Source organism: Echiichthys vipera (assembly GCF_963691815.1).
Source record: "Echiichthys vipera genome assembly, chromosome: 5".
NCBI classification, from domain to species: Eukaryota; Metazoa; Chordata; class Actinopteri; order Perciformes; family Trachinidae; genus Echiichthys; species Echiichthys vipera.
Window position 1 is genome coordinate 21,441,094 of NC_139830.1, and position 72,089 is coordinate 21,513,182.

At 40.7% G+C, this 72,089-nt stretch overlaps 2 protein-coding genes across 6 annotated transcripts; one reads left to right on the forward strand and one right to left on the reverse strand.

The window, feature by feature from the left end:
• The first annotated feature begins 13,885 nt into the window (after window positions 1-13,885).
• Window positions 13,886-51,311, forward strand: synrg (synergin, gamma). 5 transcript variants are annotated; one of them, XM_083913805.1, is made up of 23 exons: window positions 13,886-13,925; window positions 19,889-19,929; window positions 21,101-21,246; window positions 21,584-21,711; window positions 22,649-22,754; window positions 22,856-22,967; window positions 23,936-24,328; window positions 25,816-26,094; window positions 27,251-27,331; window positions 27,510-27,706; window positions 29,805-30,050; window positions 30,134-30,246; window positions 32,250-32,374; window positions 33,254-33,316; window positions 34,771-35,733; window positions 39,930-40,481; window positions 41,726-41,889; window positions 42,038-42,091; window positions 42,715-42,811; window positions 43,161-43,309; window positions 44,032-44,142; window positions 44,257-44,295; window positions 50,249-51,311. In XM_083913805.1, the coding sequence occupies exons 1-23, from the start codon at window positions 13,891-13,893 to the stop codon at window positions 50,378-50,380; spliced, it is 4,326 nt and encodes a 1,441-aa protein (XP_083769931.1). In that variant the 5' UTR covers window positions 13,886-13,890; the 3' UTR covers window positions 50,381-51,311. The 5 variants fall into 5 exon arrangements, with proteins under 5 accessions (XP_083769931.1, XP_083769932.1, XP_083769933.1 ...); XM_083913806.1 differs by having other exon boundaries at window positions 27,254-27,331; XM_083913807.1 differs by lacking the exon at window positions 44,257-44,295.
• Window positions 51,312-58,881: 7,570 nt separating this feature from the next.
• dusp14 (dual specificity phosphatase 14) lies at window positions 58,882-67,451 on the reverse strand. The gene is made up of 2 exons (XM_083914325.1): window positions 67,283-67,451; window positions 58,882-62,072 (listed from the first exon to the last, which is right to left on the reverse strand). Exon 2 carries the CDS (start codon window positions 61,967-61,969, stop codon window positions 61,343-61,345), a length of 627 nt encoding a protein of 208 aa, XP_083770451.1. The 5' UTR covers window positions 61,970-62,072; window positions 67,283-67,451; the 3' UTR covers window positions 58,882-61,342.
• Window positions 67,452-72,089: the final 4,638 nt, after the last annotated feature.

Here is a 72,089-nt window from a genome sequence, read left to right on the forward strand (position 1 = left end):
CCCCCTGTCATCCTCTTCTCTGACATTACAAAGGAACAAAACCAAGCACCCGAAAAAGCGCTCACGAACTGTTGTGGTATGGTCTTGAACGAAGGCTCTGGGACAACTTATATTTTACTGTGATTTAAGGTGGAAATACGAAGACACGCTGAAACTAACAGAGCTGGTTATCAGCCTCTGTGAAGGCTGACAGACTCCCAACAAGTTCCTGGATGCCTACACAGAACTGTGCGACAATCACAATAACCCCGTATTGATCTTGTGCATACATTTGACATTCTTACTGAGCTTTAAAGGAGTCTTCCATGTTATTCTTTTACACTCAGTTTAACTGTGCTAGCATTAGTGCAGGTGATGAATACAGAGGGATTCATCATTTTGAGTTGTTCAATGTGTATACTGTGATTGAAAAGACTTTGACAATCTTGAAAGGACTATGCAATGCGTCAATATATGTATGCAACGCTTTGTATAACTGGAACACAGAACTCCACACACTTGAGACTGGAAATGAATATGCACTATATCAGTGAAGGCACCAACAATTATAGGCTATATACAGTATACTGGAGTTGCTGTTGATAAAGCTGCCTGTAAAAATAACACAAAAGCAGATGGATGAATGTGTGACAAATATGCCAAAGAATAAGAGTCAGCCTGCAATGTCTATGGAGGGAAGACTGACTCACACACTTTAAATGTGGCCTTTCCCCTCCATGTTGTTTGCACACAGGTTCAGGTGAATTTCAGGAATGGGACTCACCCTCCTCCTCCTCCTCCTCCTCCTCCTTCTCCCACTTCCTGCCTCACTGTGAAGAGAAACCAAACAGGACAAATATTGTTAATAACTCAGCATCATAAATCATGCTGGCAGGACCCCCCAGGGCTAGAATGAAAATATTGACAAGTATTCAGGGACAAAACAGTGATCTTACTTTGGTATTTTGTGCAGGAGAGAGACATGGAAGAGGGCATTGTTGTGACAGCAGCTGCTCTAATCATACAAGAATCCACACAGTCTGAGAAATGTTGGGGAGAGGAGCAGCTGCTGTGGGTACAGACGCCCACGCATATGGTTGTGTGGAGATGGTTTGATGTTAGACATTGACCTTGAATGGTTAAGGTTAGTATAGGTCTCGCGAAAGGTTTTGCGAGTTGTATTAAATCTAGGGTTGCCATCTGGACACAACCAATGCTGACAGCATCAAGATGTGTTTGGACAGAAGTGAACTTATTTTGCTGCAAATTTGTGCCTTAGGCCATTATTTTCATCCACAACACAGAGAAAATTACGTACAAACTGTACACAATAATTTTTTTTCTAGGATGGCGAACGCATGACCCGCCCTACTTTACTTCTGATTGGTTTACCCTGATATTCTTACCCAACCAATCGCACTCCTCATGCCTAAACCTAACCAACCCAACCAAAAACGCTATGAGTACTAGCCAGCAAGAGGCAGAGTAGGGCAGGTCATGACTTTGCCATCTAAAAAAACCCTCCACAGACGTTAGCTAGCTTACAACTGACTCGTCTGTGTGTTTGTGTTAAACTCAGCTGACTGAACATGCCATTTTCTTATTTTCCCATCGTCTCTGTGCGTTTATGAGCAGATTCACAAACACGTCAAATTGCGCCTTTCCATTGACTTTGAAAGGATGAGATGGAGACCAAATTTGGCATCAAGAATCATCATAACTACCCATGTTTTTCTGAGGAAAAAAGTCCATTTTGACTATCCAACCCTGCATATCATAAGTGTGTCAGATCCAGTCTCCTGTTCAATATTAGGTCATTACATTTGTTTTATGATGGTGGTTGGTTTGTGGCTGTTGTTATAGGCACATCTACTGCCATCTGATCAGAGGGCGCTCATACATGTGTGACAGGATGTGATTTTTCTTCTCCTCCTTATGTATTATTTTTGTATAAAAATTTAAATCAATCCTAAATCATTATTTATACTTTCTGAGAAAATGTTGATATTTCAAGTAAAAGCTTTTTTTTCAAAATGAATACATGGTTTTGGTTATTTTGTAACAGATTTAACAGATAGATGCATAGATGCAAACATGTAGCTAATGGATGTAAAATACATGTAGTGGAAAAGTGCAATATTTCCCCCGTAAATGTAGTGTAATATTAGTATAAGGTAACATACAAAGGTACATACTAAGTAGTACTTCAGTGCAGTACTTGCGTTAGCCTACTTTTCACCTCTGCAAGACTGTTTATAGCCTCTACAAAGATGATGTGGTGTTGCTGCATGATAAGACAAACAGCCTCTTTGAAGTTCATAGATCTAAAGTGCACATTACATTTGACGCACAAGTTCATTGAACCTAACATAATATATTTCAGCCTCTACCTGGTCCTGACACAGTGCCACTGACATATATAGCTATCATTATAGTTCCTGTAATGATAAGAAACACAGCTTTATATTTAAGTAGTTTAAAGTAAATATAAAGGTTATATTTAAATTAAGTTGATCTATTGTTCTGTTTGAATACAGTATCACATAGGAACAGTTTAATTTCACATTTCACATTATCCTCAGTTGTTCAGGAGGTATCTTAGTTGTGTGGCTCAGGCTGCACATAGTGTCAAATAATGTTTTACAACATAAGTAAATATTTAATCTGTTTAGGAGGATGAGAGGGGTTTCTTCAAAACTCTAGGAGATGTGAAAAGATCCATCATTTTTCATTAACAATGTATAATCTGAACTATCAACAAAGGTTTTCTGATATTCATTCAGTCACATTTGAAAGCACAACTTGAGAAAGTTTTGGAGTTAGAACTCTTCCTGTAATGCCGTCATATGAAGTGTGATTTAACCCCTCTTTGGCCATATGAACTACAGCTGCTTTCAGCTTTACAGTCACAACTGTATTGTGAATCACTTTAAAACTTAAAAAACTACCAGGATAGTAATTTATATCACTTGGGAATGATGTAACTCTGCTTTTCTATCTCCTCGCTGACCTGCAGCCTTCACTGTGGAGCCCTGCTGTTTGAGGCCTTGTAATCCACTGATGTCGCTCTATTTGGTTTTCAATGAGGCCTTTGATTTTCAGACCCTGGAAGCCTCTAAAGATCTTACCATGTCTCTTTTACTCTTCTCTTTAAAAGAACTGAAATACAGAAAGGTTCATTAGCATCTGTTTGAGTTTGAAATACAACACTGAGCTCTCGAAACACGACATTTAATTCAGATGTGAATTAGGGTTTGAATACGGGCTCCATTCTTTGGCAGTTCTTGGACAAAATGCACTTAGACTTGTTTGGCTGTAATCACAGTTTGCTGACCACTTAGTCTTGTGATAATAATGTATAGCTTAGCAATTATTTAGGCTTTATCTCCCATGTACTTTGAGGATGATCAACAATGTATGTCAGTTTGTAATGGTTTTTGATTCATTTTATTCTTACCTTACAGCTAACTTTGAATGAAATTCAATCAATGTTTTATTTTTTATTTTTTAATCTCAGCCGTCTCATGTTCTGATTATACATGCACATGATCAGTTTGCAGAACTTTTTTACTCCATCGTTTCTATATACTACTACAGTGTCTGTGAAAAATGTGCTTGTTCGGAATGGGCAGATTGTTTGGACTCCAGTTTTGCTGCTTGCAGCTTTCTGGAGAACCGCTCACCCAAACAACTTCACACTCGACACTGCACTTAAGACCTGAGCAATTCACCTGTCTTGAAATAGTTGTGTCCCCCAGCAATGCTAGATTAGAAATGCCAGATTATCAATGCACCATTTGCTAACAGCAAGCTATTTGGCATCAGACTATTTCTGGGTACCAAGAAAGTTACTGAAAATCCCTAATGTTTGAAATGCTTGAGTTTGCTGCAATGTAACATCTCCAGTCTTTCTTTCTCCATCTGTTCTTGAATGTACTGTAGAGAGCATCAGAGAGGCAAGTCTTTTGGCAGTGTAACAGTTGTCTTGTAGATCCTAAGACATCACACTAGACACTTTACTTCCTTGAGTCCTCAGCAATGCACCCTCCAAGAAAATCAAAGGACAAACAGAGACTCCTTCCATTTTAGTTAGATTGCACACGCTGAATATTAAAGCAATTACAGCAAGAAGTTAAAGTAATAACAAGCTGCCGAGTGATATTTTGTACTAACCACTCAATTTCTGTGGAAAATAATGTTTTCAGTGTGATAAATTACTCTTACTACACTATTACTATAGTTTTATAATTAAATTAGTTGTGGTAAGTTTGGAAATATTGTTGACAACTGAAAGCAAGCAAAAAAAAAGTGCCCTTAGTATATAAAATGTTTGATTAACATGCGCAATTGTGAGGAGTTGCTTTAGTGCTCACAAAATGATAAAACCAAATAAATGTGTCAGGGCAGCTCATCTTCCAGGATGCTTCATCCAGTTTTCAGGACACTCATTTAGTTTTACACGCTACACCTCCTCCATAACTGCATCTGTCAGATCAAAGCACAAAACTTCCAGGGAACAGAGGATGACTGACTCTCCCTTCACCTCTTGTAAGAGGTCTGGCCTGACTCCCAGGCAGCGGAGCGTAAAACAGGGAAGGTCATGACTGATGCCGCCTCAACTTTGGCCAGACCAAGTTCATCTGGGCAAATGCTGTCAGTCAAAACAGGACGTCTTCAAGAAAAGTTGGACTGCTGTAGTTTATTCAAACTAGATAATCACTATTTATATAACATTGAGTAATTATTGAACGTACTCTGAATGCATTTACACTCAGGTCCAAGCCTCTTAATCAGCTTGAAGGCTATGAGACTCATACTGTAAAACTTAATGCAATAAATACAGCTACTGCGTTGAGTGATAGTGTGACTGCCACAAATGCTGGTTCTATGGCTATTAGCATGCAAGTTTTAATACTTTTGTATGGTGATTCAGAGTTCAGGTTTCATACATGGTGGTGGTGACCATTATGACCAAAATTCGGCCTATATCTAAGATGTCTAAATCAGAATCACCAGTCAGCACACAACTATGTGCCTTTGTGGATGAAAATAATATATCTTTATTATCACAAGGGCTTGCTTGGTATTCCTTACATTATTGATGAAATATATTAGATTCATGGAGAATCAGTGTTAAGCTTACAAGTCTAACTGTATGCATACAACATAACAATAGTCATGCTGGTGTATAGTTTCCTTTACCATGTAGAGTACATTGTGACCTCTAATGTCTCTTTGTCTTGTTATGAAATGTACACTAACTTACACAAGGCAAATTATGAATACATATAAATGTATTATACCATAAAAGAGTAGCCTAATCCATAAAGCTTGATTATAACTCATGAAAGTAATCATCGACTGATAGACACAGTGTTAGAAAAGTTTTTGGACGGGTATGTTGTGTAAACACCAACCATTTTGCATTGTAAGTTAATATAGCTCATTTTGTGAGTTCATAGTATTTATTCAACCTTTATTTATACAAGCTAGGTGGCAAAACATACCTTCTCTTTTATGAGTTTAGTAGAAATATAGAGGCAAAATAGTTCGAACTGATGGAGCCAATAAATAAAACTGATGATAAACAACCTCAGTGAAAGCAATCACTCCCTGCATACTTAACAGAGATACGGTGTAGGTAGATGTTCTGTTGGAGAGTGTAACTGCTGCAGCAATGTGGCGATGATGGAGGTGGACCAACGGATTCAGGACTCGAGAGGTCAACAGGAGGAGCTAGCTGAAACCTGGGGAACAGAGGATAGGGCCAAAGAGACAGAAAGTGGAAGCTGCAGGGTGAATGTGGCCGTGTGTTTAGCAGTGCCAGAAGAAAGGATACTACATCAACTCCAGCTGGGGCCCAAGGAGTTAATGGATAAGACTACCCAGCAGGGGTCAAGGGTCAGGAGGCCACTCTCTGCCAGGGCTAATTGGTCACTGCGACCAGAGTTAATGCCAAGCTTTCTATCTAGGAGAAATACATGCACATGTATGGAGCTCCTCTGACAGGAGTCTTCCATCAAAAGCCCTCATCAAGGAGGCCTCTGTTGTGCTCCTGCACAGTCATGGAGATCAGTCAGGCCTCCGTAGTAACAATCAGTGCCCTTCACCGTACATCGCCACCAGCACCACCTACAGTGACAGCTAGGCTGGACGTGAGAAAAGATGGGTGGCTTTTGATCTCAAGTTATTTCATTCAGCTCAATTCAACTCATTAGCATTCACTTTTCTATGAAAGATGCAATACGTATTTTGAGTTTACCCAAATATATAATCTCTACTTTAATGATTTTGAGCTTGTTTTATTCAGTGCCCATCGAGGATTAGAAAAGTACAATACACACAGAGCATCAGGGAGTATTACTTGAGTTTGTTACAGCAACTGATTCATATTTTTATTTATAATATTTGGCCAATACCATGTCATTTGTTTACAGTATATAGCACATTCACAGTTATCATACATTTTCAAAGTGCTTTGCAGACATTTTAAAACAAAGTTTTTTGGAAAAACAGTGTTAGCATGTATAAAGCAAGTTATATGGAAATGACTGTATAATAAAGACATATACAGCAAAATAATAGCAATAAACAACTTTAAAAGAGGAAATTAGTTATTTCTTTGGTATTATTCTCTGTATAACTCTTAATAAAAAGCATACATGTACTTTATATAAAAACAGCATTAGAAAAAGTCCCAAAATAAAGAAAACCAATTGGAGCATTTGTTTGATGTGCATGTATATTTGTCGGCAAATAATATTATTTGAATGTATATTCTACATGTTGGATAATAATCACTAAAAAAATAAGAGGTTATTCAATGAAGGCAGTTTATAAAAAAATAATTAAAGAGATTTTGAAAGTTTTATCTATCCAGACAGATTATTAATTTAACAAATCTTGAGGATTCAAACCCCTCTCATATTTCATCTACATCTACTGAAGAGCATGCGCTTGGTGCCGGACACATTTACTCTCAATGAGCTTGTTTAATATTTAAAGGAAATTCACTCTTTCACCACCCGAAAATGAGACTCATGTATGCGGAACTTTACCTCAAATACATAAATAACAACTAAATATTAGGGCCACACGAGGTGTTTCAGATGAGTCTCTGCAGGGCAGAAGTGCTGTTTTCACCAGAATAAGTCCAGACTCAGTCTATTTGCATCCGAAGCTGAAACAGTGGTTTGGATGAATCCTGACAGATTGATGTTGTCATGCTGATGCTGTCAGACTTGATGCTGGACAGGTTAATGATTTATGGGGGATAGTGGGATGCCCAGAATGAGACCTGGGTTAATGTTCACCCTCCTCTCTGGGGGGGCTGCCCACAGCCAGTCTAGATCCAACCGTCGAGGGGACCTGACTGACTGAATGACTGAATCAGCCGGCCTCCAGCTAAACCCGACACACTCAGCAGGGAGGGAGCCCACGATTTTCTCTCCAAGAAGAGGAGGGGAAAGGAGACTGACGAGGCCTAATCGTCTTTTTAATGAGTCTCAATAGAAGCAATAAAGAGCAGCAGAAATTAATACAAACAGTAATAATGAGCCAAGCACACAGATGATGATTAAAGTCACCCTCCACTCAAAATGTTAATGTTTAAGTTGCACTGTGCACAATGATGTATGATGTATGTGCAGAGTTTGATAAGAAGTCTGTCTCCAGAGGGAACGTTCAATCTGAATCTAAGATGTGTATGAAGAAATATCATTTTTTGACATCACAGCTAGTTACCAATCATAGTTTATAGTAATATGCAACGTATACGACTGTTAGAGTGATGTGCCTCCAGCCTACATCCACTGAGAATGTACTTGAAGTAGGAGACATTTTGTGTGCAGTAATTAAACCTTTTAAATTAAGAAAAAGTGTGCATTCATTGATTATGTATTTTTCAACAAGAATGAAAAAGACTGACTGCAGTCAGGAACATCGTTTTAATTAACATTGATGCTTTGCGATGTTTGATATATTTTCAGAGATGAAAAAAGTTCTTTGCAGGTCAATGACAAAAAAAGAAACAATTACCTTGAGAGAATACCATGAGAACACAATAGTATGGCCAGGCACCTTAAATTACTCATGTTGGACTAAAAATAGTGAAATGTGATTAGAAATGAACTGGAATTAGTCTGTAAAACATCCAACATGTAAAGGTGTTTAAACCTTTGTAAACCTAAATGTAAACCCACAGAATTCAGAGGGAAAAATATAGCTACAGGGCTGCCCTGTGACACTGGCTGAGCTTCTTCACATGCATTACTGAAAAAAAAGTATTTTGCTGTCCAAAGACCTTCATCTGTAAAACTTAAAGAGTTTTGTCAGTTAGTCGTTTAGCTGTGAGTCTCTCTGAAGCCTAAATGGCCACATTAGTCCCTCTGTCATGTATATGGACTCTGAATCATTGCTGTTGAATAGAGCAGAGGTAGGAAAGATTGAGGGCAGACCAGGTGATGGATAGCAGCGGGTCTTGTCATCCGCTGCTCTCATTAAGCTGTAAATCTTTCACAACAACACCCGCACTCAGACAATGCCAGAGAGGCTTTTCCTTGTAGCTCCACCTTGTCATTGGTGTAACAATCAAATTGCCAACTGAATCACTTTGTCAGGACGCACAATGGCCTCAATACAGCAGCCAGTAAAATGTTAGACAAGACCTCAGGACGTAGATAGGATACAGGTGGCATGAAATACAGCAAACAATACACATATCAATCTCTCATCTCTCATTCATCTCTCATCTTCATCCGCTTATCCAGGGTTGGATCGCGGGGCCAGCAGCTTTAGCAGGGGACCCCAAACTTCCCTTTCCCGGGCCAGATTAACCAGCTCTAACTGGGGGGTCCTGAGGCGTTCATAGGCCAGTGTGGAGATATAATCTCTCCACCTAGTCTTGGGTCTTCCCCGAGGCCTCCCCCCAGCTGGACGTGCCTGGAACACCTCCCTAGATGCCCGAACCACCTCAACTGGCTCCTTTCAACACAAAGGAGCAGCGGCTCTACTCCGAGTTCCTCACGGATGGCTGAACTTCTCACCCTATCTCTAAGGGAGACTCCAGCCACCCTCCTGAAAAAAAACCATTTCGGCCGCTTGTACCAACCTCGTTTTTTCGGTCATGACCCAGCTTTCATGACCATAGGTGAGGGTAGGAACGAAGATTGACCGGGAGATCGAGAGCTTTGCCTAGCTCTCTTTTCGTCACAACGGTGCGGTTGAGCGACTGCAACACCGCCCCCGCTGCTCCAATTCTCCGGCCAAACTCACGCTCCATCGTCCCCTCACTCGTGAACATGATCTCGAGGTACTTGAACTCCTTCACTTGGGGTAAGGACTCATTCCCTACCCGGAGTAAGCAATCCACCGGTTTCCTGCTGAGAGCCATGGCTTCAGATTTAGAAGCGCTGATCCTCATCCCAGCAGCTTCACACTCGGCTGCGAATCGATCCAGTGAGTGCTGAAGGTGCACATCGTCTGCAAAAAGCAGAGACGAGATCCTCAGCCCACCGAACTGACAACTGACAAAGCGCACCCCTGGCGGAGGCCAACCCCCACCGGGAACAAATCCGACTTACTGCAGAGGATCCGGACACAGCTCTCACTTTGGGTGTACAGAGATTGGATGGCCCACAGAAGTGACCCCCTCACCCCATACTCCCGCAGCACCTCCCACAGTATCTCCCGAGGGACCCAGTCATATGCCTTCTCCAGATCCACAAAACACATGTAGACTGGATGGGCATACTCCCAAGCCCCCTCAAGGATCCTTGCGAGAGTGAAGAGCTGGTCCATTGTTCCACGTCCAGGACGGAATCCACATTGTTCCTCTTCAATCTGAGGTTCGACTGAAGGACGAACCCTCCTTTCCAGCACCTTGGAGTAGACTTTACCAGGGAGGCTGAGTAGTGTGATACCCCTGTAATTGGCACACACCCTCTGGTCCCCCTTTTTAAACATAGGAACCACCACCCTGGGCTGCCACTCCCTTGGCACTGTCCCAGACTTCCACGCAATGTTGAAGAGACGTCTCAACCAAGAAATCCCCTCCAAACCCAAAGCTTTCAGCATTTCTGGACGAATCTCATCAAGCCCTGGGGCTTTGCCACTGTGGAGTTGTTTGACTACCTCAGTGACTTCCGCCAGGGATATTGACAATGATTCCCCATCAGCCTCCAGCTCTGCCTCTTCAAAAGAGGGCGTGTTAGTCGGATTAAGGAGTTCCTCAAAGTGCTCCTTCCACCGCCTGACTACCTCATCGGCTGAGGTCACCAGCGTCCCGTCCTTACTGTAAACAGCTTAGACGGTTCCCCGTTTCCCCCTCCTGAGATGTCGAATGGTTTTCCAGAAGCACCTTGGTGCCACCCGAAAGTCCTTCTCCATGACTTCTCAGAACTCCTCCCACACCCGCTGCTTTGCCTCTACAAAGCAGAGGCTGCAGCCCTTCTGGCCTGTCGGTACCTTGCAACTGCCTCCGGAGTCTTCCGGGATAACATATCACGGAAGGCCCCCTTCTTCAGTCCGAAAGCTTCCCTGACCACCGGTGTCCACCATGGTGTTCGAGGGTTACCGCCCCTTGAGGCACCTAAGACCTTGAGGCCACAGCTCACCGCTGCAGCTTCAGCAATGGAAGCTTTGAACATTGCCCACTCCGGTTCAATGCCCCCAACCTTCCCCCGCACTACTCGTTTGGGCTTACCTGGTCCGTTCAGAATCTTCCCCCATCCTCTGACCCAACTCATCACCAGATGGTGATCAGTTGACAGCTCTGCCCCTCTCTTCACTCGAGTGTCCAAGACATACGGCCTCAGATCAGATGATACGATCACAAAACCGATCATCGACCTTTGGCCTAGGGTGCTCTGGTACCACGTACACTTATTAGCGTCCTTATGTTCGAACATGGTGTTTGTTATAGACAATCCGTGACTAGCACAGAAGTCTAATGCCTGAAGGCCGCTCGGATTTAGATCAGGGAGGCCGTTCCTCCCAATTACGTCTCTCCAGGTGTCTCCATTATTGCCCACATGGGCGTTGAAGTCTCCCAGCAGAACTATGGTGTCCCCTACTGGAGCCCCATGCAGGACTGCATTCAGGGTCTCCAAGAAGGCCGAATACTCTGAACTGCTGTTCGGTGCATATGCACAAACAACAGTCAGAGTTTTCCCCCCTACCACCCGCAGGCGTAAGGAGGCGACCCTCTCGTCCACCGGGGGGGAACTCCAACACTGCGGTGCTCAGCCGGGGGTTAGTGAGTATCCCCACACCCGCCCGGCGTCTAACACCCTGGGCAAGAATAGGAATAGAAAGAATAGGGTCCAACCACTATCCAGGAGTGCGGTTCCAGAACCGAGACTGTGTGTGGAGGTAAGCCCCACCAGATCTAACTGGTAGCGCTCCATCTCCCGCACAAGCTCCGGCTCCTTCCCCGACAGAGAGGTGACATTCCACATCCCAAGAGCCAGCTTCTGCTGCCCGTGTCTGGTCCGTCGAGGCCCCTCACCCTCACTGCCACCCGTGCAGCAGTGCACCCGACCCAAGTGGCTCCTCCTGCGAGTGGTGGGCCCACAGGAGGGAGTGTAATATCAATCTATTAAACATAATTCTAATGAGGCAAATCAGAGATAGACATTTAGATAAAAGAGTATCTGAATAAAATGAACACTTGCAGTACAACAGTTGAAATCTTCTGCTTGTTTAAGAAGAGAAAACAGTTTAAATGTCGGTTACCACATGGATATGATGTAACGTACAAGGGTTTTTGGCTCAAAAGTATGCAATACATTTAAAATCCCTTTATCACAAATTCTAAAATCGTCTGTCCCCAATAAGTGTGTGCCCTTTGTGGCTAAGGTCATGGTAAAGTGGGTCTGCAAAAAAAGTTTAATAGCATATGTTGGGGTGAACTGCAGCAAGATGTGTATGAAAGAGTATCACTCATGAAGTCGTAAAAAAACAAAAACAAAAACAAAGAAACAACAAAAAAACCTTCGTGTTTTGACTTTAAATAATCTACTCAACATAAGGGTCATAATCGTTATTTATTTATTATATGCTGGAACAATCACATACAGAATATATTATAGTGGTTTGAAAGGTCTCATGCAGTCCTCCTATGTTTAGTTGTCTGACTCTGCTGGGACACGCAGCTAACAGCTTTCCATCATTATGCCTCTTGTCCAAAAAGACGACTGGTAAGTCTCTCTAGTAGCTAGTTATACTACACTGTAGACTGTACACACTGCACACAGGTGTCATAAAGAGGAGCACAGATCCTGTGTATATACTGTAAATGTCTTTACATGAACAGAGCTGCAAAGAAGCTCAACACTGACATCTGCTGGAGAATAATCTTTATTGCAGCATATTAAATGTTGTTTATGGGTATCTCTGCCCCTGTGTACTCCCTCACAGGTAGTCCAGGTGAGTATAGTCCCTCTTTATTCAAATCACTATTTCTTCTTTTGTCCTCAAACAAAAAAACATTTTATACAAGGAATAAACTATTAAAACATTGGAATGACAATAAAGAAAAAAAACAATACAAATGCTAACATAAGTCATATGTTAAAAAAATTATAGTCCAAACATCCAAGAGACTAGCCTACTGCAGATAATGGCATATTTCAACATCATATAAAAACATTTTGTTCTTGCTATCATAATGTAGTATGTTTTTAACTGTTGTACATATTGTGTTATTTTTTTCTGAGATGTCTAACAACACCAGGCTAACTGCCGATGAAAACTAGCCTCTCAGCTAACTCGGGTACATTTACATTTTCATATAATGAATGTACTTTTTACTTTAACCCCAAATAATCATTTGACATGTTTTTTTCGCTTCTTTTTTTTCCCTCGAAGACTTTATTTAGAATAATTCAGTACATTACAACTTGTCGTAGGAATATTGAATATGCATTTCTCAAAAACGTTAAAGGTTGAATATGTAGAATGAACAGAACACCGCCATCTAGTGTCCCAAGATCGTATTCGCAACAACAAAATATAGTTAAAAGCAGCCGCGTTACCAGGTTTGTCAGACCACAGTAGCCTACAGGAGACTGGAATCTGTTTGAGCCTGTTTGAACCCATCCCCATCGCCAAATCACACCATAAAAACAAGTGTTGCAGAGGAGTTTGACTGACAGTTACTGTTAGCCGTTACTGCTAAGTAAACATGAAAGTTAGCTTACCAATCAAGGAGAAACCATTTTAGCGTGCATTTTAATGCCGTTGAGCTCCTTTATCTCAGTCCATGGAGTGAATTCTTGGCCTTTATTGACCCTCGTTTTTTGCCCGTCTCTGGTCACTCAGCTGCTGGGGCAAATAAGCAGCTGCAGGATTGGCAAACTCAATTTCACCCAGTGCCAGCCTACAGTAGCTGCACCCAACAACAGACAACCCTGGCAACCCGCAATGCCCAACGCTATTGGCTAGTAAAATGTAAACAGAACATGACAGACAGGTATTGTTAAACCTGTCAAAAAATGTTTTAAATATTAATTCAGACTAAATATATAGGTTTTAATGAAGATTCTGCATATTCAACCTCTAAGGTACATACATGAATAAATAAAAATAAAAAAGTACATACGGTATATAAAACAGTAAAAATACAATCAATATAACAGTCCTCATTTAGGTTTCTACACGAGTAAACCAATTCATCACTCATTATTTGTATTTTGAGACCCTATCACTACATCACAGACATTTTTACAACAGAAAATGACTGTCTTATTCAAAACACCAAAAGTTGTGCCATATAATGGCAGTCATTTGACATGTGGAGCTTGAGAACCAGCAGTAAGTGAGCTGTGCCTGAGAGACTGTACTCGGGGCCCTGCGAGCCCTGGCAGCCTCCGTCACTACTGACGTCATCTTCCTGGTACTGCTGTTATCAAGATGGCGCTGCGGCCAGGATCTGGAGGAGGCGGCAGGTATTTGAGCTTTTTAAAATCAGCTCTGTCGCTAATATGTTAACACCTTTGAAATAGCCGCCTCTGAATACCGCTGAGCAACACGTAAATCCCAAAGAGGGGCCTCAGAGACAGCTGTTAAAGGCTGGTGTTGTTGTGGGGGGTGGGGGCAGGCCGGTGGGACGAGATGGCTGGTTGTCAGGTGTCACTGTTTGGTTACCGGGGGAAGCTAACGTTAGCTAGCTGGTGCTGCTGCCTGTGCACGCTCAGAGAGGACTAAAACAATGCCTCTATGTTCGTATATTAACACATTATTCGTGCGGTGTCTTCTGTAACCGTTATTGTACCTGCAACTCACGATATCCAGTGATATCCGACGAAATTTCTTGACAGTAAATGCATGTTACTCTCTTGTAGCATAGACAGGGGATTAGATAGCACCTGTTTAGACGGGCCTGTGGACGACTAATAGTCTTAATATATGGCCTTATCAACTTCCTGACTAATACATTCTCTACAATGGTGGCATCGTGTTGGTACACTGCTGAGTGGTGGTGGTGGTGGTTGTGGTTGTTGTTATTATTATTTATTTAAGAAAGTGAAGCAGATGGCAAGTGAATATCTTGCACAACCATGCAAAATTCTTGTAAGCAAAAAAATATAATTTCCATATTAAAATCCTAAACAAGTCATCTACTCCTATCTTATTAGAAAAGTCAACCAGTTATGAATATGCATGTTCATTTCTAAACATGTTGTTGTCTCCTACTTAACTGTAAAGTCCAATACCAGTGTATATGAACTGGCAGCTTCAAGTTTCTACATCACAATTGTATAATTTGTAAAATGGACCAGGATCGATTTACAAACTAGTAACTTTGTTAAACACAAATCATGCTTGTAGGCCCGCACCTGAAAATCAGATTTCAATGAGCACAGTGGAACTTTCCGACTTAGCAGATACATGTAAAAACAACTTTCTTGTTTCAACATCTGCACATTCGTCATTCTGAAGCTCAAACGCTCAACTAGAAGAACAAGAAGAAAAGCATATTTTTGAGTGAAGGGGGACTTTTAGTTTCTCTCTTCTAACACACTAGCTGCAACTCCTTTTAAGCAGTCAGACAGCTCTGCTATACTGAATCACATAGTCAATCCTGGCACACATTCTCTTCATTTCTAACCAGCAAATAGCTGAGATGTACATGTGTCTTATTAGAACAGTGGGATGATGGTCTGCAGGCGAGATGAAAAGGCCAGCCTCATGATTCTTTCATAAGCTGAATTCGAGCAGCTTAAATAATAAATATCTCCTCACTACAAGCATCTCGACTAGCCAGGTGATACTGATCTGACAGGTGAAACCAAAGCCCTCAAGAATGTAGATGAGCGTGGACAGTAGGAAAAAGCAGGTGTAAGGTGAAGACCTGGAGGAAATTCTAGTGAAACTTCTCTTGCATATGCTTTTCATTCCGATTATGTCTGGTAAACAATTATTGACTGTAATGTATCGTGGCATGCTTGTGTTTTTTTGACAAAATTAGTATGGCAGGAAAACATGATTTAATTATTTAGTCAGACAGGAATGTGCCTGTACTTCCTTTTCACTGCTGTTAATGCCTGACCTATAATTCTATATAATAACAAAAAATAAAGCATGAGAAAATACAGCATTTATATTTTCCTAACTAATTAATATTGGATTTTAACAGGAGATTTGTTTTAGTCATATCTAATAAAGTACTTTGACCTGTAGGGTATTTAATTTGCTGGATTAAACATCTATACTATGTTCAAATCTGTTGCCATGGCGAATACAATGGATAGTGTTTGAGGGCCAAACATAATACAGCGATAATAAATTGAAATGTGTCAGGAGTGCCAGAGTGGAAAGCCAGGAGGTGGAGCAGTAGTGCAGTCTACAAAAGCTGCTGAAGCAACCAGTCGGTGTTTGTTTGGAGTAAACTTATCAATGAATATATATGTATGTATATAATAATGCTAAACTGTTAAGTGAAATATGAAGGCTGTATTTCGGTCATGAGGACGGTGACAAAAATAGATGGTATAGTATTGTGTCAGGTGATAATGGCTCCAGATTTCGCTGTCTTCAACAGACCACGTGATTGTCAGACATTTGACCTTATGAATGTCGGGTTTGTAGCAGGATAGGAGTCTTTATATCCATTACCTGTGATGGCTGGCAAATACCCCGAATTATAGGAGATCTTATGCCACTTTCTGTGTCCCTGGATTGAGCGTGTGATAACAGCTAAACAAAACAGATATTGTTAAACCCAAATATGTTTAGGTTACAATCATATAAAACAGGAAAACAGCAAATCCTCACATTTGAGTAGCTGGAACCACAGAGTGCAATTTGTTACTCGATTCATTATTCAATAATGTAAATTGTTGCAGATGAACTTCCTGTCACATCATTTTATTGATGATTCAAATCTGTGTTTCAGCTCATTTGCTCATCATATCTGCTGTATATTCCACGATAAGAGTAGCATCAAGTGTGAGATTAAATCATTTTAGATTTAGCTTCCTCAGTGATGATGCCTTTGACTGAAACTCATGACCCTGCCTTCTGTCTTTCAGCTTTCAAAACAGTTTGACGATAGCTGTTGGATGATTACAGGCCCTTTACAAGGCGCTGGTCTTTCTGGCGTCCACAGCTGCTATCGCTGCTTATCTCCTATGTTAATCTGCCATGACCTGTTATTTGCTGCAGAATCATGAGCAGTAATGCTGTAGTACTCCTATAAAAGCTTTTTAAGCTGCAAATCTTACCAGGGGCAGATGTGAATCTGAAACCCTCCAAGTCAAGCATCATCATTAAAGCTGACGCCCTATCTCATCAGTTCTCTGCGAAGGGTTACCTCTTATCTGTGATTATTGGTGAAATGTTTTAAAAATCACTGAATTGAAATATTAGAGATGCAACTATTAAGGTTTTCACATCTTATTCATAACATATGAAGCTGCCATTTTATATCGGAAATATTTATTCATTTACCACCAACATGGCACATACTTTGACATGCTAGTTTTTATTAGCAAATGCAGTCAAACACCAGCAAAACACAATACAATGACTCACATTATTATTTTAGTTTGTATTTAACATTACAACTACGTTTACTGTTGTTTTTTTTGGCCACTTGGGAGCAGCAAAAATGAACACACAGTTAACACAAATTTTCCATATTATCACTTTAAAAGGTAATTTTCTTGGCATGCAGCTGCCGGTTTACACATTCAAAAGACATGAAGCATACATTTTGAAAAGTGTTTGTGAATGTAAGACCAATATTCACTTTCCATTGATCTTTTTTGGTCTCCACTAACTCTTGAGGAACATATCTCTGCTAAGTGCTCCCCTATGGTCCCCAAGCTAGTCTAATTCCTGTGTCTTCATCACTACAAGAAACACTTTTCACATTTCACAAACTAGTCATTTGGTCTATTGCTATATTGATTATAGCTGCCTTAACAATTATGTATTAGCTTAAAACCTGTGTGTCAGAGGAAATGTAGAATAGAGCTAAAAGTAATTTATCAGTAAAAACATTGTTGGCACCAACTTCTCAAATATGTGCATTTGCTGTTTTTTTTTTGTTAAATATTTTTGTATATTTAATATCTTTGGATTTCTGTATTGTTGGTCGGACAAAATCACCTAGACTTCTTGGATAATTTTTCACTTCTATGACAGTTTATAGACTACACGATGAATTGATTATTTGAATTGATAATGAATATAATAAGTTTAGTTTAGCTTATTTAAAAAATAATTAGTTCCAGCCTTTGTGATGGACAGTTTGCAGCGTACAAAAATAAATTTCCCTATAATGACGAAATAACAAAGCTTCCAAAGTATGTTGGGCATGTAGAAGTCAAACTCAACATAAGTCTAAATTATTCCTTATTTGCTGCAGGGAGTTGATAATTGCTTTGGCTAATGCTTGAACTTTCTGATGATGAGTTCCCGGCCTCCCTTTTGTTAGCACAGTTGTGGCTCTAAAGTTATCTATGATAATGTCACTCACCCATTGGATTAGTGATGATCAAATTCAGCTTAGAGTCAGACGGGGACGCAGAGGCCCGGCTAGCTCTTTCTTCTGTTTGTCTCTGCATCATCAGTTCCAGCCTGAAGAACTGGGTTGTAATACGTTTCTGACAAATAGCTGTAGGCCTGTGTGGGTTGGCTCTGGGGAGGAAAGACTTGGCTGACTTGTAGAGACTTCTACTGATTATTTCTTAAAGGCCTCTTTCTCAGCAGTCCAAGTCATCTGTGGAAACTAATTGTGCCAATCTTGCTGCCTTTTGGGCAGTAATGTTAAAATTTCAAAGGATCAGTGCCTGAAAATTCACTTTCAGTCTGCATTTTGTGAATAAACTTAAACTAGTTTGCAGAAAAAAGGCTCATTGCAAGACTAATCAATGAAAAGCAGCAAAGGTGTAGCCTTTGTTCATTTTTTTTAGTGCTTGTAGTTAAAGCAGCTTCTATTATAGTGTTTGGAATTAGATACACCCTGAATTCAAATGTCTCACTCTATTGTAATGCAACAATCATCAATCTTCAACCGCTTATCCGGGGTCGGGTCGCGGGGGCAGCAGCTCTAGCAGGGACCCCAAACTTCCCTTTCCTGGGCCACATTAACCAGCTCTAACTGGGGGATCCAGAGGCGTTCCCAGGCCAGTGTGGAGATATAATCTCTACACCTAGTCCTTGGGTCTTCCCCGAGGCCTCCTCCCAGCTGGGAGTGCCTGGAACACCTCCATAGTGAGGTGCCCAGGGGGCATCCTTACCAGATGCCTGAAACACCTCAACCATGTTTATAGGCCGTGGGTGCTGCCAGCTGTACTGTGTGCATAGGGTTTTTGACAAATGATAATACAGTTGGCTATACAAGGTTTGGGAGTGAAGGCTATTTTATCAATCCTGAATTAATTAGGGTAACTGGATAGTTTTAACTTGAGGATCATACATACACATTGATCTGATTGATTTACTTTAATGTGAAATATAAAAACACCCACATGGTTCTTCTGCTGCCTCACATTGTTTCTGGTACAACAATGTATTTATTTTAATCACTGTAAGACAGATTGTACTTGTCTCTTACACAGTTCTTTGTGCTGCAGTATAATATAATATAGATGGTAGTCACCATCCTAGATTTATATGTATGTCTTGAACAGAACAAATAACAATCGCAGCATAGAAATTAAGTGATTTTTTTTTTAATAGCTAAATGCAGTCATGGTTCTCATTTCACAAAGGCTTCTTACCTTGCATTTACACCGGGAGCAATGGACGTGGTTAAATCGCCCGGCATCGCGTCACTTGCTCACATTTGTCACATTTTTGATCATTGCTTCTTCGCTTCAATCACAGGTAGCAGTCAAGGAGGCTAGCTAACTGAAGCTAGCCCCCGGCTCAGCCTACTCTGCTGTTTGGCTAAATGGGAAGTTATGCTAGTGCTAACCAGGGATCGGAATGCTTTTAAAAAGAACAGAAATAAGATCTCTGATGAAGTGTGTGGCTCTTAAAAGAGCGGACCGGGATATGCTTCACTCTTCGGTTACGGCTTTCTTATCGCCTCCATCGCTTTTGGTGTGAATGCCCAGTTAAGCTGATGGCATGCCACTTTTGCAGAGTCAATGAAGTAGTGATTGCTTTGTGTTTTGAATTGTTCAGGACTGCAGGGGACATGATTTGTTTTATGGTAATATTTCTATTTATGTTCTTGACTACAGTACTTTGCTTATTGTTTATCTTTTTAATATTTGTGCGCAATGAACACCAAGGCAAATTCCTTGAATGTGAAAACATACTTGACAATAGACACACCTTTTGCTTCTGCTGATTCTGTTTTGAGCTGACAGAGAAAGTATCATCGGTATGTTTATTTACTTCAGCCTTAGTTAGAATCTAATAACCTGCATTTTTCTTTATTTTCTTCCTTTAGTTTTATGTATCCTGTTGGAGGGGGCCTGGGACCGCCACAAGGTGAGTCATTCTGCAGTCAGTACTACCAGTCTTTTCCCCAAACTGTGTTTTTGGAAACATATTTGACCACTTTCATTATCAAGCTGATACATGAAAGCAAAGCATTTTCTTTCTCTGACATTGAATTTGATCAGTGACATACATAGGGCTTGGTCAAAAATAAATAAATAAAAGAATTCTATTCAAATCGATTCATAAAATCAAGAGATTTGTCCAGACCAAAGATATTGGTATCACATGAATTCAGACAAACTGAGACATACTAGCTAAAGCTGAATAATACTCCAAAATTAGGCAAACAAGGGAACAACTGGCGTTTGACACTCTAATTTTGCCATGATGACACTAGGCTTAGGATATTTGGATATTTGCTGATTTGTACCAAAGTTAAAAAAATGTCATTGTGGATGTCCCTAGATGACAAACATGATGCACAAAGAAAAACAATACCAGCGTTGCTTCTCATTAGCCTTCCCTGTTAACAGTTGGGGTTTGCCACTTAGGATTACCATCAGATAATAGGTAGCAGCAAGGGTTCGGCACATAGGAGCTCATACCTTTGTTACCCATTGTGTACCCATAGTGCATTGTGAGACATTCAGCTGTGCTTGTTTGCAATATTTAGGCTGCAAAACTCCTGATAAACCATCCACACACCGCTGGGGAACAAGCTTCTCTAAGGGGTCATTACATGCTCCCATTAGCAATGTCATTTTAGACAAAGTAGATTGTGTGCAGCCACCTAAACAAGCCACTTATTTAGCCCAGTTGAGCCGTAACATGGTGAATCATCTGGAGGCAGTAGGAGCTGGCTGATCAGCTCTGGCTGTCAGCTCACACAGCATCTGTGAAAACAAACAGACACTTTGCTTTTTTTCCCCCCTCACGCTTCTTGTTTTGCTCCAAGCTGTCACTGGGGCTAGTCACCAGAAAAACAGATTTGGTTGTTGCTGAGCTTGTGTCCTTTTCCAGCTGTCCAGGAAATTGATTTGAAATACTGAATCATGTCCAGACTCGGGAGGCTTTTTTTTTTTTCAAACTTCAGATTTGTATTTAGTTTTCTTCAATATACTTTGAATTGGCTTAACTGTCAGTCTTCAAATTGTAATTGAATACACCATTATTTGCATTGTCTACAGCATATTATAACAGTGTTTGTGTGTTTCTGCAGGCATGGTACCCATGCAGCAGCAACAGCAGCAGCAGCAACAGCAACAGCAGGGCTTCCCTATGGTTCCAGTCATGCAGCCGAACATGCAGGGCATGATGGGGATGAACTATGGGGGACAGATGCCACCAGGGGCCATGCCTATGCAGGTAATCTGTTATATCTGTATTGGAGTACATTTTATTCATATTCTTTATTCTGTGTTTGTCAGTATGGTTTCTAAGGTGTAATTGTTCTTCCAAAAGTTCCCCTCAGGCATTTGTCATTTGTTGTGTAGTGTTGCTGATGCGGGCTTCCATTAACACTAGTACATTAACAGAAATTCAAAGTACGTCTTTATGATTTTTTGACAAGCTATAGGCCTTTAATGTCATTCGGAATTGCATTGCTTTCCCTCGGTGTGAGCATTTAGTATCAAGTGAAAGGAGTGTGACAGAAGGAATTCTAATGGGATTTCTGAGCTGCTGTTATTTTTGTGTCTAACAGGGTGGGATGGCTATCGGCATGCAAACTCCCGGGATGCAGTTCATGGGTCAGCCACAGTTTATGGGTATGAGAGCTGCTGGACCCCAGTACACTGTGGACATGCAGAAACAAATGGCTGAGGAGCACCAGTAAGACATCTTTAAACTCATGTCATGGTTCTTGTTTGTGATTGTTTGCGTGTTAGCATGACTGCTCACATGTATGTGTATGCAATTCAGTCAGCTGAGTAACTTTACACTACATTTTTTAATTAAGAAGTATGGTAAGCCAGCAACACTGTTTTGTTCCCAACACAGTATGTTTTTTTAATAAGATAATTTGTTATTGGAGGAGCGACGTATTGAATTTTATTTGTGCCTGTGCACGTCCTTGGGATGTAGTTTGACTGTAACCTTATTCTAATATATTATACCTGCTCAACATCAGCATGTTAGCATTGCCACTGTCAACATATTAACATGCTGATGTGAGGATTTAGCTTAAAGCTCTGCTGTGCCAGAGTGCAGCCTCACAGAGCCACTTGCATGGCTGTCGACTCTTAATTATTATCATAGTCCCCCCATCTATTCCGAGTGGTTTCTGTCATAATCTGATTATTGCATCTATTTATTCTATGCTGGTTTCAGATGCTGACTCATCCTTCACCTTTCTCTATCTTTCCTGTCAGCTCTACTGTCTACTATCTAATAAATGCTAAAAAAAAATAGATTTTACGACAGGTATACTACGATATTAACTTCATGTTAGATTTATTATAGATGTTTGTTTGCTATTTATAATTTTCATTATTTTCCACAAATGTCTATATCTTGCGTTTAATTTATAAGGGGACTAAGGGGAAAAAATTAAAGGAAAAAGAGGGAAAAATGGAAGCGAAATGTAATTATTATATTGATTGGCTCCATTAATGGGAGCCAATAGGACCTACTCTTTTTTTTCACTCCGTTTAGTTATTTAATGATGAAACTGCTTGCCATTTTTGGCCCTGTATTTTACTCTCAACATATTCAAGGATATTATTTACTTGGGTCTCCATATTATGTCTGTACTCTTCTTGCACTTTAGAAAACGCCTGGAGCAGCAGAAGAAGATGTTGGAGGAGGACAGGAAAAGAAGACAATTTGAGGAGCAGAAACAGAAGCTCAGGCTGCTCAGCAGTGTCAAACCCAAGGTGAGTGTCTCTCCACATCCTGTTTATTTCGCTATTTTTATAGCATCTCCACTGCTCTCTTTGTAACCGTCTGGGCTCTTGAACCTCTTTTGTGTACTCAGACAGGAGAAAAGTGCCGTGATGATGCCTTGGAGGCAATCAAAGGCAACCTGGATGGCTTCAGCAGAGACGCGAAGATGCACCCCACTCCGTCATCACAGACCAAGAAGCCAGGTACTTTCACCACATCGACTTTACTCGTTAGCCTCGAGATTTTGTTCCTGTTGTTCCTCTCCTTCAGCAGATCTGCTCTCAGTTGAAATGCCTCAGTCTGAGAATAATAACTGGATTAGAGGCAGGTCAGCATGATGACTGCCCAGCTGGCAGCCAGACGAGCCAAAATTAGGATTTTAGGCTTGACTGTTTATTATTCAACGCAGGTTCACATTTCTTTTGTCACATTATTTTCATCTGTACACCTTTCAATATTGTCATTTTCTTTTTACTAGTTTCATAATTTTTATGTGTTCAGTACAGCAACTGTTTATGAGCCACAGTGTTCCCATTCTGAATTTTTTACATTGTCTTACCACTACAGAGCCTGAAGAAATGCCTTAAATCTTTTTTGTTTGTGAAACCTTAAAAGAAAGTTGTCTACTAGTGGCTCCTCATCACAGGTCTCATAGGTCATTGAGTTGTGAGCAGTTACACCAAAGATGGATTTATCTTTTATTTATTAGCAACTAGACAAGCTGAAACTGTCCAGTATTTCACAGGGAAAAAACAATAATTTGAGAAATGTCATAAAAAAGAACATAATTTATTTTTCTCATTCCTTCTTATTATATTCCTTTTCTTATATCTCAGACCCCTCAGATTGATCTAGTGTTCCAGTGGGGGGTACAAACCCCTACAGGTTGGATTTGATTTAGAGCCATTATTCTGGTGCTGACATTTATCCAAATGTCGCAGTTTTAAAAATCGACAATTAGTAGTTCAGTTAAATACCATTCACTTAATCTAAATATTAATTAAATGCTGCGTGTCAAGATGTTTGTTAAATTTGCACTTCTTCAATTTTTGGTTTTGCACAAAATAGTCTTTATCCAACTCTTGAAATGTGCTGCCCATAATTCATTCTCCATTGTACTGTAATTTGTGTCATGTGTTGGTCCATCATCATTATTTCTTCATTTTTGCAGACTCATCGCCACCACATGCGTCTGTCACCACTCACTCCCTTCCCCCAGCTTTGTCTGAGGACAATGATGAGTTTAGTGACTTTCAGGGGCCTGTAGATGCCCCCCCATCCCTCCCTTCGTCCTCCTCCACTTCCTCCGCCTTCACCCTGTCCTCTCAGGCTCTCATCCAGCCTTCGTCCTCTGCTCCCAAGACAGGTTTCTCTCAGGACAATGACGAGTTTAGTGACTTTGTTCAGGGTCCTCTAAATGCTTTCCCTCCCACCAACTTCCACCTCTCCTCTCAGGCCCAAGTTCAGCCTTCACCCCCTTCCTCCTCCCTCCCTGCCTCTCTGTCCATTCCCACTGTCACCCAACACTCTGCTGTCAGCACCAACACCCAATCTACATTTCAAGGTAACTCTCCTTTTGCTTTGTTGACAACTCCCCTTCCATCCTCATAGTTTGTACTCAACCATTTAAACTTTAAATGAATCAAGGGGATCTTAAATCGTAATGCTGCGTTTGTTGCTGATGCTGAATATTTTCAGTGGCACGCCTGAATTTTGGCTTGGTTTTGCCCTGCGTTATATTGGGAAAGCATGCAGCCAGCCCAGCACATGAAATGGCCTCATTACCTTAACCTTTAAAGCTATCAGACGCTACTGACTAGCAAAACAAGGATGCAGAATCAATAAGAAACTCACCTTGCTTCATTATTAGAAAGTGAGAATGTTTTTTATTAGGTTTTAACAATATAGAAGCTGAGTTTGTGGTTTAATGGAAGACTGTCACACCTCTCGGATTAGCAGCTGCTCTGTAACAGCTCTCAGTCTCTAGACTATGAATGACAGGACAGAGAGATCACCTTCTGTCCAGAGAATACAACAGCTAGTCTTCCATCAAGTGTCATCCCCCAATCTGCTGAGACATTACTGACCTAGTTGTTTAGCATCTGGAATAAGCAGATTAGACGGTCTCAGGATCAAGTGCCTCTGACAGAAGAGAAGAATATATTTTGCAGCTTGATGTGGAAAATGAGCTGATTTTTCTTTTTCAGATAATGTAGACTCAATTGTTTGTTTTTAATTGTTGGTAAAGAAATTTGACATGGTGCATTGGTCCTCAAAAATGTACACGGTGGAAATACAGGATTAATACACCTCATGTCAAGTCCTCATATAGTGCAGAAAATACATCAACATAAAAATATAGGGGGTTATTCACTAAGCCTGTACTAAATTTTGCAGGACTGAATTTCTTCCATTTTGTGGGTATTTTCTTATGCTACTATGTTAATGAGCCAAGCTGCAGTTCTCTGCTGCTTTACTTGGAACGGTTGTCAATTATAGTGGTTGAAGAGAAGACACTTTTGGAACTTCAAGCATTTATTCATACTGCAAGATGCATACTGCTGTATGTGAGAAAATAATAGTTCAATGGCATATAATAGACATTGTCAGCTCAAAAAAACAGTTGTAAAAAATAATTGTGAGAAGTTTTTGGTATAACTTTTAAACTAATTTCTTGTTTATTTCTGTAAACAGATAAAATAATAATTTTAGGGCCTAAGTATTACTGGCTGCTTTCATGATATTGCATGATAATGTATTGCATGACAATTTAGTATTGCATGATAACTTGCTATAAGCCATTAAAAGTCAGGAAATATAAGAATTGTCATTCAACCGGATTTTACACCTGCATTTCCTAGACTATTTTTCACAACAGAAACGTATTAAAAACACAGGCCAAATGAACAGTTGTCATTGGAGCTACACAAATGATTAGTGAATATCCCCCTAACGACCCTATAGCAACAAGTGTAACTTTCAGTTTGGCTTCAAAGACATAGGAAACCAGTGTGTGTTATCAAGAAACCTGTTCCTCATTCACCCCTCTAGGCCCGTCCCTGGAAGAGAAGCTATTCTCTTCATGCGATCTTACTGCTGATAGGACAGCACAGGTTAGCTTTAAATCCAAGCAGAGTCTGGCTGCAATGGGTCCTAGAACTAAAGTGTCAGCCCAGTTTCACTCCAGCACTAAAGCGAGGAACTGGGCTGCGGCCCCTGAGGACTTGAGTTCTGTCTTCATCGCAGAAAAGCTACCTGAAGTCCCAGTGTCAGCACCCAGTGTCCCCTCATCAGCTGCTGACTCATCTCCTCAAACCAGTAGTAACAATGGTGAGAGAAGTGCCTGTTTATAAGACTTTATAGCTTCTTCTCTCCCTTGCTTTGCTGCACACAATCAAGGCAGTAGTTTTCCTTCTGTCCTGGAGAAATATTTTCACAAACTAACTCTGCACCTTTTGTATCAGCTTAATCTATTCTATCTCTTTGGGTCATAATTGGTTTATACCTGATTCTGGACTGATCATCATACTATTGTAGCCTATGAAATGAAAACCCATGACATTTTCTTCACCTCTGAGATTATTATGCAGTGGCAGTGTTTCAAGGTATCCTCTCCCGTGTCTTTACATCTTCTCCTAAGCCAAGCCTCTGCTCTTATTTCTGCCCGCTTTATACCTCTGTCACTTCAGGCCAATCTCGTTAAGATGGGACTTCTTATGTTGCTGCTCTGTGCACACATTGTGAAAATGCACTGTGATTGTTGGGTCCTGAGGTGATACCCGTTGACTCTATAAGCTGCTGTCTGTTCCCTCACTGTGTAACACCCTCTTGGAGAATGACCTTTGGCGCATGCTGACTGCTTTGGTTTAACAGGGATGCGCATGGATTGGCAGGTGCCACTGGGGCCCCAACATAATCCGAGGCTGATTGTGCATGCCACTTGGCTACTCCTTCTTGCTGTAATTATTTGTCTGTGTCCATGTCCTTTGTGTTATCAAGAGAAATATAGAGGCTCATCATGGAGATCGGGGTGATTCGTAATAAGATTAATTTACCCACCCAAGACTGATGGGAGTATTACGTGTAAAGTGGCCGCCTGAGTAAACAGATGCCTTGTGGATTCAGAAAGATGACTTGTTAGGGACTGAAAGTGAACCATAGCTTAAAAGTTAAGTTTAGTTAAATTGTTATTCTTAAATTAAATTAAGACTACTTAAATAAAGTAGTTTATTTTTTTTCTTACAAGGCCGAATCCTATCCCCTCTCCTTGAAGCTAGAAATGTCTCACAGACTGATTTATAGATGTCTGATGATTGTGATTCAGTGCAGGAGAGCATTGTGTCTAGCCAGAGCCTTCCAGACACCATGTGTATGATTTTGTTGAGTTTGATACAAGCAGGGCTCAGCTGCCAAGAGGTTTGGCAAATTGTGTGCCTGGGCGAGGCTTTTTCTCAAACAACTGTGTGTGTTTGTCTACTTGTGACAGCAGGCGTTGGTGTGTACCCACAACAAGAACATATAACACCTATGATTCCAGCCTGGGTTTACAATGACAGCCTCATCCCAGGTAAATATTTGTACATGAACATGTTCAGTATAATGTGTCAGATATTCATATTTTAGAGTACACTGTGTTTTGTAAAAAGATATGAAAGTTAATAAATCTCATCTTTTTCTTTTGAGAATTTAGTTTTTTCTATATATCTGGCATACATTAATTGTATTTTCTGTTTGTCTTTCCTTAGAAATGTTCAAGAAGGTTCTTGAATTTACCATGACTCCATCAGGGATAGACACAGCCAAGCTCTACCCTATACTAATGTCATCAGGTCTTCCCAGGGAAGCACTGGGGCAAATCTGGGCGTCAGCCAACCGCACAACTCCTGGCATGCTGACTAAGGAGGAGCTCTACACTGTACTTGCACTAATTGGCGTGGCACAGGTAAACACTTGAGACAAGACAAATTATCCCCTTAGAATGACTTCAATAATCATCTCCCATGGCTTCCACAGAGCCTCGCCATAAACTCCCACTAAAATTAATCTTAGCTAGAAATTGGAGCGAGACAGTCCTGTGAATCAGCCCAGGGCTTGTGAAGCATTGTAAGCCGAATATACTGCTGAGTCTCCGTCAGCCTTGTTTGGCAGGAGGCTTCTTATCATTCTTAGCCTGGGCCTGTCACCGTCACCTCTGGGAGGATGCAAATCTGCAGGCAGCTCACAAAACACTGCATGCCTCTGCTTCCATGCAAGGAACAATAAGACACCTATGGTGTGGAAAATATTCAAGAGCTTTAAAACATAAGCACAACCAGGTGAATAATTCGTTAGGGGTGTACGGTATACACGATATAGACTGTAGGAAGATAGGATTTTGGCTACGGTATCGATTTTGACTCCTGTAACTGGCAGAGCAGCTCCTACGTAATGACGCAATGCGTGTGGATCTGGCCTGCGAGGGAACTTTTACTGGCTAGAAGCCTCTGTAAAAAAGTAATTCCTGGCCATAGTGGCCGATGTTGACTGCTGTCCTCTCTCGCACCCCCCAGAACTGAGACTTGCTTACACGCTTACTGGAGGCGCACGCCCACAACGCTCCGTGGGCACTGTGCGCTCCAGCTATATCAACTTTGTATGCTTCTTCATTGCTCTTCTCTGTGCCTGTTGTTGTTCATGCAATAGTTTCAGTCTGGTTAAATCCATGGTTAAGTCCCCACCACAATGTTTCTTTGTACGAAAAACGAAAGGTTGACACAGAAAACTGGCAATTCAACAGTGACTGGACAGAGAAGTATTTGTTTATAACTGTCACTGTAAAGCCTGTTTACACTGCAATGACTGTATATCGGTGTTAAGCAAGCCCCCAAACCATAACAGTTCCTCTTCCAAATTTAACTGACTTCCTAACACACTCCTCAGCAAAAGCGAGTTTATAATTTTTATTCTTTCTGCTGATGAGAGGTTCTGTCAATGCAGAGTGGGCTTTCAGTCCAAAAAGTCTTAACCGTGAGACACTGTGTGCCAAGACAGATCTTTGCCCTGTTCAGCACTGAACTGGCGAGCAACTCCAGCCGCAGTGTTGAACCCATACCTCATTGAGAGTCTTTTCATAATCCTCTCCTCCATCCTTCTCGTGCACTTGTATTACGTGGATCAGTCTTTCCAAGGGACTTAAATTAATCTGTGTCTTCGTAAAGTTTCAATCTTCTTGAAAAACAACTAAAACAGAATTAAACAATCTGAAATTATTTCTTTAGTTTGTTGTGCTTGAAACCAATAAGTGATTTTTGATTTAACTGTGGACTGTTTCTGTTGGAGAACATTATTTGGACGTTTTGGACAATTATTTAAAAGACATTTTCTGATGCTGAGTGTAGCTCATTATGCAATACACTGATTTAAACTGAGTTTGCATTGTGGCTCTGATTATTAATCGTATATTTGGGATCCTTCTGTCTGGTAATTTTTAACGCCTTTTAACACTGATTAATTTATCCATGTGGGGATTGACCCTTCAATACAAACCTAACCATTAAATTGTCTGATTAAAAAACGACTGGCACGCTAAAAAAAAGAACATTCAGGCAATCTGCTACAGTGCGTTGGAAACATATGGTGAAAGAAGTATCCATCATGTTGCACTGCAGCTAGTAGTGATTGATAATGTTTTACAAGTTGGCTATGGAATAAAGTTTTTCCATGTAACCTATCCAGGAGTATGGTGACTACTGTTTCTGTGGTTTTGGATAACATATGTCTTTGATTTGGTCTTTTCTAATACTGTTTGCTGGGTTTATCATAGCAGAAGTAGCTAGCACTAGCTAATTATTATGATACATCTGATAATCATTGCACTGTCCTCATCAATGTGTTTTTAATAGTTTATGGACAGTAATTGAGCTGTGGAGAACAGAGGAATACAATATATATGGTATATATGATTATTTCTTGGTTGCGGTCTTATTATTGGATTTGTTGACAATAAGAAAAACATAAAATATCACTAGTCCTAATTTTTAAACCATTTTCCTGTGTTTCAGAGTGGCCTCCCAGCAATGAATGTTGAAATCCTCAGTCAGTTTCCTTCTCCCCCTGTGCCCAACCTGCCGGCCCTAGCTATGGCCATGGCCACCCACATGTCCCAGCACCAGCAGTCCATGATGACCAAGCCCCCGGTTTCCATGGCCATGCCCACACCAGCACCACCAGTCATGGCCATGACACCCGCAGCGCCGGTTCAAGCACCTTCCAACACTAACTTCACCGCCAATTTTCCTCCTTCACAGGTAACAAGGTCATGCCTTTTGTTCTGCATTTTCCTTTAGTGATCGTGATTCGCATCTTATTCACTAACGTGTTGTCGGTTCAGGGGACCAAAGCCGATGATGATGACTTCCAGGACTTCCAGGAGGCTCCAAAGGCAGGAGACCAGGCCTTCACTGAGTTCCAGGGGGAGTCAGGTGGAAGTTTCCCAACCAAAAGGTAATGGCTGTGAGTGCAGTGGAGACACTTGGTAGGCCTGTCTTAAAAAGCTGAAAATTGTCGTTGGTGATTTTCCCCATCCTATATGACCCCAATGTTGAGTTTACATAATGAGAAAAATATTAGTGTTTCCCCTAGGTTTAGGGCAAGGATCACAATTATACAAGAAATAATCAGAGCCACAATGCAAACTCCAAGCCAAACTCGGCATCAGAAAATGTCTTTTAAATAATTGTCCAAATAATGTTCTCCAACAGAAACAGTTCAAAGTTAAATCAAAAATCACTTTTCGGTTAAACAAAAAAAAGAAATCATTTCAGTTTGTTTAATTCTGTTATAGTTGTTTTTTGTAGGAGTGAATCATCTTCTCAAACTAAATAATAAAGGATCTCGGTTTTTCCTGTTAGGAATGGAGCCTCTTTCCATCTTTGAGCAAGTGAATCTCCAACGCTGTCAGAGTTTTCTAAAAATTGAAAAAGCGACCATGTAGAAACAAAATTTACCATTGTGTAAATAAGATAAATAATTGAAGGCTTTTTAGTTTGCTTGATAAAAAGACAAGGTATAGAGATGTTCTATAAGAAAGGGATCCTTATGACTTCTGTTGGGATCCGACGCTATTTAAGAAATACAATTAAATAAAATTAACTTTACTTTCAATGGGGACAGGGGGTGGTGTTGGGGGGGAAGGCGTCCCCCCTTATATAATGGTAGGGTAAACACTGTATATCTTCAGTGTTTGTTATTTCTCTCGCCTATGCCCTCTCACTGGTAGTAAATGTTTGCAGTGATGAAGGTCTAATATTCAGCCCTTGTTGATTATTTATAGCCGATTTATTCTACATATACATATTTGTGTCTTGCATCGTCTGTCTTGGAAACGGTCAGACACACTGTCTTAATATCTCTTATAACCTCCGTAGAATAGCAATGAGTTTGGGTCATCTCCTAATTAATTCATTTCATTGGACAGTAGATAAGCTCATCTCTTTTTACTACATTCCGAGAACTTCCTTTCACGGAGAGGAAGCTGAAAGGCAATTATCCGTTGAAGGACAAAGAGAAAGAATGATTGTTTCACATCTAAGTGGTATAGGCACTCTATCATTTCTTTTCCCCTGAAAACATTCACTCCTGACTGTTTCAGCAATGGAAGAAGAATCCCCCTCAGTCTGAGATTGCTGTCTAATTAAAGAAGCAGCTCAAAAACTCATGTTGGTTTGTCAACCTGAAACGGTACGCATAACTAACTGTCAGATGTGTTCCATGGAAAGGACTTTGAGGAAACTAATAGCTGGAAAGTGATCTTAACGATTTCCTTTAATGCTTGATTTTAGTATGTCAACCGATCTGCTACTTTTTCAGTGTAAAGTTAGATTTTTATACATGTTGAGCTTTGTTTTGTATCTCATAGGGGCATCAGAACATAATACATACTATGACAACATTCGCTTCCCTTTGTAGCCTTAAGATGAAGCTACTGGTAATAACCAGTTTCCAGTAGCTGTAGGGTGGGTGTCATCATGGCAAAATGTGGTCCCGAAGGGAGTTACTGTAACGGGAACTACTACAGAGGCGGTTTTGAGTACTTTTCTATGTCTGTGTGCTGCCAGTTTTTATCACCGCAAATCATCACAACCATGCAAAGATGCAGTCAAGAACCGTGACAGGTGTGTCGTTGAAAATGTAGATCAATTTCAAAGATGGGTGTGGTCCGAATAAGTGCACGGAAATTAGGGGAGTGGGAAGTAGGGAAGGGGCCTTTTTTAAGTATTTCCATGAATAAAGCAAAGTCATAGATTATCATAGAGTGAAGCGCCATCAGCTTCCATCCGCATTGTCACCATAATGGTTAACGCTACGCAGGATAAAAATCTTTAAACAAACTCGCTCGCCAAACTTTTCCAGCCCAGGGCAAATGTTTAATCAGCATTTGGGGATTAATCTCTGCCGTTGAACCTCATTCTTCCTGACGTCTCACCATAGCTCTTGTGTCCCTGCAGTGCGCCTGCCATGCTGACTCCTGTGTCTGGTTCCTCGTCCACCTCTGTAACATCCTCTGATAAGTATGCTGTCTTCAAGCAGCTGTCTGTGGATCAGCCTGCAGAGCCTACACCCCCTGCCTCAGGTACATTCGATACCTCACATAGGGTGTGAGAACTTCAAGAATATTATCTGCTCTCCATGAAATGCTGTAGCCAGATAAACCCTGGGAGGAAAAGATAAAGTAGATCAGGGAGGGAAACCAAATATGATCTCAAGTTGTTTAAACCAACTTGGTTTCACAGTTAATGTTTCATCTCTCATATATGTTTCCACACATTTTACAGTGACACCGCTGACGAATAGTGCAAACACTGTTTCTCAAATTAATTAACTAATTAACTAATATATTATCCTTTACTATTCACCTCCATCCAGTATTTTTTTAACTTTAAAAAAAATACTGATCCCTGAAATTGCTGGCGTAAAATCATCCCAGGGTCTTTTTCAGCAAAATGCACTCATCAAATAAAAATAAACTCCAGGTTCAAGTTTGGTGTTATTTTGAGCAGTATTAGTGGTTAAAAAAGCCATTTTAATGCGTTCACCGTGCTGCCCGAGGTAATCCGTGTTTAGGCTGCATTCGACCGTTAGCTACTCAGGGATATCTCAGTTAATACTTGTTACACGAAAAGAATTGTCTCTATGGCTTATTTGATGTGTGTATTTGCTGAAAAAGACCCTGGGATGATTTTATGCCGGAATTTCACTTTAATGTTACCTATGGCAACTTGAAGCCAGCTTTAATAGTAATGCAGTGGAAACATTTCCAAAGCAGTTTTAAAGAGTGCACCTGCATTCATGGAAACGTCTTATAAACTCAGTGATCCTTGGACAAAACATACAGTACTAGTTTTCCATTGCAAACTGCATAAAGACAAGACCTGGTTACCGTTTTAAAATGTGTTCTATTTTACAGTATGTTCATACTTATACCCTGTCTTTTTTATGTGCTTTGATACAGATACGGGAGACAAATACAGTGTGTTCAGACAGCTTGAGCCACCTGCTGACAAGAAACCAGTCGGTAAGAAACTCCTTTACATTCAAGTGCCTTTCTGTCGCAAAAAAACAACAAAAAAAACAACAACAAAAATCTCTGGTTTTTAGGATACATTTCTGAGTAATCCTGAGACAAATTTCTTTGACCTCTTTGCCAAATGACAGAGATGACCTTATGGGCTCTGAGATGGTCCCTAGTGTGTGATTCCCTCTAATTAAGCATTGTATTATAACTTAGGTAAAGTTGTCGGGTCAATACAATGCCGTATTTTAATGCCATTTTTTACACTGTATCTTGTTTTGCAAGCCTGCAGTGTTTATACCAGTGTGTTTCCCGTCCCTGTTTTATTAGAACAGTTTCCGATGGGGACAGCTCTTACAACTCCAGTAAGTCATGCTTTGCGGTGACCTTTCCTTGGCATTGTCAGGCTCCATCTCCTTAATGAGCCCATTAGTTATCTCTTTTCCACTATACACCAGCAGTGTGAACAGATTCTCGGTTTCAGTCCATGCATATATTATACCGCAGTGGATTAACAACCGCTGAAACTCAAGAATGCATTCTGACTTTTTTTCTTTGTGGTTTATACCAGCAGCTTGTTTCAAAAGATTTGAGACAAAAATATTCTGTTGCTAAAATGTTTTTGCTGCTCTTTTTAAAGCATATATGGAGTTTTCTCATTGCAAATAAACATCCATCTTAACTGGTAATTTCAGTTTCTATTGAATTTTAATTAATTCATCAACAAAAATGTGAAACAGCCCACAGTATATAATGTTTCTCGAGTCAAAACAGTTACGACTACTTAAAATTTCTGAATCACATTTTCTTATCACATATTCTATAAAATATGTAGTGACCTAATCTTTACCATTCAGTATTAACGCTTTATTATATGGTATAAAAACTAATATTAACGCAAATTTATGGTTACATTATTTGACATTAACACACAAATCTAGCCAGATGTAACTAGTAAAAAATTTAATTAACACGTATTCCTGATGGTAATAGACTACTGTATCTTTCCTATTCTTCTTAATTTTAAAATACACGTGACACTTGTTTCTAAAAACTGAAAAACAAAAATGCTGCAGAACCATTTGCAGGAAGTTTACCTCTATGACTTCACTGGAAGAAATTTTCACTTAGAAAGTGGAGGGATTTTAAGACATAAGGATACAAAATCACTTAAGATGGACATTTTTTCAGAATTGCTTTATCATGTTCTGTTCCAGTGTGAACAGTTCTTTGCATGGTAGTGCGGATGTATATGTCTTTTAGATGACGTCTTTTTTGTGCAGTGATGTGTGCCGTTGATTTTACACTCTGTTCATCAGAAGGCTGTTGGATCATAACTAATCCAGCCGTTTCCTTTCTTGTAGGATGCAAAATTACAGAATCATGGCCGGTGCAGCTGTCAGTTTCCCTTGATACATATTTTTTAATAATCTTAAATTGTTCTCTTTGGTTTGCAGGGGAAGGATTTGCAGATTTCAAGTCTGTCAGCACTGATGATGGCTTCACAGACTTTAAAACCGCCGACAGCATCTCTCCACTAGACCCTTCAGAACAATCCAAGATCTTTCAGCCTGCCTTTCCTTCTGCTTTCCCAACTTCTCAGTCTCTACAACAACTACCGCAGCAGCAACAGCCATCAGTGTCTCTTTCTCATCCCAAAAATCCTCTCAACATGGCTGACCTGGACCTTTTCTCTTCTATAGCTCCCTCTGCTCCTGCCCCCAATGAGACAAAACCCAGCCCGTTCCCCTCAGTGTCTGTGCCCCCCTCTCTAGTGCTCCTACCAGGTGGAGCTAAACCTCCAGGTGCAGGCGCAGAGGATTTTGGTGATTTTGCCCTCTTTGGCTCATCCTCTGATGCAGCTCAAGCTTCAGCTGCAGGAGGAGCTGTGGCAGCACCGCAGGACGACTTTGCAGACTTCATGGCGTTTGGTACTTCTGGTGGGGAACCTAAAGGCGAGAGCAGCAGCGTAGGGGTCCAAGGGGAGACTTCCACTCAACTGCGGCCTCAGCAGAGCTCAGACAAGTACGACGTATTCAAACAGCTGTCTCTTGAGGGAGGCCTTGCCTACGATGATGCTAAGGAGAGTGGTGGTGGCTCTTTCTCGTCTCTCAAGAGTGACACGGATGACTTTGCCGACTTTCAGTCTTCAAAGTTCTGCACAGCGCTCGGGGCCTCGGAAAAGACTCTGGTGGACAAGGTGGCTGCTTTCAAACAGGCCAAAGAGGACTCCACCTCTGTCAAGTCCCTTGACCTCCCATCCATCGGGGGGAGCAGTGTAGGAAAGGACGACTCCGAGGACGCACTCTCAGTGCAGCTGGACATGAAGCTCTCGGACATGGGCGGAGACCTGAAACATGTGATGTCGGACAGCTCTCTGGATTTGCCGGGTCTCTCAGCCCACCAGCCCCCCGCTACAGGTGAGGAACTAGTGCGATTGCTCTGGTGAGGCCCCGTCCACACAGTATTAATTCCCAAGGCCAGCAGTGGCCTCTCATCCTCAGTGCCCACTTGTGACCCTCAAACAGGGGGTCAAAGGGCAAGTAATAAGGTCCTAAATTAATTGAATATGCTCAATTACTGAACACAGACGTAACACTACACGGATAACATATCAGATAAGATACATCATATCTTTAATTCTACATTTCATCATCTCATCTCAGCTTATTTATTTACGTTTTTTTATTTAAAACCTTAGTTCTTTCCCCCCTTTCCTTTTTATCTCTCTCCCCCTCCCCCCCATACATATATTCTAATTGTAATGACAGAAAGGTCCTGGCCCATAATTCTATTTATTTACAAATGACGAGTGCCTGGTTCTGATGTATTGGCAGTCATAGTTTATAGACGAGGTCCCCGGCTGCTGTCTGTTTGACTCGGATAAGCTGTCTGTTTGTTTTTTCCACGCTGCAGCGGCAGACATCGCACTTCCCTTCAGTGTCTCCGCAGGTCAAACTCTGTCTCTGTCTGTCTGTCTGTCTGTCTATCTGTCTGTCTGTCTGTCCGTCTATCTGTCTGCGCGTGTGTGTGTGTGCGCACGCATGTGTGTGTCATGCAACGCAAACACAGAGGTTGAATTGAATACAGACAACCCTCTTGTTTATTCTAATCACAGGTTTCGTACAATAGGCTTCAGTTTACCAAAGGCATTATCTGTAAGCCATTATTCACCTTTTTAACTGTTGACATTTGGGTTGTGGGTGATATATTTTTGATTAGCTGAAAATGGATTGTTTCCTTCAATAGAAAACAGGAAAGAAGCTATTTTGAAATAGGGCAACAGTGAATTGTGTCAGAACAGCAGCTGGGATGGTAGGTGCATCATAGCTGGATGCAATACAATTTCCACGCCAGAATGTCTGAGTGAGAGTGTGTGCTTTTTGCATCTTTGTGAACGTCGGTTATTATATTACCCTGCAGTATTTCAGACTTACCCTGCAGTATTATTTGGATCCCTCTTATTATGGGATGTTTCCTTATCAGTGTGTCTGCTTTTTCTCCCCTACCTAACATCCATGAAAGTGGAGTTAAAGTTTACATAAAAATAACTTGTCATTTGGTCATTCATTAAAAGGAAATCAACCCAGTTTTGGTAATAATCAGGTAATGTTCATGTCAGCGCTCCCTCTCCTCCTCCTCTTCTCCAGTGCTCATCATTAGTTCATCTAGCATATTACCTTCCATGTCATGGCTCATGTTTCACAGCAAACATTCAAGACCATTTCTTAATTTAACTGGAGACTGCATGTGACCGTTGATAGTGGAAATCCTTGCAACACAAAACATTTACATTTTTAAACGCTTTTGTGCAGGTTACTCATGCATTCAATTTTCTGCACTGACAGCTTTCAGATATCAACATACTGGTTCGATCACTTAAAACACACGTATACCATTTGATTTCATCTAAGGAATTGATACATTTTCATAAATGTAAACATCCCCATTGCCTTATTTCAGTTTTTGTACAGTGGTCAAACCAAAACTGGACCCTCTGTACTGACAGTAAGATGATGTGTTCAAACAAACAGTCCATGAAGCTGCAGCAAAACGGTCACTGTTGATAAAAGTGCGCAGTTTAACATCGATACATTCCTAATAAGCTTTTACACTACTGTAACAGCTGCTCCACCTTTTCCTTTCACCCTTATTTATCCGATGTTCTTGTTCTCAGAGAGCTCGGGAACTAACCTGTTGTCAAAGTGTAGCAGGCCGAGCAGTTTGAGCACCTCACCATGCTTTGCATTGTGTTTCTGGACATGTACGTAATCCTAAAGAGACAGTATTTCTTTTTGTGAGGTTCCTTCTGAGGAATCAGATTTTAGTTTTTTATTTATTAATTTACCGTTATCTGTGGTACTGCAGCATGAATAATCATGTGTGGCTCTACGGTCTGGCTCTCTGAGAACATAATGACGTTAGAATTACCCTTCCTGCCTTGCTTTTTGCTGCAGTGCGCCTACCTTTTCAATTTGTGAAATTGACAAGAACATAATACAAGATACCATTTTATGCATAACAGTATTGCAAGTTGATGTTTTTATCAAAGGAAGAAATGTATACATACAGATTTGATAGTGTATTTTTATTACAGGAATATGATCTCTGATTATGAAAGACTCCTTAATCTTAATGTGATTTGCCAACTATGTCATTTAAATGTAGCCTTCAGTATTAAGTAAGATTAAAATATTTTAGGTTAACATTCCAAACTAAACATTGTTGTCTTGAGTAATAATGACGTGCTGTTATTTAGGGGGGCATAATAGTTTGCGCACATTAGCCTGCTTTGACAAACAATCACTGTAGCAAGAGAAAAGGGATACTGTCTCTTTAATTCTGTTTCTGCATCTGTGATTGGTTGTAATTGAGGCCCTTTCTGGGATGTCAGGTGTAAGGATGGCCCTCTTTGTTTTCTGTAACCCTTTGAGTGCTTGAACAAGATCACTTCATGTTTTTACATGCAGATATTGTGATCGTCCTTGATTCTGCTATTCGAATAAAAGACTAAAATTGTATCCTTATAATTGTAAATGCATAAAAATGGCAGCCTCTTAAATTGTGGCTTTTAAGTCCTTACTGCTCCTAAAGAGCTGTATACAGTGATTCCAGACGAGCATTGATTTTTCGGGACACTCTACCAATTTTTCCCCTCAGGTCCTCAAAGGGTTAATGCTTCCTGCCTTTAGCTTGTTCTTTATCTTTATCTTTTTAACATGGCTTTTCAAGTGTTCTGTACTCATATATTTTCCAAAACACCTGTTTCTTTACATCCTAATGGTAAAACAAAAATTTGTAATTTCCCCAGAATTACTGATTTGAGTCTGTGAATGTGCCTTCTCATTCTGGTTCCTGCTTCTATATCCTCGGATTATCTTTGTTTAACTTCTCCGTGTTTGTTTTCTGCCTTTTTCCCCCTGACTCTGCATGACCTTGTATTCTAAATGACTGAAATCTAATTTTACAAGTGTTAGTTTGACAAACCTCTTGTAATGATAGACCTCTTTCACAGTACTTTGTGACCTTTCTCTCTTTCTCTCTACTCATGTTGTCGTAATAAATATTACTGTTGGTATTGCTGAAATGCGTACCGTCTTATTTTCTCCTTCCTTTTTCTTGACAAGCCGTAAAGTGATCTAATGACACAAGGCTTATAGCAGTTAGGTCCTTGTCAATTTCACAAATTGCTTTTTGTACCTGAGGGTTCTGTGATGCAAAATAGGAAGGGTTCAACAAAGTGTGTGCGTGTGTGTGTGCATGTGCGTGTGCGTGTGCGTGTGCGTGCGCGTGTGTGTGTGTGTGTGTGTGTAACTGAGAGGGAGACCTGAATACTTAAATGTGTGCAAGAAAGAATAACAGGACATAAAGAATGACAGGACAGATCTTTTGTTGAAGTCGTTCTCAAATAACAATATCCTTCAGGTTGCATTTAGTATAAAGATATCAACTCTGATATTGTTAGGGAAGATGTTGTTAGTATTCCTTGTGTTTCAGTAAAATGACGGCAATCATTTTCTTCTCGTAAACATGATTCAGCTCAGACATCAAAACAACTTTGTGAGATAATGTATTAAACAGAACTCTGAAAAATGTGGATGAAGGGATGTATTACTTTTGCAAAACAATAATTAGTCAGGCACTAGTATAATTATGAAGAATTCGGCATCGTAAATGTTCTGAATTACAGCGTCACATGATTGCCTGTGTATTGCAGAATCTGTTTTCACATCTTTAAAGTGCAATATATATGAAGGGGGTCCTCTCATTCTTGCCACTATTGAGAATGCAGCAGAGATGATTTTATTTTAGTTTTTGAGTTTCATTCCCAATCCCGTGATCACCGCAAACAAAATTTCATTGAACTCCCTTTTATGGAATGGAAGCAGAAATGTCAGAGAGAGAAATCAAAACCTGGGCAATTAAAACTGTCTGCAGGGCCAAATGACACTAGGAAATATAAGTGAGGAAAAGAGATTTCACTTCAACCGTAGATAAGTGACATACTGATGATCCGACAGATATCTCATTCCTTCATTCAGGCTCATTAATCTCCTATCATGACAGCGTCTGTGCTATCCTGGGAACCACCGGTATGTCTGTGTTGTCATTACAGAAGGAGACGACATGAAATTTGACCCCTTTGGAACGTCTGCCCTCAGCACCCTGGCTAGCTATGACTGGTCAGACCGGGAGGAATGTGTGCCTGGTGAGGTCAGAAAGTCGCAGGGCTTTGAAGGACCTCCCCTTCCATCTTTAGTGCCAGCACAGAGGAAGGAACTGACCTTTGGCAGCACCGAGAACATCGCAAGCGGCTCCGTTGGAAAAATCACAACCTCCTTCCCCACTGAGGACAGCTCATCCACAGATGAGAAGTTTGAAGCTTTTGCTGATTTTGGCTCCGGCGACCAGGGAGGTGTCGATGATGAGGACGACTTTGGAGACTTTGCAAGTACTGTTTCGGAAAAGTCCGATTCTCCCGCCGCCACCGCTGAGGGCAGCTCAGAGGGAAACCAAAGTGAGGCCTCTGATGAGTTTGGAGCCTTCCATGGGGACAAGCCTAAGTTTGGCAAGTCAGACTTCCTCAAAGCAAGCGCGCAGACCAAAGTCAAGTCAAGTGAGGAGATGATCAAGAACGAACTGGCGACCTTTGACTTGTCTGTTCAAGGTGAGTCACAATTGTCATGTTGAATCTAATGTGTGATAGAAATAACAATTTGTTTCACCATTCACTTATATTTCTTTGATTTGCAATTTTTACTATTTTTCACGAAAATAATTAGCAGGTAAAGAAAATGAAGCCCTGAAATCAGTTGTTTAGAAAATGTATTTAACATATTAAAAGCCTCATACCACAGTTTACTAGAGCCAATGATGATGTTTTCTAATTGGTTTGTCCAGAATCCAAAATTATACAGTGATGTTAAACAGAGAAAATCAGCAGATTCTAACATTTACTTTACTGTCTGTGGATTAACTAATCACTTAATTAACGCATTTGTTCCAGCTCTATAAAGGGATTTAATATTAAAATTGTGGCCAGACATTAAATGTTTTTCATTAAGACTTTGACTCCACTGGCAAAATCTAAACCCTTGGCCCTAAAATGGTGCAACAACACTCTGCTCAAGCATCTTCTCCCACCCCATTCCCACGTTAGGCCCATCAGATCTGTAATAAAGCTGTCAGACATTAGATGGCAGTGTTGAGATGACAACTCTGCACTAGTAGCAGTGACTGGTGAGATAGATTAGCAGAGGCCAACAAATCCATGAGCACAAATTAACCATATCCACTGCAAGGCTGTTTGTTTTTTAACTGCTGTTTGCTGGTGTCATGTACCACAAATAATTTATCAGCATTTTCCTGCACTGTGATAAAAGCCCATTTGCCCCAGAGATTTATCTCCCTGTGCTGGATTGTATTTATGGGAGAAAGAGAGCTTTGCTTTCTCCTCTTCGCCCAGTATAACAGTAATCTGATCATGGTGGAGCTTCTGCGTTGTAGGGAGGATGACGCATGTCTCTGCGGGTGGTGGAGGAGTTCAGGGAGAGGGGTAGATTACCTGTGTCCGGACAACACTCATTCTCCCTCACACACACCTACACACTACCTGCCAGCCCCACTGGAATAGCCTATATTTGTTGTGGTACCCTGCCAGGATTTGTCCACCGCTATGAATAATTCATATCTGCATATTTGTGCCTCTGTTTTTTTGTACGTAATTATGTTTGTCACAAATTAAGTATTTACTCATGCTGTCCTTGCCCGGGAGGAATTAGCCACAACAGAATAGAAGCATAATGATTGCAAACAAACAGGTGCATATCTCAAAATGAGTCCTCGACATGGGTGGCTGAACTGAAAAGGCAAAAAGGTTTATATGTTTTTGTGGTTCTCGCTTTGCCTCAGGCTCCCACAAACGCAGTCACAGTTTAGGGGACAAGGAGATTAGGCGTTCACCCCCTTCTCCAGCTCCAGAGCAGCCCTTCAGAGACCGATCCAACACTCTGAGCGAAAAACCGGCCCTGCCTGTCATCAGGGACAAGTACAAGGATCTAACTGGGGAGGTGGAGGTGAGGACGGCGTGGCGTTGACTGCACCACATGTTAGCGCTGTTATCAACCACCAGATTCTAACACAATACTCAGGACTGTGAAAGGCTACAGAATACAGACATTTTCCTCAGTTCATTTGACATTATTTTGTGCTCTGTTGTTGCAGGAGAGCGAGCGCTACGCATACGAGTGGCAAAGGTGTCTGGAAAGTGCTCTGGAGGTTTGTATTTGTTTGTGTCCTGACCTTATCCCTTGGCGAGACTTAATTGTGAGAGTGACAATACACACGTAGTCGAATAATTAAGATAACCAAAAGGCACTGAAAGGATTTACAACCTGAGGGCATTTTTATTATCAAACACATTTTTTTGGAGATTTAATTTTGTTCCCCCCATGCAAACACATTTTTATGACTTAGATTTAAAACGATTTTAAAGTGTCCTTTAAAAAGTCTCTGCACACATGATTAGTGACAGGTGCATCAGAGGGAAACTTTATTTGAATAAAAATGACAGAAATCCTCACTGAAATATTTATTATTGATGTTTCGGTGTGTTCAGCTTTATAACAGACTGAAACAGCTTACATTTGAAAGTTTTTTTTTTAAAGATAGAACACCACAAATAATGATGGTGCCAATCCCAGTAAAAGTGTCTCTTGGCCAAAAACTAGTATGTGTCAAATCAAACCTTGTGGTTATTTTTTCAGCAGAGCATTTAAAAAAAACTTAAAACAACCGGTGAAGACATTTATTTTTTGGGAAGAGGTTAGAATTGTGATGAAAATGTATATATGTATACAGTTTGTATGTCATAACGTTGGCTTCTGTCTTCCCACAATAAGGTCATCACCAAAGCTAACAACATCCTAAATGGCATCAGCAGCTCCTCCGTCTGCACCGAGGTCATCCAGTCTGCTCAGGGCATGGAGTACCTGCTGGGTGAGGAATCACAAGCCACACATGCTCCTGCACATACACCGCCATAAACAAGCCAGGTCTAGCTGTATAGTGTGAAAAAAGGCTGTTAAAGAACCCCGTGTGTGGCCTTACACCCTCTGAAGGATAGAGAGGACAAGATTAAAACAAGCTCTGGTGTGACGGCTTATCTCTGTCCGGTCTGACAAGGTCCTGCTCCCTTATTGTGCGTCTCTGCTTTTAATGAGCTCCGAGTGGCATACATGTCGCAGTGAGGGACTGAATACTGTGAAAACCTCCCTTGAAAATGGCACAAAAGGAGCAACAAAACATGTTTTTTGTGATAAGTGTGCGTGTGTATTTTCTCTGACAGGCGTGGTGGAAGTGTACCGCGTCACCAGGCGCGTGGAGCTGGGCATCAAGGCGACAGCCGTGTGCTCAGAGAAGCTGCAACAGCTGCTGAAGGACATCAGCCGCGTGTGGAACAACCTTATGGGCTTCATGTCGCTGGCCAAGCTCGCTGTAAGATGCTCAAAAAACATATATGTATATATTCCAGAGCACAGGGCAGTTATACCATTAAATACCCAAACAGAAAAAAGGTGCTGAAGCTGCTTTCACTGCCTTCTTTTATAAACCAGACATTAAACTTTTCTGTTGTAGGTACACGTATACCCGAAAGTAGAGCACTGTGGGTCAATTCACAATAGGAAGGCTGCTAATTACATGATGAAATGTTAGCAAATCCAATATTGTTGGTCCATTAGCTTAACATCAATGATTCATCGATTTGGTTGCGATGTAGCTGGAGCCTTTCGTTAGGTCAGTGTTCAGATCAAACGGGATGATAAGGACTGTATAGATTAATTTATCCAGCTGTCTGCTGCCGTCTCTAAAAAGGTGGACTGTCCTCATCCACAGAGCCAGCAGAGGAGCAATATTGTTTTTCACACTGCAGCAGATAACACACACTATCGCGAGGAGGGAGAGAAAACAAAACGGAACTAATGTTTAATTTAAGCATGCGGGAAAGCTTTTTTTCCCTTGAAAGATGTATTGGTATTGTTTGTTTAACTCCACAATAGCTGAAGACAAGCAGTCTTTATGAAAAGTTGATGGTGCTCAGAGATGTTTAATGTATGCAGACTTGTCGCTGCAGTTATTATAATAATAGAAAGGACCACTTTTTGCCCTGCAGCAGGAAGTAAATTTGTGTGTGTTTGTGTGTGTTTGTGTGTGCGTAGCCTGATGAAAGCTCCCTAGATTTCTCCTCCTGTATTCTGAGGCACGGCATCAAGAATGCCAAGGAGTTGGCTTGCGGGGTGTGTCTGCTCAACGTTGATGCTCGCAGCAAGGTTTGTGCGCACACACACACACACGCACACAGAATAACTGAAAACTTTTTTACATAAATGTTCATACACAGCAGATAACAACTGACATTTCTTTGACTTTGAAACATTTTGCAGAACAAAGAAGAAAGCACTATTGGACGTCTGTTTAAACGAGTATGAGACATTTAACTGTCAACCAAATCTCATTCCACTCTTTCCCACTGGGGGCCTCGGGGGGCCTATTCTTCTCTTACTGCCAAGCCCTGCAGGGGGCTAAAGTGACAGGATTCACTTTTCTCCACTACTCTTATAGATGAACAACAGTTGTCTCCATGGACACACACTGTAGCAGATACAGACATTCAGACAAAATTACACTTCAATTGGCCGATCGCTAAGCCCCAACCCTCTTAGTTACTGTTGCTATGCCTGTCAAGCCACATATGCAGTCTGTAATGACTGAGTTGGAGTGTAAACTTCTCTTACTTTAATAAATAGCAGGAAAGAGGATATGCTGGTCGTTTTAATGTAACCTGTAACTCCACAAAATAAGGAAGTCAGTTAATTATAAGCTCCTTGACTTTTGAATTAACACTTGGTTGCTGACTTTACTGTAGGCAGTGAGCTAATTAGGCGGACATACTAATGACTACTACTACTAATGCCTACTTTAAGGGAGATGAACACACTTTACTTTGGCTCTTTTGTTTTTGAAAAAAAGACACCCCCCTCCAAACCCTTATAATGCCGGTTTCCCTCGTAATGGAGCCCCATACATACTGATTCATCATGTGAAGAAACCCAGTGCTTGACAGGCCTGACATGCCTAGTTACAGTTGCTAAGCCATATTGGACAATCAACAGATTATTTCCTTACAACTATTCAGATGAGGGGTTTAACAATCAGTCCCAACTTTTATACTGAAAAAGACTTAAAAAGCCAGGTCTCAGGATAATAATGTGCACTTGAAATAAGTGAGAGTGGAGAGTTGTCACTTTGGCACCTCAGGGTGGGTTCTTGCACTCTGGGATTGGTTCTTCAAGGTCACTGAGGTCGTCACTTTGTCTTGGAAGGGTTTCATTTTCTTATTCTGTCGCCTCGGTAACTGCTCAGCTCGCCACTTACAGCTAACAACCATAAGTGTTTCGGATAAGTGTTCAGTTACTTACACCGGCAAGGGGTGCAATGCGCAGAATTGCTATATGTCGCCTACAGTGTCTGTGCCATAATCGACTTGGGCCATTAATGGTATTCTCGGACCCTGCGGTTTAGAGGACAGGATGGTGTCTTTAATTGTTTCTCGTGTTCCTTCTGCTGCTCAGCCAGAAACAGATGGATGGTCCAGGCAAGATACGGCTGAGTGAGAGGCATCTAGGATGCGAGCAGATGTGGTTTACACATTAGTCAGAAGCAGGGAGTATAGCTGACAATAGACCTGCACACACACTCTCTCACCTCTCACTCTGATGTGCATAGAGGCAGGCTGAAATTAATGCAGTTTTATTTTGTCTCTGTGCCACTAGCATGAGATTAATAACCCATCTTTTAATTGCATTTTTAGCAGAGCCACACTGGTAAGAAGGAATAAAAGCCAAGTGGAGAATAGCAACCCCTCAGAGGATAATCAAGTGAAAGAACAGCTTTGGCTACAGCAGAGAGCGCTCATTGTAGCATTGTCCTGTAGTGAAGAGGTACTGATTTGTTTTTTAACCAAAGGTGCTGAAGGGAGGAGATCTTGATGTGGCATCAAAGAAATGTGACAGCAGATGAGCTTAATGGCTCGTGCTTATATCATGCTGTAAATTTGAGTCTTTCAAAAGATTCCGTAAAAAGGTTTTGACACAAATGGAGCCAAAAATCATTTTCACTCTCACATTCAGTGAGAATGTCAGTCTCACCTTGTTGGTATGGGGCCGATTATTTTGGTATCAGTTGTGTTGTCTCTTTTTCTTCTTGAGGCCAGGAGGCAGAGATGAGCAACCTGCAGCATCTTCATCTCATCTCAGTTTGTCACTCAAGGGCAGCAGCCGTTATGTTTTATCATAAGTGATACTTTTCAGCTAATGATGCTTCAGCGCTTCTGCTAAATGATAAATGCTAATTTGAGCAATTACAGGGAGAAGCACTGGAAAGGATTTCTAAGTTGAATAATTTAGCATTTCTGGCTATTGATATTAATGCAGGTTTCTGAAGTGCCTCAAGGATTTGGATTGATTGTTCTGTGTAGATTTTACTTGAGGAAGTATGACAGCAGTGCTGACAGAAGTTTGGATTCCAGCTTTGTCAGTTTATTTCCCCAAATGATCCCATCTCCTCACAATTGTGATTTTTTTTGGTGGCCTGTCAGTATCAGCTTGCTGTATTGTGCCTCAGGTTAGCAGGGTTCCTACACACTTAAATAAATTACCACCAGGCCTGAAATTGACAAAACATCTCTCTGGAAAGAACAAAGAAGAACACAACATTTATTTGTAGATTTTCTGGCTATTTTTCCCAGTAAAGAATATTTCACCAGATAAAGGATAGTCTATTTGAATATGGTATTCAGTGTGAAATTGGTTATGACACAGGCTTTGGGGGAAAAAAAACACCATTAAAACCACCCCTTCTGTTCAGCCTCCACACTGGAAGTGACAGTGCTGTGTATAGTAACATGAGCTAATCAAACCAAGCAGGGATGACTTGCTAACTTGGGATTTAAATCATCCATGATGTATTCCATTTTAATCAGAAACAATACACAATTCAAAAACACAGAATGCTGTAAACATGGAATCAAACGTGGCTCAACATCAGTCTGTGTAGACATAGGTGTTCGGTCTTAAGCAGTTCTGAAATGCAAGAATGTAATGGAAATTAATTAAAAGTAAAACTGCTTTGACAGCTAAGATGCCCAGTTTGTTGTTGGAGCAGCTGAAAACAGCAGCAGAAAACCAGACATCTGGCCGACTGTTTAACAGGACTCGGTTGTGTTGAAGTTGAAGTTAACCTTTATGTAAAAGGCATTTCATGACCATGTATTCGACATAAAACTGGTTCTGTAGGATCTGCTGGAGAGATTTATTTGGCAAAAGCGTTTTAAAACTGGACAAACATCACAGTGTTAACAAGCAGAGCTTTACAAGAGAAGTGCTATGGCACTATACATCTGAGACAGGCCTAGCTAAGATAGACTGCGCTGATCTGCTACTGTGAGCATACTCAACACTGACTCAAACCTTCAGTCAATATTTCAGATCAATCAAGGCCAAATCTCTTGAATTCTGAGATGGAAAATGTGTCGGAGCCCTGAGAGATAGAAACTTGCATTCTTTCATGTGTTCACTCACAAATAAACCTGGGAAATGAAGCTCTATTCTGGTGAAACAGCTGATCTGAATGTTTGCTTGCTGCTTATTCTGTGTTTTCTTTGCTCTGGGCATTGCATGAACATGCTGACTCCTCTTGTGCTTACAGGCATTGACTAAAGACAATAACAAGAGGTTAAGGGTAAATATGCCTCATTTATTTTTTAATTCTTATAGAGTAGAAGTAAAGATAGTAGATTCTGGGTAGTTTTTAATCATATCTAACCTGTAGTGGCTCAGTCTAAGACCCTAATCTTTACACACAGCTATGAAGGTTAGCTATGAGTTATAGTTAGAATTTTATTTGACCAGCTCAAAAGCATCTCATTCATGTTTCAGAGGAGTTACTGACTGTCTAAAAGGCTTAATAATACACCGCTTGCTTATAGTTAAAACAGACTAAATTGGCCCCGTTCACTGCCACACAGGTGAAGTCAGAAGAAGTCAGGAATGCGCGAGGGTGAAGGGAAAAGTGCAGGCTTGAAATGGAAAGGCTCTGCAGTGACAGGAGGAGGCATTACAGCGCGTCTTTGTGTGACCAGCCTCTCATTTGGCATTTTCCAGCTTTGGCAGCCGTAAGTGCAGGTTTGATGTCGTAGGCCAGGGCACAAAAGAGCTCCGAAAAGAAAATCGCTCTGCTTATGAAATGTGAGTGTGCGAGAGAAGAAAAAAAGAGTGTAAATGTGCCATTCAGTTTGCGTGAGAAAGCCCTTCATCCAGCAGGAGCATCTGCGCTCCTGACTGCATTCAGGCAGGTGGAGATGACTTAATGGTGGTGCGCTGTGGTGGTGTATTTTGTATGCAGTTGTTGCTTTCTGCATGCGTCTCCCCTCTCCTTCTGTGTGGGAGGCTATGATTCACTGAACATGACTCATTCCTCTCTCGCAGCTTCAGCTTCCACTATTTCGCCAGGGATGCACACACATTAGCATCTCCTGATTGAACACATAGCACTCAAACGGGGATCAGATCACCACGTCAGCTATACGGTGTACTCAGATCATTAGAGTTCGAACAATAAGTTTAACAAAATTTGAGTTTTTCAGGCACAGAAGCAAATCATTTTTATGATCCGCTGTTAAAGAGCAATGACAATTTCGAAAATGGCATCACGTTCGGCAACCTTACTCTTGATGCAACAATGGCAGAACTTCCTAACCAGTATTGAAAAAAGAAGATGACGAGACATAGAATATTTTCAGACTCTAAACTCTTCTTAAATCCTTCTTATTGAATAAAACATTGCGTAAGGACAATGATATGCAGGGTTGTGGGTCAACCTTGAGGCATAATGTGCAAGTGTATTTTTGACAGTTTAAAAAAAAGCCACACTTGTCAACTCAGCTGTTCTGCTAAAAGGCCATATTTGGTCATTAAATATCTGTAAAACAGACAATCTTATCCACAACATCAAACTTTTGGAATTTTTTTTAGCATCATCATTTTTTAGACATACGGCTTCAAGGCAAAGCTTGCAATGATAAAGCATCAAGATTTCTTTAAAGTTTCAAAAGATGTGATCCATAATCTTGATATGCAGTATGAGACAACTTTAAGTGTTTTTACCAGGTATTGTTTTCACCTTGTGTGTGTGTCATCATGCCAAAATGTGGTCCTGGAGACATCTACTGTAGCAGGAAATACCAAAGAGGAATTTTTGGCAGGTGTTTTTATGTCCATCTCTCTCTCTCTCTGGGGCCATATACCGTCACTGCGATAGCATTGCAACGTATAAGATACAGTCATGAAAGTTTCCAGGTGTGTAGTTGAGATCAAAATGAAACCGAGTTCAAAGATGGGTGTGGGCCGAACAAGGACAGCGACAGTAGGAGGGAAGGGGGCCATTGCCCCACCACTGGCTTAATTTGGTGTCGCTGCTGGTGGGATTCCATCACAAGGTGGTCTCTAGTTTTTGCTTGTTTTTTTTTAATTAGATATTAAAGTCATGTTTTGTACTGAAGCAGCTGCAGCTTTATCACACACCACCTGTGGTATATTAAGATAATCCTTGCACTGTACTTTTGCAAGACCTTGGGTGTCTTTTAGTCCCTCTCAATGTCATGTGGTGTGCATTTCATTTATTCCATCACAATGACAGAAATACCAATAGAGACCTAGAATCTTAGGTCCAGTCTATCCTTGTTATTCGAGTTTGAACATGACTGCGTTCAGGAAACATTGTTGATATCCTGTAGATTTATTTGGACTCTTTGTGTTGTACCTTTTTTAGGTTAACTATTATTTATACGCTGTTGGGTTTTTTAGCCTTCTATTCCTTAAGTCTCGCATACAGTTTATGCATGATACTTTAAACAAATGAGAAAGTTGAGTCTTTCCGAGTAGGTGTTGCATGCTTGCAAATCCATGTGTATTGAAATCCTTTGGTTACCAGAGGCCGATTTTCTCGTGGGTAACTTGGCTGAAATCTACAGCAGGGTCACGGATATGAAAGCAGAACTGTATACCGCAGTGTTGCTCTTAAAAAAAAGAATCATATTAACAATACTGTAAATTAACATTGGTTCCCACTTTTAGTATTCAGACATAGAAACTGTAGGAAAGAACGTTTTCATCTTAATAGCTGCTAAATCGTAGTTGCGTTGGTAGTGGTTCTTTTACTTCAGCAGTAGCCAGAGCATCACACTAGAACCACAGAGTAAGGGGATAAGAAAGTGTCTCACTCCTTTTCCATGTCCATACCTCTTCCTCCTGTGTGCACAGATGGGTTTATTGTCTCTGTGATTCAGGTGTGTAATATCTCACCCTTTCACTTTGACAGGCATTCAACTCGGAGACGGACAACTTCAAGCTGCTGTACGGGGGCCACCAGTACCACGCCAGCTGTGCCAATTTCTGGATTAACTGTGTGGAGCCCAAACCCCCCGGCCTCATACTGCCCGACCTGCTCTGAGCTCTGGGCTGCGGCTGCCATGGCAACGCAGCAAAGGCTAATCAACATAACACGTCCACAGATAGGTGAAGCGACGGCACGCCTCGCAGTGCACAGGCTTTCACCTTGAACTGAGAGGACGTTGTCACTGGATTCCTCAGCTTTTTTCTTTTTTTTTTACTCTGCAATCTCTCTTCTTGTCACACTTTTGGTGAAGCTGTCACTCAAATCTGGTGGTTTGTTGAAATTTAAAATATAATTTGTATAAATATTTACCTTCTACATTGTTATTGTACCTTTTTCTTCTTCCACATGAATTCCCTAAACAACGGTCAGCTGTATAAGTCGTATTTAAATCAACTACTAGCGATGCTTTTAAGAGATGATTTCCACTGGTTTTCACTGCAGTCAATAAATAATCACGTGACTTCTATTTAAATTATTAGGTGTGCAATATCATTAAACACACTTGAAGAAGTTTGTAAACATCTTGAGTTTTTAATGTTATATGTTGCTTTGCTTCTGTTTGAGAGGATTTTTATTCACGACTCCTTTTGCTCCCACTGAACCAGAGCTGTCGAATCATAAGCCTATTACTGTACTTGAATTTCATTTTAGTCGCCTTTGTCTGGCTGTTTTGGTTTTAATATTAAATATTTAACGTACAAACTGAGGCAGGTGTCTTACCTTTTCCTGAATTGTGTTGAATTGTCTGCTTTGGGTTTTTTTGCACTGTTGAGGAGATTTCACCACCTCTTGGAGTATTTAAATAGTGTATTTTATAGGGGGGAAACTTGTGATTTGGGGACCTGAAGGGAACCATGTTAACGGTTTTGTTTTTGTGTCTTGGTGCTGTCTGCAACTTGAGCTGGACGTCTGGAAGAAGCTGACTGATTCTGAACTAAAATTGCAACAGCACTTCTTGTATATTATGGTGTCATGCTGTAGCATTGTAATTATGACTAACTGTGAATGTGATGTAAATAAATATCATGTATACAGTTTATTTAAAGTGTCAAAGATTATTATATTGGTCAGATTATTCTGTCTATAATACATGCCTGTACATTATATGTGTTATTGACTGCTGCAATTGATTAGCCTCCTGAGACCGTCCTGATCTCGCGAGCTCCATTGTATTTTACTCACAGATCAGTCTGGTAATGTTCGACGGAGAAAATGTGTAGTCGATTGGCAAGCAAACATCCAAACAGCGTTGGTTTTGGCTTTGACGCAACACATGCAAATCCGACCTGATTCAGACCCATTTTCAGACCGCGGTAGCCCTAATTCTGTTGGCCACTCGCTAACGCTTTTCTCTCTTGGATCCTCCTGTTGGAATATGAACCGCCCACCTGATATTGTGCCTTTTATCCGTAAATCTGTGTTACACAAATGTCAAATATCCTTTACTTACATGTCGTTTACTTTCTAAACTTTGCCTCCCCGCTCTGATAGTACGTCATACGCTTTGTCATTCGATTGGTTGATTTGGCCTGATAGACAGATGGTTTATCCAATCAGCAACCAGTATTTTCTCCCCTTCCCAAAGGATCTCCAAACGAGAGTTCCCAGATGGATATGCTGAACAAATGAGCAAATCAATCCATTTGGCGGAGTTAGGTTAGTAATTGCTGGTTTTCAATCATAGCTCAGGAACTGTCGAAACAGTGCATGAAGCTGTAATAAGAGCAGAACATGGAATATCAGGAGTAAGATGTAGCTTTCTTTAAATCTGTATATTTTATGAAATATTGTACTACAACCAAAAATACAATTGTATCATTCATGTAGTTACCATGACTATATTTAAGACCATTTTACGGTTTAAGTCCCTCCCCTTAAAACAATCAGACAAAAAAACATTTACCTGGGTCTAGACTCTGCCGTCCCAACAGAGTTGACTGAAACAGGGTGTAATTAGTTGACAGTTCTGTCTGATATCAGGCAAAAAAAACACAGTTGCCGACTGGAAAACCTATAAAAATGACTACTTGAAAGGCCTATGTAGATCCTAAAACTACCCCCTAACCGTAACCTCTAACCCTAACTAAATGCCAAATTAAATCAGCAGGGGAATAGGCTTATGCCAGCTGGGAACATAGGGATGACCCCAAACAAACAAGATGTGTTTATTAGTGTAACTTTGAGGTGCTAGCAATGAGCTTCTGTTTCCTTTGTCCAAAGCCAGGTTAGCTGTTTCTCCCACATTTCTAATCTTTATGCTAGGCAAACTATCTTCTGGCAGCAGTAGCTTTAAATGTAGCATTCAGACATGAGAGTGGTATCAATTTTCTCTACTTTTAATCAACATAGCAAATAAGTGTGCTTCCTAAAATGTCTTTTCCTTTTATCCCTTGCAAATCATCGGTAGTCTACGTTACTGTTGATATTCTGGATTCATTCATCCTTAATTTCTGTTTAAGGGCAGCATATTGCAGCTTTTAGGCAAGTCATTTAATTCACTTGGCTTTTGATATTATTCCGCCTGCTTTTCTGAGAAGCTTCCTCTTCCAAATGCATGAATGTTGCTGCACGCTTTAACTCCGTCTCTTTACTCCATAATGTACTTTCTCTCCGGCCAGAGGAGTCTCATCTCCATCATTTTGTGACAAAATGGAATAAATTCTCCTTCAACAAGCCTGCCGGGCCGTGGCTGGCCGTCGAGCTCAGCCAATCAAATGAGATGTCTGGGGGCTCTGTGAAACCAGTCTCATTATCCTTCCCACACTTGTGTTCAGGTGTGTTCTCCGACATCCATTTTATCTCTCGCTGTCCCCTAATTCATTTCCTGCAGAAAATGAATCCCTCTCCTCTCACGGTGAACACCGGGATTACAGAAAATCACAAATGCTGAAATCAATTACTGAATAAGGCTGTGTAATTCCAAACGCAGGCCGCCTGTGCCTGTCATCTTCACGCCTATTGTCTGTGATGCTCAAATCATCACTCTGGCCTGGAGGGGTGATTGAAGTGATACTGTGCTGTATTTACTGCTGCTCCTTGGTATTTCATGGCCATAGTCGATCACATTATTGATTAAAAACAGCTATCCCTGCACATTAAGATCACCTTCACCCCTGTGAGTAGAGTTGCTTTCTGCTTCACTTTCTGCTGATAACATTAAAAGTCATCCACAGATCAAAAAAAGCTCATTTAAATGACAAAATTTCACTGGTCCCAGTATTTTCTCTGTTTTGTAAATTAGATACTGTTTGATAATGTTTGAATTTTGGATTGTTGGTTGGAACAAACACCACATTTGGAGACATCACCTTGGCCTTTTTGGATTTCATAATATTACTTTTTTTTTTTTTACTTTTTATACATTTACTTAATGATTAATTGATTATTAGGAAAAAATATTCATAGATTAATTGATAAGACTCTTAATTATAGAAGAATAATTCTTGGTTGCGTGAGCGGGAACTTTTACAGTTGAAAAATAAACTAGTCAATGCTCTCTAGTGGACAAACAATGAATAGCGTTACAGTTTCTAAATTATCTCAAACATACCGGCATTTCTTTGCTGCAACACAGATTCCAGATACTGTAAGTACTTAATTGTTTATTAAGCCCACGTAGATGAAACAAGGCAGTGTAATAACATTTGGGGGAGTGCAGCTTGTGTACGCTATATTTTACTTATTGTCACAAATCCTACAGTCTCTCTGAATACTTTCCAACTTCCCTACCTCATCTAGGGCAGCATCAAAACCACTTGTTCCCACCTACGACATACTTCTTTAAAAAACTAGTGGACACACACACACACACACAAACACATGCACGCATGCACGCACGCGCACACACGCACACACACACACACACACTAATCTATATTTACTATTGTTTAATTAAAAAAACAGCTGGTAACTGTATTTTTTAGCAAAGTGTACTACTTTAATACTTGGGACTAAATTGGATCACTTTTTTGTTTATAAAAGTATACTTTAAGTGTAAAGGTAGTATACTTTTAGTCAAATATTGAAATCTAATTTTATTTTTTACTGCAGCTATACTACATGTGAACTTGAGGTATACTGTTAGTTTTCTAGTTATATAACTAGTATCCGGTATATGCTAGTTATATACTTTACTTGTAGCCTACTTATTAGTTTATGAATGCGCACTTTAAAGTATACTTTTATTAAACTACTAGTTTAATAGTTTTTATACTGCAAGTACTGGCATACTTGTAAGATTTCTTTAGGTGTACTAAACATCAGTCAATGTTAATGTATTTAAAAAGGACTCCTTTTGCAATTTGACTTGATGTTTTGTGATAACATTTAATATCCGTATGGCTTATAATATCAGCTATTAATAGCAGTCAGAATGAATGAAGCCTGTTACGATGCTCTCACATGTTAGAGGAAACAATCAGCCAAATGTTTATCTCTTCCTGAGCTGTCCAGGTTCAGTTCCTCCCTTGAACTCTTCCTCTGGCCCATTTCCCCCTAAAACCTGTTAATATAAACTTGAATATATAAGTTTATAAGTATATAAAACACATATGATGTATGTAGTAACCTACTACCCCAAAGAAGTGAATATGCGTGAAAAACGTATCAAAAGAGTGAGCACAACCATAAACCAAGTATAAGGCAATACGAAATGATACTTAAGTATTAGAAGATTAAGTAAGCCCACTTATATTTAGACTTTTCTGTATATTTGTCATTATACACTGGAGATTAGAGAAAAGATTATTAATACTTGATTGATTCTGAAATACTGTTAGTTTTAATTGTTCAGAATTTAAACAAACATGTCACTCATAGTCACTGATATTATCTTTCAAATTCAGCAGAGTGAAAAATAACAATATTCCAGAACAAATAAGTATAATTTGTTCTCTAATCTTGATCGGCAGAGTAAGTCAAGTACTACCACTATATAATATGTACAGTTTTATCAAGTATATCTTCGATAAGTACATACAAAGTACTAAAAGTATACACTCTTATTTTTAGTTTAAAAGAATGGTTTGTAGGGAACTATTTTTACTGGCGGATTAATATACATTTCTTGTTCTAGTGTTTACAGCATCAGGACAGTCTGTGGGGGATTGACTCATAATACAGTGCCCATCTTCTTCATCATGAAGGGACATGACTTCAACAATGTGGCTCACTGATGTGTGTTTAATAGTCTCGGACAACGATGGCGCTCTGTGACACAAGAGGAATAAGACATATTGTAGGATACTTGTAGGATCAATTCATTATTGGTTTTGTTTTTTTCATGGGGAAATTATTTTATAGAAAATATATCTGTTTTATAGAAAACTGGTTCTTCATCAGTTAAAGGAAAGCACTGAAAGGCAACACGGTCTCAATTTCACCATTAATGGAGCTGGACACAAACATTAGTCATTTTCACTGTTGAGTTCAGTCCAAATTGAACACAGCTCCAGGGATGCCAGTCTTTTGCCTCAGTGTCCGCTCTATCAATCAGTTCAGACAGTTGAGGCTATAAAGGCGACGGACAGAAGAGTCAGTTTTGCACCACAGAGACAACACACTCATTCAGCAGAAAGAATGACTTGTTTCACCGCAGACCACATCAGCCAACGTCTCCTACTGTGCTTTAGATGATCCTGAGTCTGTGAGGCTTTTTTTACTCTCTCGTACGCCAATGTTTTACTCTCAGTTATGGATTCTTTATACTGTACCACTGCTTTAATTCTACATTTTCATGATCTATACATGAAGCACTACCGGCATTTACAAACTGTCCTCTGGACTTTTATCAAGGTTTCCAAGTACCGTTGGCAGCCAAATAATCAGCATTCTCCATGTGGCTGTTCCATTTATGTTTGCAACTAAAAATACATACTTTGAATCACATCCAGCAGCATATGTTGCTGTGAATCAGGTTGTCAAATTATAACTATAACGAGGGCGGCAAGCCTGAAATTGAAGCAGCAGTGAAAGCAGAGTGTTTTTATTAATAACCGGCCTTGTGTGTATGGCCTTGTTAAAATGGAAATGCAGGATTTTTTTTACCTATTGATACAGGAGTAGGACTGTAGCTCATGCCGATTATAGTAAATTATTAAAGGCTGCATAATTTGAAGCCCAGAGAAGTCATGCTTCAGTTATTCATTGCAGCTACAGCATATTTGCTTTGTGTGGGTGAAATAAAACCTGCACAGACAGATATGAAACACTGGAGTAGTGTAAATAGTCACAGAAATGTTGCTTTTTTTCACCTTTTTTGTTATTAATGTAATTATTGAGTTGTATTCTTTGTAAACGTTGTCTTCCTTATTGCCGTTTCACAGCACAGTCCTGTCCATACTGTCAGATTATGATAATAGGAGGGAGAAACACTAAATCCCTTCATTATTTTTTCATTCTGAGTAGATATTTCTGTCTAAAAACAATCACATGTAAAGATATTTATGTGTATTTATGTGTGTATATTTATGCAAATGAAGAACATAAACTGCTCATCAGACAAAATACTGCACGTTTTATCAATGGTATGTAAGTTTATAAACGTTTTCAGTTTTCTGGCAATCAATAGTTTTGTTTTTTAATCCAACGATAAGAGTCTACAGTCATACTAGCGGCTCTGTGAGGCTAAACTGAGGCGCAGTAGTGCTTGACCTGATGACGAAAAGTTAAGGTTATTACAAGCCATCCTCTACGGTCTTTTCATTTCAAAGGAACGCCATCCAATCATTTTCGAGATATTTCACTCAAAACCCAGCCTTGGAACCAGACGAATCTGCCGAGCTCATGTTTCATTTGCTCAGGCAGGTACGTCTGGCCCCTCTTCCATTCAGATAGACTTCCAGCAACATGAGATTTTACGGGCCAATCACAACCGTTTATCTCATGTGGGGCGAGTTTAAGACGATGACTGACATAGGAGTCATGCTTTAATGTAGTTACTGGCATTCTCCGGCCAGCACAACTTACCAGGCTCATGAAACTCAGGTCAAACAGTCAAACTAGGCAGCCCTGATCATATATAAAAGGCTCTGTTACTGTATTGCTTATTTCTCACCTAAAATGTTGCTGCTTTAGCGTTCTGTTTAGCTGTAATTTGAAAAGGTTTGTGACCCGGGCCACCATGTTGTCCCTGCCTCAAAACGCACTAAGCAGCGGCCCAACGTTGTCGCTCAGCTTTACATTGTTTTGTCGCTCTGATTGGTTGTAGGTGTAATTGCACCCAGAGGCATTTCGGTCTGCACCGTTGATAACGCCACCTCAAAAATGACAATTTAGTCTGGTGATTCCAGGCTACTCAAAACCACAAATGCAAACATCCTGGTGGCACCAGAGGAGAAGTCAGAGGGTCACTACAGTCAGCATTCATCCTCTGGGAGTCATCAAGGCTGAGCAAAATATCACAGCAATCCATCTAATAGCTGTTGAGATATTTCAGACTGAACTAAAATGGTCCATAGCGTCACAGGCTAGCATGGCAACATGTGCCAAATATTGGTGGTTCCAGCCTCTTAAATGCGAGAATTATTTTTTTGTTGTTGTTGTTGTCAGTTTTATATAATTGTAAACAGAACATCTTTGGGCTTTGAACTGTTGGTTAGACAAAACAAGCGATTTGAATGTCACCTTGGGCTTGACAAAAGTGCGACAGGCCCTTTCCGGAAACTTCTGACATTTTATAGACTAAATATCTATCTAGTAATAAAAAAGAAAGGAAAAAACACATAATGAAGAATAGTGACACACAGGGGTTTGTTGTATCCTGTTGAGTTGCTGCCATGTTCAATGTCATCTCCCGAAAACTTCATCAGCGTGGTTCGTTCTGCATGGCCTGCACCTCTGGAGTCTGGCCTGCCTCCGATGCTCAAGATGATGCAAATGGCTCTGCTCACTGCTTTAATGATAGACGATAATATCCTGCTGCTGGTGAAGGATGTGTTTACTTTTAGTGATCGACTATGCCTTGGAAAGCCTGCGCTCACATTAACACAGTGAAGACAGGGATGGGGGGGGATTTTTTTTCCCTGTGAGAAAATATTGTGTGCAGTGTATAATTAGGGCCCATCACTTGTGCCTCTCCGCGGTGGTTGTCCCGTCGTCAGACATCTCTCTGGGTAATTGCGTTTTATTGTGGAGACCACTCTGGAGGTCTCTCACAAAGTGTGGGTACAAGACAAATGGTGCTCATCAATAATCTGCCTGCTGCTCTGTAGGCTCAGCAAAATGAAAATGAATGACGGAACATTTGTTTGACATCTCTGGGGGAAAATGGCCGTGCACAACGAACATCAAGAGGCGTTTGAAGGAGGAAACGCTGCAGCTTCTTAATGTGATAACATCTCAGAGACGTCAGACGTCATTCCAGTAAAGACTAAAGTATTGTTAGAGGTGTTTCTTCTATTAAATTCAAACACATTTGAACACAAACATTGACATGAGATCTTTTATTTTCTGTCTTGGGGCATGAAATAATTAGAAGTCAGATTACAGAACATCTTTCTCCTGCTAACACTTATTTACCCCAGAACTTTTTTTTCTTTTTTTTAATATCACACTTAATCTATCATGGCATTGTTGAAAATTAAAAAAATAATAATTGCATTAATCTTTGTGGGTCTCGCTCTGTCACATGCAACATCACTGCTGCGCGCAGCCTGTTAGATGTCTGATGACCACACCCAACAGTGATGTTATACTGCACTATAGTGGAGGGGTGAGAGTCAAGAAGGTAAATCACAATACAAAACCATCACTATACATTCACTGCCCATGATAACCATATATATATATATAATAGAACCAGTTGATAGAAAGAAATTGAGCATTTTGAACAATTCTCATAATCATTTATCTCTGGAGCTAGCTTCTAAAAATGTGGAAATTTGCTACTTGTCGGACAAAAAACATCAGTTTAAATGTGTCACGCTCCGGCCACTTCACGTAACATTGCATCATCTGACGTGTGTCAATTGGCTCTGGCCCACACACACAGGGCATGCCATACAGAAGAAGTAGGTATTTATGGTAGTCATGAAGTGCCAAACCTGGGAAACAGGTGTGGTATAATTCCAGCCTCTCTGACAGGTTATAGTGGAAACAATATTTCTGTTTTAACTTATCATTATGAAGTTAATGTTTATTGCACAACGACTACAGAATAATGACACCACCAAGGTTAACAGTTGGTTCCTTATAAGCCTCGCTTTCACTGTGCAATTCTGTCGTTTAGTCAACGGGTACGAACTCCCGGGAAAATGTTGACTTTACGGCACAAAGGAAGAGGCTAGCGCTTTAGTTTCGTCACTATGATAAGTGGCGGACAGTGGAACAACCGGAGTAACTGTGGAAACTCTAATGTTTACAGCCCCGTGGACAGAGGAAGGGGGAAAGCAAAAAAAAAAAAAAACATCCTTTCTACTAGGCTGGACCAGTAAGTAACAAAACCTGCCTACTTATGAACTCTGCCTTCATCAGAGCGCTAATATCTGGTTGTCTGGTTCTAATTGAGATTTTTACAGTTGTTTCTGGCTTTGGACAGTAGCCAGGCTGCTAGCGTTAGCCATGTTGCTAACTGTCAATATTAGTCAATATGTGACTAATGTGCAGGTTTGAAATCAATGGGCAGACGTGACGCAGAGCGTATGCTGCCGGTTTGTGTTTGACCTGCATTTTGAATTTTTTAAATTACCAATACTTACTAAACTAGTTTAAAACTCAGATTTGCAAAGTGTTATGAGGAAGGAAGGAAATGCATTCAACACGTTTGTTAGACCTTAAGGATATATACACATTGGTGCACAAACAACTTTGTTTGTTTCCAAGAAAAACTCTGCAGGTCGCCTTTAAAGAGGAAAATAAGCCACTCAAAGTGGAAGCAGGAATCCAAACATTCACTGCATTATTTACTTTTTATGTGATAATATTGGTGGAAAAGTCTTGATGGTGGTCTGTATTGTGATTTACTGCAGTATTAATTATGCAAGATCACCCCTTCAACTAGGATTTGCGGCAACGTTTAAATTTTGAACCAGCAGACGATGGCAGAAGTGAGATCTTAAAGCCTGTGTGACGTCCCTCTTTTCGGCTGGTTCCCACAGAGAAATAAAATGTATTTTCTGTACTGCTCTGATCTTTTTGCAACCTATGGACACATGGCAAAAACAGTGGGATAGAAAATATCCTTCCAAGTATCATAGAGATACCAGTCCCAGTCCCTTAAGACGACAGATATATCTTTTAATATAGCATCAAATAGCACTACAATAACATAGTGTGGTCATAGGATGGAACGGTCAACCCTGTGGTACACAGGAGCTTTCCCTAAACCTTGACTTTTAGCTTAAATCTTCTAGATTTCCCCCTTAAAAAGGTAGATGTACCAAACATCTTTAAATGTTCAGTTAAAGTGTGCCATTTTTCTTCACTATCAGTACGTTCCGATAAAATCTCTAAAGTCTCTATAGTTTTTTTCTGTACACTTATCTTAAATGCTACCGTACATTGAGAGCATGCTGCTGCCCTTCACACCAAAGATTATTGCAAAACTGTCACAATACCACCACATGACATCATCACGTCAGGAAAAGGACTTCAGTCACATCACTGTCAGAGCTGCAGAGTCTGGAGCACAGCCAACACCTTCACCTAGCGCTCATCCTCCACTGGAAATGGTAGACCGGCCAGGAGACAGACGGCACCAACTTCCACGCTCTGATCTTGTTTTGATGTCTGACATCTTTGTGGTCCCGGGGGATCCTTTGGGCTGAAGGATTCTGGGCTTGAAGTCGCCTTCCTCCCGCTAAAAGACTAAATGGAGGCAACTGGTTGGACGAACAGCGTCAACAACCAGTGTTTTGGTTAAGACTCTGTCCAAATGCACCAGTATTCGTTAAATAAGCCTCACACAGATGTACACTCACACGTGTCTCACTTCGCCTGTCCTGAACACACATAAAGCTGCAGTTCAGGAGGGCAAAAGGGCTCATCTTCACTTCCTCCTTGATCTCCTCACTGTGGTTCTCACAGGCCCCAGTACGGAGCCAGGCTCCTGCGGTCCCTCTCATAAACATCAGGTATGACCCCGTAGGGCGTCTGCACCATCTTAACAGAGTTTCTACCAAACAGCTTCCTCTCGTACTCGATGAGCTGGCGCCAGAAGCCGCCGTTGGGCCTGATGACAGGGCGGCGGGCTTTGACCCAGGCGTGGGCCTCGGCCAGAGACACGCGGTGATACTTCATCAGGTACGCCAGACACAGAGAGGCCGAGCGGCTCACCCCTGCCGCACAGTGCACCAGCACCGCCCCTCGCTTTCGTCCCACGCTGTGGATCTTATCGGCCACGCTGTCGAAGTACAAGGAGATGGGGGAGTGGGGCATGTCAGCCAGAGGGACCTTTACATACTCCATGTGAGGCCAGTTGAAGTTGGGGAGCTCGATGGTGGCGTTGACCACACATGTGATGCCTTTGGACAGCAGCAGGCTGCGGTTGGATGCCACATTCCCTCTGCTGAGGAAGAGGTTGGGGGTGATTTGCGCGATGCCCCCCAACAGGCTGCTACTCTCAGCCAGAAGCCTCGGCACCACAGTGGGCACCATGGAGCTACGATGGTGGTGGTGGTGGAAGAAACCTTGGCTGTGGGAACCCATTGAGGAATCGAGTGGCTTCAAGAAGGATGGTGAATTTCTTTTTAAAAATCTGCAAAATCTTCAGGAGCTCAGAGTCATAGTAGTGAAGCCAGTCAGACAGCTTCTGTAACACAAAGAGATTTCACTTTCAATCGAAATTGAATGTTTTTCTACTTCACTGCACGAGTACTCAGGCTGACAGACACACAAACACGTCACAAGGATGAGTCATTTTTAAAGACAACAAAATGTTCTGCTGCTTCTTAAATGTGTTTTCCGGATTCTTTCCTCCTCTTATACAATAAACTAAATATCTTTGAGTTGTGGACAAAACAAGACATTTAAGGACAAGATTGGAAAAACTGAAAGATATTTTGAACATTTTTAACATTTAACATTTTATAAACCAAACAACTAATCGATAAATCGAGAAAAACAATCGAGGGATGAATCGACAATCAAAATAATCTTTAGATGCTGTCCTGGACCAGACAATAGTGGACTAATTCAAAACCATGCTGATGTTTACTTTCAGTAATATATCCAAGGCCTTTTAAAGAATCCAATGACATGAAAAATGTTCTCAGCTAGAGAGCCCCGTCTATCCCTGCTGGACGTTTCTCTGCATTCAGGTCGAACCGCCTTTGTGCTGCGACGTGCCTCCCTCTGCCATGTGAGCGCAGAACCCCCCTGGAGGCGTGCACTCACCTCATCTCATGTTCATCCATCCACAGCCCTCACATACAGATTACATCTCTCGTCTCCCTGGCTCTCGCTGCTGTTGATGTCGTTTTGGATGGCACCAAACCACAGGGTGGAAAGTAATCATATACGGTATGATTACACCAAAAATGTGCTGATGAAACACTAATATTTATTTAATAATAATAATAATAAATAACGCCACATTTTATTAATCTAATTCTATTTTCTTCTTCCAAAATGGATACTCCTCCATGTATGAGCTGCAACAAGACAGCTCATGTTGAAGAAAAAAGATGTAGTGTGATAACTGACATTTCTGGCCGTACTGTATTCTGATGGAAACAGCCTCCTGTTTTAATACTGAGGTTAGCAGCAGAGAGCCCAAAGCTCCGGGCGCTACTTCACACACTGTTGCACTTGTCGTGCGTCATCCACACTTTGTGCACCAGTTTGGCCGGCAGGGCTTTTTCTTTCATTTCTGCTCCTGTCTGGTTAACAAGACACACGGGTCAACTGCTTTAAACTGGAACTCAACCAGCAGAAAAAAAACACAACCACCTGATCACCCGCTGTCACTTGCAAAGAGACTGCCGAGACGGATCAGCATTCTTTTGGTTCTTTCAATTGTTATTAAAAACATGAGTGGAAAGACGTGAATTGAAATACATCGGTGAAACCATGGTGGCAGCTTTGTGATCAGACAACAAATTTGTGACGTCTCATCCTTTAAAAGCAGTGATTCCCGACTTCTGGGTCAAGATGTATTATTTAACAGGATAGGAATCAAAGAATAAATATTGCTGCTACACAGTCGTTTTCCTGTGCCATCACAACTTTGCCACCTCCATTTGGTCAAAAGAAACAAAGGACCAAAAACATCCCCCGCCTCTCTCCCACATCGGACACAGCTTCTTTGGTTTGCTTCCCAGCTGCTAATCACCCTGCACTTTGCCTTTGAAATGGTTGCCATGATCCACCTTCCTTCACACCATCACCACTGGACATCAGGAGGCGGTCAGAGACACGTCAGAGCAGCACTGAGCGAAAGTGTGTAAATAGAGTATTCGAAGACATAAACGTCTTTCCCTGTTTTATTTATTTTTCTTCATTCAGTCCATTTTACCGACAAACCAAATGATTGATGGATTTATCTAGAAAATAATCAGCAGCTTAATTCATAATTGTTAGTCGTAGCTCTAACCGTAGCACGATTAGGACGTGTATTTTGAGAAACAAATGTAATATGGTAATCATAACATTTTAAAATGAAATGCACAACTGATAATAAAGACTGAACTGCCATTGCTTTTTCACTTCATTTCTTAAGCTGTTTCCACATATGAACTCAACATTGTCCAGAGAATCAGGAGGACCTAGTGGAGTTTCTCTTTCACACATGTAGCAAACAACAGGAGATTGTCGGTGTCAGATGCGTTCTCATTTAGTCAAAATACTGCGTTTGGTTTAGACGAGCGGTGGTGTCTGGGTAGAGTGTGCAGGAGGCAGTATGCTGATTACACCGCGGCCACAGAGCCGGTTTGGAATTTGGTCATAAACTGCAGAGTCTCCTGCTGTACCTTGAATTTGTCTGATGATTTCGGTGTTGACCCTTACCGTCAGCGGTTCCACAATCTCGTCGTCTCTCCACTTAGACATTTTTGTTGCCGTTTTTGCGTAAATCACCCTTCTTCTTCACCGTTGGCGGTTTGTTTTCTTTCAGTTTCGCAAGCCGCATTATAGAAGCGTGATCAACACGCCCTCTTGCTCACTGTGAATACAGTGCTTGATATCTGGTCCGACTTGATTCGGACATTGAAGTTCTCACATGCAGCTGGGTAATGTCTACATAATTTCAGGTTTTCAGTGCAAGTGTGAAAGGGGCTTTATCGCACATTGTGTTTACGTAAACAGGGTTTAACCTGCTCTAATTAATCAGTAGTGTATCCTAGTTTAGTTGTACTAAAAATGGAAAACAAATCTACCGTTTGAGAATTTAGGCATCTTTCAGGTTTTTTTGTCTCATCTCTTGTAGCAACAAAGGCTACCTGTTTTCTGATCCTTACCAGGTGGTTTTCATGCCTAATCCTAACTGAGATCGAAAACAGCAGTCTTGTTCAACATCCGGTCCGTCGACGTCTCACTGTCGACTTCCGTTCACCTATGAAGTCGTACGAACCTGTAAATGAGAATACGTTGCTTCACCTCAGTTGATTTACGGCATGCTGTTCTCCCTCTTGTGGCCAAGGGTTATATAAATGGAGGTTTAATGTATGTAACGTTGAATTTCAGTAAATTTAGAAGTTAGCAGTAGCTCAAAGTCGACTTAAAACAATCTTTATAGCTGAATGATTCTTTTCTAATCCCACCTACAATACTCTGATCAGCTTGGCTGTTTTCACAAACTCAAGGAAACAGAAATCAATGAGATCAACATCCAGGCTGATCTGAATCTGGGACGTGGGCGGTGATTCAGAGTCTGTTACCGGTCTATGGTAACCGTGACATCTTGCTAAAAACTGAAAAAGTGAAGTACGAACAGATGTCCTGCTTACAAGACTCTTGCTGTTTCAGTGGGAGGCACAGCTGATGCATTAATCCATGTAGTCGGGTGATATATATACCATAAGCTGACGTTCAAACTCTGTTGCTGTGGCAACATACTGACCACAGTATAAGAAAGTCAACAGAGAGATGTGGAAGATAAGAGAACCAAATAAGCCCTGGCCCTCTCCAAAGTACTGATGTACCACAGCGCCGGGCTTTGCTGAGATTTGCTCTATCCACATGGTTATTTATACCCCGGGCAGGGCAGGAGTGAGGCTGCAGAGAGCGGAGGAGGGAGAATTATGCAGAGAGAAAAATCGACTGTAGTGTTGGCCATAGTGGGGATACTGCAGCTCACTGTCAATCAAATATACTGTGAAGATTCATTCTTATAGGGGAAAAATATATATACTGATATATAATGTCAGTGGCATTCACGGGACAACAAAGACCAGAGCACCTTTTCACAAATCAACCTCTCCTGCCTTCTTCCTCTTCTTCTCTTGATATTATAAAAAAACAACCCCCCTCTCAATCATTCAGGCTGGACCTGTCAACAGGTAGTCCCACCTCACAAATCTTCCTTCTCCGCCTCTCTCTCTGTGGGGGGAGATTCCTCAGGGATCCGGTTCCACCTTCCCTAACACAAATTGGAAACGTGACCCACCTGCAGGAAAACTAGAGCGGCAAGCCTCACTCTCACGACTCTTGACAGTGAAGCCACGGTGAACGACACCTAGATCGGAGCTCACCTTTTCATCAAATTCCTGACTGACTTTCCCTCACCACTGCAGAAGGGGTGAAAACAGCTGGAATAAAGGTGCACAAGCAGGCACGCAGCTCTTATCAGCGTCTCGCAATTAAAAGCAATCCATTTATTCAGTCTGAGTGATATCTGAAAGTGACTGCTGATAGCAGTCTGGATAATTATCAGGAGAAAATGAGCCGCAGTGACACAGCTTCTCAGGTTCATCCAAACACAACCGGGTACAGCTCAACAGCTCACAAACGTTGCTGCACAACAATGTCGACCGCAAAGGGTTGAAAAGAGAGCAGAGTCAGCATGAGTTTAGGGACAAATTTCTCTTGAGGACAGGGTTCGGTCTGGCACCTTCCTCACTCTTCACAACGTTTTACCTCGGACACAAACACCAGAGGCTGAGACACAAGGCCATGTGTCACGAATGAGAGACGGGGAGGCTACAAATGCAATGCAAAACTGTTGCAACACTGTGTTGCCGACAATGCACATAAAAATTCCACAATGTATGTAAAAGTGTCTATTGTACGTAGACGTAGAGGAACGTAACGGAAAGTATTATTGCATCTGCAGCAGACAGGTGAGAGATAAACTTTGTTACCTATAGTTGGTGCTACAAGTGGTGAATATCAAACAGAGCTGAAACACTAGTCTGTCCAATTTGAACATTAACCAGACACTATTTTCAAAAACAAAAACGCTTTTTTAATCTTTGACATATCTGATATGAAAGTGAATATTTTTTTTGTTTTTAACTGTTAAAAAAAAGAAGCAATTTGAAGATTTGGGGTCCTGAGTAATTCAAATGGATATTTTATGGACAACATCTTATAAACTGAGAATACAACCAACAGATTAGAGACTATAGTGGCTGTCCTTATATGAAATATAGTTTATGCTAAGGGACTGTTATGGGTGACACTTCCCTGTGTGAAAAATGGGAAGACTTCACGAGTTTAATAATTTATGGTTTGAGCTGTGAACGGGCACTGCGCACGCGCCGCTGGTCCTCGTGCGCTGATAAGTTCAGGTGTCGGGAATATATATATACACATACGGTATATAAATATATATAACCTACGTGAAAATGATGTGTCTCACTTTGAACAACACGACGAAATGAAGCGACCCTTTCAACACAAGTGTGGCAGGTGCGCTGGTTTCTTCAGCTTCACCCATTTTACATCAGAAAACTAAAACCGGAGGATGAACGAGTAATAAACGGATTTTTAATAATATACAAATGCTTTGTTTTTAATTTCAGTTATAAACCGTCTTATTTTCGGTCGATAACCTGCCTCCATCAGATGTAAAACTCAACTTACCAGTGGACTCTCGCCGGGCAGAGATGGAGGGTTTCAAAGCGCCTTCACCGCCTACAGGAATCCGGGGGGCTGCTCTCTCACTCCGGACATTTACCTTCAGTCAGGCCGCTCCTACGGACGTCGAGATGGGGATGGCGAGAGGCCAGTTGGCGGGAGACGAACCGCGACACACAACAACATAATGTGAAAGTCAAGAGAAATACGAGCCATCAGTACATCCGTCTGCTTCTGACAGCAGCGGCGTGCACAGGGTAGCTTTATATGGAGAGTGAACAGTGCCAGAGAAGAAGAAGAAGAAGAAGAAGAAGAAGAAGAAGAAGAAGAAGAAGAAGAAGAAGAAGAAGAAGAAGAAGAAGAAGAAGAAGAAGAAGAAGAAGAAGAAGAAGAAGAAGAAGAAGAAGAAGAAGAAGAAGAAGAAGATTTTTTGGCATGAATATGCATACAATAAACCATTGTGACAGTTTTTGTTGTTGTTCCCTATTCACAGAGAAATCACATACAGTTGCTAGTAGCAGCTCCGGGCAAAGCGCCGAACCATCCAAAAAGGCTTTTTTTAAACCACTAATACTGCTCAAAATAACCCCAAACATCTGCAGTAGCATGATAACAGCCCCTACACATAAAACAAAACACCCACAACATAGTAGGCAAACCCAGAGTTTATTCAAAAAAGACTGTTTTACAATGCTACAAGCTTTAGCAGTCAGCTGGTCCATATTGACAGACAGCCCGAACAAGTCCAGTGCATTCAATAATGGACTTGTAAGCTGTTTTGCATGGTTCAGTGCCCCGCTCCAAGCTAATCAGTGTTAGCCATGCCTGGCTGTTAGCGACTGTGCGGGATTTCTCGAGCTGATCACCAAAAAAACTTGTCTTGATGGCTTACTTGATGTATATTCATGACGAAAAAGACTGGGTACCAATATAACTCTAACTAACATTGTACTTTAATAGGCTTACTTTAAGTACATTTAAACCCTGTTTCCAAAAGAGTTGGGGCTCTGTGTAAAATGTAAATAGAAACAGATAGTGGTGATTTGCAAAACATTGAAGCCTCATATTTAATTGAGAATAGCACAAAGACAACATAAAATGTTGAAACTGAGAAATGTTATTATTTGAAAATGATATGCCCATTTAAGAAAAGTTGTGACAGCAACAGGCTGAGTCTTTAGATAAGGAGGGGTTCACCACTCTTGCAAAAGTGTCACAATGTGCAACAATTGAAGAATAATGTTTCTCAATGTGAAATTGCAAAGAATTTGGTGAGTTAATCATCTACAGTACATAATGTCATTAAAAGATTCAGAGAATCTCAAACCTCAAAACGAGGATATAATATTCAAAAATAAGGTTGTAACATTTGAAATGTTGTCTTTGTGCTATTTTAAATCACATGTAGGGTTGCAATGATTTGCAAATCATTGCATTCTGTTTTTATTTATATTTTACACAGCGTCTCAACAGAGTAGCTGTTAATACATATTGTTACTGAAGTGAAATCTTCAATCTTCAGTAATGTATATCATTTAATTGATTGATGCGTTAATATGTGAATTGCTTTAATGTTGCTGTTCTTTTACTAGATATGCTGCTAAGTAGCCTAAAGTCTTATCTTTATCCATAATAATACATCATCATTTATGTGTTGATTATATTTTAATAATCAGAATCTTCATAGGAATTTAAGTTATCCAATAAGTGTAGAGGAGTAAAAGCTACAAAATCTGCCTCTGAAATGTAGTGGAGTAGAAGTAAAATGGAATTACTCAAGTAATGTACAGGTACTTAAATAGCCTACAGTACTCAATTACATTACTATTTACTGTAAACACTGGATATTTACTTGTTTTGTACAAAAATCACTTTACAGTTTTCTCCTATTAGGGGCAATTTCAAGGAATGCAAGACAAATGTAATCATACCTGAACACCTGTGAATAGCATTGCTCTTTATACGTCAACTGACATCCTCCTTAAAGGCAGCCCTGCACGTCCTGACTCAGGATTAGGTGGATTATATATGGATCAAATATTCATAGGTATAAGTACGAACGGGGAATGAGAACAGCCTGTCCTAGGGCAAAGCTTTGGATTCCTGTTTAAATGTTTCCACCCACTTTTAAGCCAAAGTCATGGTCGTAGACTAAAGCTGCGAATGTACTCTTGTGGTGTGGCAGCAATTATTGCGGGAAGATTGTTAAACATCAACTGCAGCAGCCCACAAAATTGTAAATTAAACTGCTTTTTATCAAACATTTAGTGCCATTAACCTCCATCACTGCCCTTTACTTTCAGCAGCCTTTCCTTCACTGCTGCTTGGATTATTAGAAATGAATGAGAAGCAACATTCTTTCTGTGACATGACATCAAACTCCAGATTATCACTGTAAAATAAACACGTACACATTCAGTTTCCAATTTACCTTGCAGCCCTACTGAACATAGAATATATATTTTACTTTTGTTATTAGGATTTTTAAAAAGACAATTGTAAACTGGAATAAATGAAAGTCTTCTTTTCCTGAGGAAATGACTAGAGATAAGTGAGTGACTATAAGCACGTTTGAGACAACAATCACCTTTCATACAGAATCTGCAGGCAATTCTGCTTCTCCTCTTCCTCTCTGGCATCAATCGCTCCTCATACAGAAGGGGGGGGGGGGGATCAGGCACCTCCCCAGAGCTGGAAACTATTGGTGAGATACAACTACAGAACAAACAAACCTCTTGTCTTGAAGAGGAATCATCAAAGCCTGACTGAAATGCAATTTTGACGGCTTTCGCAATTCTGACTCTTTCTAAGAGACTGTTTGTTTCCCTCAAAATGTTTCTGTTGCTTTTTCTCAGAAGGTAGTGGAGCATCATTTCTAAACGTGAGCACATCAGCAGGGCTGTAGCCAGTCATCTAGAAATACAAAGGTCACATTTTCCCATCTGAAACACACACTTGAACAATCTATTGCATTGTCAATAGACCACCCGAATTCCCAGATATGTAAGTACATAAGTACATGATCTCGGTGTCCCGTCGTGTGTGTGTGTGTAAAATGAATAAAGTACTTGAATGGAAACATGTTCTCATGGGACATCACAAGCTGCAGCGTGCATTTCAACGTGTTAGTGTGTTGTTTAGCGTTAAGACACCAAACCTCACTGACACATGTGCTATATTTGCTACTAAAACCTAAAAGACATGGACTTCTCTTTATTGATCCTTCGGGATGAACTCCCGCAAGGAAATTGAATTTCCAGCAGCTTACAAAAACCCAAGGGAGGTATAAAAAAAATACAGTAGTATAAGATAACCAATGAACTCTAATCTAAATAAATACAGAAAGTATAAAAAAAACAATAAACAGTAAACAATAAACTCTTAGTTAAATATATATGAGGTAGATGTAAGAATAAAGGTAAAATGAAACGGTAAATGAAATCAGATAAGTTAAATGTAGAGGAAATGTATAAGATAAAATATGTATGACTGTATATGACAGAAATGAGCAGTAAGATTAAATTATTGCACTTAAGTGGTGGATTAAGTTGTTGCACAAAAAAAAGAAGATAGGTAAGAGTAGATTAAAACGTAACACCTTATAGTACACATACTGTCCAGGTGACTGGCAAGAACTGATACAGTCACTTCACATACTAATGTTTATTTGAATGCCTGTAGAGGCCTGTGTGATCATGTTGCAGGTCTTGAACTTATAAAACTCAAGAGTTGGAGATGCAATTAACAATGTAGGATCAGATTCCACAGTGGCTCAGGCAATACGTTTCCATTACAGTAGTCATCTAATTGTTTAATGTATACATTACCAATTCAAATGTTGCCCTGGCTTGGTAGGTTTGTTTAATTTCAAATCTCATTATGCTCTTCCCTGGAGGAAACGGCTTGATATCCTCGCAGAGCTCGAGACTCGTGGACATTTGCACCATCTTTATGGCGGCAACTCGGAGACCTTCAAGACTGCATCAGGGCTCTCTGTGCAGCCCTTCTTCAATATGTCCGTGTACAAAACCATAATTAGACATGCCTTCCAAAAGTCAAGCCTATTTCAGAGGGCTCATGGGGGAGATATTATGCTGTCCATAAACCCATGGCCCCGGCCTCAGAGTCACTCCTAATTACATTGCAAATTCAATCAACTGGAAACAAACAGCAGCAGTACCAGGCGGTGCAAACTGGTGACTGTTTCTGCACTATGAAGGGAAAAGGGGAGAGACACGTCGACACTGTTTTTCCACCCTGTACTTGAAATGCTACGCATCGTGTTGATTGAAATTCACCCGGTGAATGTTTAAAGAGACAAAGAACACGGTGACACAGAAATGTCTGTGAATGAAATGAGCAAGAAGGGATAGCAGATGTTTAAAAAAAAAAGTGGCAACCTTGAATTTGAACAGTGAAATGTGAGAGATAAGGATAGACAGAGAGATAAAAAGGGAGAACGATAGAGCTGCAGGCTGGAGAGACAAAGACTGGGGTTCAGAGTGAAATGTCAAATGAGTCAGAGGCATTCTGGGAAGACTCTCCTGTTTAATCTTGCTGCCATGGAGGCTGAAAATTTACAATGACACCATCACCGTAATAACAACCTGCAACCGCGCTCTGAAGGAGCTGTCTGCTATGAATGAAGCGGGTAGTGACATTGATTAACCCTGACCGCCTGTAACACAAGATAACTGATGGGCTCGACAGTGCAGATTGTGCCACGGTGATTTAACCGTAAAAATCCTTTGCGCATCTCTCAAACATACGGACACTCAATAACCCGTGCTCTTCAGTTATGGCACTTTCTGAG

What these genes read in the sequence shown, in the direction of transcription:
- dusp14 (XM_083914325.1), bottom strand. Translation starts at nt 61,969, where the DNA reads ATGGGTTCCCACAGCCAAGGTTTCTTCCACCACCACCACCATCGTAGC.
- synrg (XM_083913805.1), top strand. Translation starts at nt 13,891, where the DNA reads ATGGCGCTGCGGCCAGGATCTGGAGGAGGCGGCAG. An exon ending in GGGCCTGGGACCGCCACAAG is followed by an intron (nt 19,930 to 21,100) that starts GTGAGTCATTCT and finishes GTGTTTCTGCAG; the next exon opens with GCATGGTACCCATGCAGCAG. An exon ending in GTCTGGAAAGTGCTCTGGAG is followed by an intron (nt 42,092 to 42,714) that starts GTTTGTATTTGT and finishes TCCCACAATAAG; the next exon opens with GTCATCACCAAAGCTAACAA.